The following is a 72,089-nucleotide window of genomic DNA, read 5'->3' on the forward strand; positions in this document are numbered from 1 at the left end:
GCATGGAAACGTAAGTGTTTCTGATTTCTGTCTAGGAAGGTCCGTGAGAATTTTTCTTTGATCTTATTTGAGATTATGATAAAATTCTGATTTATAGCTAAGATTGTGACTTAATACATACTTGACTTCAAGTAACATATATATGCATAAAGTAGACTTTAATTAGCTAATAAATTTCCACATTATGTAGAGAAATGTTAAAAGTTCTGTTTGATTTCACTACCCTGTTTTCCCCAAAATAAGATCTCCCTGGATAATAAGCCCAATTGGGCTTTTGAGCGCATGGGCTAAAAGCCCTCTCCTGAAAATATTGCAACACAGCAGTAGCCATGAGGTGACCATGCTCGCCGCCTCCTGCATCTCAAAAATAATAAGACCTCCCCAAAAATAAGGTCAAGTACTTATTTCGGGGATCAAAAGAAAATAAGACCCTGTCGTGATACTTTATTTATGTCTAAAGCGGGGAGACTGATTCATGTGAGTTACTCTGATTGTAGGTTAATGAAAAAAAATATTACTGGCCTCGCATCTCAATCCATGTTCAGAGATGGCACCATTGTATTTAAATTTTCTGCATTTGGGAATTAGCTCTAAAAAGTTTGATATTGCAGTCTTGTTCAGTTTGGGAAGTTTATTTCTACTCTACTCTAATTTGTAGAGAACTGCAGGAAAGCTAGTATATTCTTTTGTTGCAATTATTCCTGTTGTGTGCATAATCAGTGTTCCTATTCATGGGAACTCTTGCTGCACCCTACCACCAGTGGTGGGATTCACATTTTTTTACTACTGGTTCTGTGGACGTGGCTTAGTGGGCGTGGCAGGGGAAGGATACTGTAAAATCTCCATTCCTTCCCCACTCCAGGGGAAGGTTACTGCAAAATCCCCATTTCCTCCTGATCAACTGGGACTCGGAAGGCAGAGAATAGATGGGGGTAGAGCCAATCAGAGGTGGTATTTACCGGTTCTCCAAACTGCTCAAAATTTCCACTACCAGTTCTCCAGAAATGGTCAGAACCTGCTGAATACCACCTCTGCCTATCACCCAGTCTCTCGGCTCAAACTATCTTTCATCGCACTCTTTCCTTCACCTTCCCCTGGCAAAAATTAGGCACCTTGTTTTGAGTCTTTTTCATTCAATAAATATATTTATAACTTTCCTTTTCCTTCCCTAATATAGCTACTGGAGCAAATGTAACCATAACCAATGGCTGACTGTAAAATTCCCAGAATCATTTCACTTTTGCAAGTCCGAGAAGCATTTTTGAGGGAATTGGCAGTGCGGCAGCTGGAAACATTTGAAGAGTTTCAAAGTTTTTGTTTACGTTTTTTTCCCCCAGAACTGTGGAAATCTTTGAAAAGGATGCCGAGATCTGAGTGAAGCTGGTTCACAAAGCACCATGCCTCTTGCTTCTAGGAAGAAAGTAAAGTCACTCTATTATTTCATTTTGTTCTGTTTCAGCACAACACTTGACAAAAGCCTCCTCTGCTGGAGAGGTTTGAAGCAGCGGTGGCATTCAGCAGGTTCTGACCAGTTCTGGAGAATCGGTAGCAGAAATTTTGAGTAGTTCAGACAACCAGTAAATACCACCTCTGATTGGCCCCGCTCCCATCTATTCTCGGCCTCCCGAGGCCCAGCTGATCAGGAGGAAATGGGGATTTTGTAGTAACCTTCTCCTGGAATGGGGAGGGAATTGAGATTTTACAGTATCCTTCCCCCACCAAGCCCACCAAGCCACACCCACCAAGTCACACCGCACCCACCAAGCCACACCAACACAACCGGTAGTAAAAAAATTGGAATCCCACCACTGATTTGAAACTATGCTGTCTTCTTACATTTCTCCAGTAGTGCTTGCTGAATTCGTAGATGTTACTTAAGACAAGTTGCCTTACTTTGCTTTGATAAAGAAAGCAATACTATTGAGTCAAAACTCCGCAAGTAAATCTAAGGCACCAAGCCCAGACTTTGTTCTAACCACCCTTCCTTTCCTAGCTTCCCCTTATGGCAAAATTTTTAATTTTTCCGCAAGGTAGAGCATAGTCAATATTTATTAATTATTGTGTACCATTCTCCTGGTTTGTGTATTGTGTAGCCAAAGGTTTTTTTTTATACCCATGGGTGGATCTAATATATTTGCAACATACCCTGAAAGTTTGTTGTGAAACTGATCAGCTGTTGCTGAAGGAAATCTCATTCATTTTTATTACTCAACCCCAGGCATATATAAACAAAGCTATTGTGACAAATTCCTCTTAAATTTTATCAGCTGAAACAATGGCAAAACTATGCAGGGAATGAGATAAGAGATAAGATAAAACAATGTGAACAAAAACTACTACAAAAGACACACTCAACTGTAGTCCTCAATGGAACTGCATCTACATGGAGGGAAGTATGCAGTAGAGTACCCAAAGCTCTGTTTTAGGTCCAGTACTCTTCGACACCTTCATCAATGATTTGGATGAGGGGATAGAGGAGGAACTCATAAAATGTTCAGAAGACATCAGTTGGCAGGAGTAGCCCACACTCTAGAAGATAGGCTTAAGGTATGGAATGATCTTGACAAACTTGAACATTCAGTGTTTAAGAACATTGAGTAACAAAATGAAACATAAAGATAACAGTTGCAGGAAGTGAGTATGTCTAGTTTAATAAAAAGAAGGAGTAAAGGTGATATGATAGCAGTGTTTCAATATCTAAAGGACTGCCACAAAGAAGGCATGATGAGAAGCAATGAATGGAAAGTAATCAAGGAGAGAATCAACCTAGAACAGCGATGGCAAACATTTTTGGCTTGCGTGCCATAACTGGGGGGAGCACAGGGGGGTCGTGTGTGGGCGTGCCGCACCCATAATGCCATGCGCGGCCCCCCAGTTTGCATGCGCACACTACAGGCGCTCCCCCCATTTTTACATGCTTTTTTCGCCCTCCCCAGGCTCCAGAAGCCTCCGGAGGGCCTCCGGGAGGGGGTGCAGGGAGGCTCTTTTTGCCCTCCCCAGGCTTTAAAAAAGGGTGAACTCAGCTGGCCAGCGCGTGCATGCGCTCTGGCCAGCTAACAGGGCAGTGCCTCATGTGCCCTGACAAATGGCTCCCTGTGCCACCTGTGGCATGCATGCCATAGGTTCGCCATCACTGATCTAGAACTAAGGAGGAATTTCCTCACAGTTAGAACAATTAACTGACTTGCCCCAGAAGTTGTGAATTCTCCAACACTGGAGGTTTTCAAGAAGAGAGGCTACCATTTGTCTGAATGGTGTAGGGCAATGTTGGTGAACCTTTTCAGCAAGAGTGCCAAAATGGGAGCGTGTGTGTGTGTGTGTCAGAAACTGAAAGAGCAGCTGCCCAGTGTGCATGGGCATGCCGTGAAGATGATCTTCCTGTTTCCAGCGTGTGCAGGCGCACCGGCCACCTGGTCTTCTGGTTTCTGGCATGCATCGTGTGTGAAGATCAGCTGTCTGGTGCGCATGCGCACACCAGAAACCAAAAGATTAGCTCCCGCTCATACATGCGCCCCAGGCGGCTGCTCTTTTGTTTTCCGGTGCTCCTGCGCAAGTGAAGACCCGCTGGCTGGCATGCCGGAAACTGGAAGAGCAATGGGCAATGGCTCGCGTGCCCTGAGAGATGGCTCTGCATGCCACTTCCAGCATGCGTGCCATAGGTTCGCCATCATGGATGTAGGTTAGTCCCCAAATGTCCCTTCCAACTCTGTTATTCTGTTTCTGTTGTCTCCTACAGCCAACCTTCAAGCCAACTAGTAACTGGCTGGTTTTTGTAGGACCATCATAGATGAGTCATTCTTATTGGCTAATGCAAAGATGTGCTGATTTAGTATCTCATTAAAAAAAACTGTGGCCACCACACCTGCCCCACATTTCTGAAGAATGTATGCAATTGGACAAACATATAATTTACTAGTTGATAAGATGATGGTCTTTACAACTCAGATCAGAAATTACATGGGAGTGTTAAAAAAATAAACACTTGAAATTTGCATATATAATCACTGCACCCGATTACATCTTTATTAGGTAACTTTTTTGGTGTTACATTTGGAGTGGGTGCTAGGATAATACCTTCTTGTAATATTTTCCCAAAAGAGTATTTTTGTTGGACCAAGATATAGCCTAGGAAAGTGTTAAGGATCTCACATTTGTTCTGCTCTTCTTTTTAGAGATGTCAACTCATACATAGGCAAAGCAACAGAAGGATTTCACAATTAGTGTTGGGGAGACCACAATAAAATTACATTATTTCAGTCACTCCCAGTTATCAGATTACAATGATTTCTGACCATGGGTCCAATTATGTAGTCAGTGCAATGGCCAGACCCTGTATGAGGATGTCAAAACTGCACAAAAATTTACTTGACATTGCTGAGATCTTACAGATTTGGGCAATTTGATTTATGTAATTATTGATTATTTAAACATTTATTTTCCTTGACTAGGTGCTAGCATCTTTGAGGCTCTTCAGTTGGCACTCATACAGTATGTGCTTCATGTTTAAGTTGTGCTCTAAGGAAGGGTGTCAAATTCAGGGACAGAGTGTTGGATGCGGCCTATGAGGTGCATAGATCTGACCCGCAGGGCCACCCTGGAAACAGCAAAGGACTGGCCCACGGTGCCTCTGCCAGCGAAAATGGAACATGTGTGGCCCTCCCGAGCTTCGTTTTCATTGGCAGAGGGTTACAAGAGGCCGTCGCAGGAGAAAACAGAGCTTGGGAGCCCATTTTCACTGGCAGAGAACTCAGGCCGCCAAAGGCGCCCCTGACATGAGTGACATCAAGCTGGCCATGCCCACCCCGCCCATGCCTACCCCAACAAATCGATTGTTGCCACATCTGGAAATATGTGCTACAATTTCAAAACGATGTGATGTTGTAACATACATTGAATTACTTACTAATGCCTGTCCATTATCTTGGGTAATTAGTACCTCTTAAAAATTTCAGCAATGTCAGACATCATGTAATAAGGATATGAAGCTTTCTGTTAGCAATGTACTTTATGATGGATAGAGAGAATATAGCTTTATACTCCTATTTATTTAGATGACTGGGTCAGATCTAGATAAGAGATACGTTCCTATCATTTGTCCCTGGATGTAATATTTTATTGGGGACAATATCAAGAATATAATTTTTCCCCCTGTAGCAGGTTTGTAGACAGGAATGAATTGAGAAGTACCCCAAGACATCTTAAAGATGACATATACTTCTCTTCTTTGCTGATCTCATACTTATACATGTAGTCCTCAACTTACAACAGTTCATTTAGTGACTGTTCAAAATTACAATGGCATTGACAAAAGTGACTTATGACCGTTTTTCACACTTACCACCCTTGCAGCATTTCCATGGTCATGTGACCAAATTCAGATGCTTGGCAATTGGCTCGTATTTATGATGGTTATGGTATTCTAGGGTAACACCATCACCTTTTGTGACTTCTGACAAGCAAAATCCAGATTCACTTAACAACCACATTACTAACTTAACAACTGCAGTGTACAACTGCACCCGTACACAAGGTGATGTGGTTCTCCACCGAATAAATTCGTTGGTGTGACTTTTCTCAGACAGATAGCAAAGCTGTGCTAACTCCCAGCTACAGGGTTTCAATTTCTATAATGAAAAAGAAAAAGGAACTAAAATAATAATGGCAATTTCCCTTCCCATCTGTATTTGACTCCAGTATCTATAGATTCATACAGATAAAGTGTTGCTCTTGGATTGTATCCGAAAATCCCTTTTTAAAATGGCCAACTGAGATTCTTTCATTCCAGACTACATTCTGAGCTAGCAAAGAAAAGCAAATACTGTACCTTACCCACTAACTCTTACTTGGCTAGTTCAATTAACTAACCCTCAGGGCAGGGGTAAAATGCTACCGGTTTGGCCAGGTTCGCCTCAACTGGTAGTAAAAATGCTACAGGTTCGGGCGAACTGGTTTTTCCAATGATCAGCTGTGATGCCCAATTTCCTGCTTTCTTGTTAATCTAAATCGTGTGGCACAGCGGGTTCCTCCCACCCACTGTTCACTTACTTTTTCAGGCACGCTCAGTAGCAGGCTCCACCCACCCGCCCGGATGTCATCATGTCTGTTTTTGACGCTCTGCGTATGCATGGAAGGTCCTGCATATACGTGAAGGTGGCACATGTGAGCAAAGTGAGCTCACCTTGCTACCGAACCAGTAGCAAAGGTAAGTGAATTTCACCCCTGCCTCAGGGGAACAGTTAAGTGTCTTATTAAGTTGATAATCACTCTATAAGTATTGTCCTAGACATATTTTTGCAATACAAAACAAAGACAGGATTGCCAATCCAATGTTTTTCTTCCAACATAGGTTAGATCTCTTAAGCCAGCGGTATGCTGGCTGGGGAATTCTGGGAGTTGAAGTCCACAAGTCTTAAAGTTCCCAAGTTTGGACACCGCTGTCTTAAGCAAAACTAGGCCCATGATTGCTGTTTTATCTATTGTTCTATACATAAATTGGTTCCTTGGTGCTTTCTGAACTTGGTTGTTTTCTTACAGACATTTCATTACCCAAACTAATTACATTGTAAATCAGAGTAAACATTGGACTCCGTACAATTCAAAATAAACACACCTTTCTCACATCTGAAATAAAGTTCTTCTCATTCAAAACCATAGACATTTATCTTTATATTTTTATAAAGAGCTAATCTGCTACATTTTAGTAATAGTATTATTTTAATAAGAGCTCGTGCATCAAATAATAATACCAACAAATAGCCTTAGCTAGTCCTCAGTTTAAAGCATCCGTACTTAATTGCAAAGGTCAGTAGAACGATAACATAGCAGAAATGTACGTATAACTGTTCTCTTGTAAATAGACACATTTGTAAAATGTAAACTGAGCATTATAACCAAACTAGAAGGGGGTGGAAACCATCTTTTCTCCTTCGTTATCAAGAACCATCACATTCTGAACATGCTATGGCGTATCATATCTTACCATGCAATCTGCAGAAAAGTATTTTGAATGTTCAAGAATGAAGGGCCAGACAGCTTGACTGCTCCTACTAGAACTTACTCTCAGTAATGCATGAACTTACTCTCAGTAATGCGTGATCACGGTGTGTGTGTGTGTGTGAGAGAGAGAGAGAGAGAGAGAGTAAGAGAGAGAGAGTGAGAGAATGAGTGGTAAGATTAAATTTTTTTTACTACCAGTTCTGTGGGTGTGGCTTGGTGTGCGTGGCATGGCTTGGTGGGCGTGGCAGGGGAAGGATACCATAAAATCTCAATTCCCTCCCCACTCCAGGAGAAGGATACTACAAAATCCCCATTTCCTCCCAATCAGCTGGGACTCGGGAGGCCGAGAATAGATGGGGGCTGGGCCAGTCAGAGGTGGTATTTACCGGTTCTCCAGAACTGGTCAGAACCTACCGAATACCACCTCTGGTGTGTGAGTGTGTGTGTGTGTGTGTGTGTGTGTGTGAGAGAGAGAGAGAGACTTTCTTGGTGTCTGTGGTTAGATTCTGTCATAAGGCAGGCCTTGTCTTCATGTGTAAGTGTCAATCAGCAACCTATGCCCAATATATTGCAATAAACAAACAAACAAACAAACTGGCAAAGATAATATTTATTTCTGTCAAGTCATTCAGCAGTGTCTGTAAATAAATACAAGTATTTTTAGCATATTAACTTACTAGATTTTTCCAGGACATATCACCTTCTTGTAGTCCATACATTCTTTGGATTATGGATCCTTCCACTTATTAATATTGGTCCTTCTGGGATGATGCAGAATATTGCTTAATTATGTTTAGTATATTAAATTGAAATTTAGTTGCTCACTAGGATTCAATAAATTTATGAGACACAGGTATTGACAACTTTGTTCCATCCGAGCGTTTGTGCAATTACGGCATGTGCTAGAATTCAAATGTACATAGCCAGAGGGACTCTGTTTATAACTGTAGTAAGTAAAAGCACTTGTCTGTGTCCATGAAAAGCACTTCAACAAAGCAAAGATGTTAACATAAACATCAGCATTTCAAATTATTATGGGCATTATAATATATTTTGAAATGACTTCTAGAGTACTAATCCAGGCTGTCTGTGTATCGATAATCTTAAATGAAAGATATGCACTGGGACCGTGTCTTTACACACATGCATACATCCAACACGGAATGCCTGTGAATAATATTTAGGTCTGTGCAAAGCATTCATAAGAGTACTTTGTAAAATGAAGCTGTGAATGTGGAGATGCCCAAAGAAACAGCCTTAAAACAGCCACAAAAAGCCTTCTGTGGGGAGCAGGGACAGGGACAAATATTTATTCATTTATTTATTTATATTTGATGCTTCTAGACCGCCCCTTCTCCCAAAAGGGACTCGGGGCGGTGTACAGTCCATACAGAATATAACAAAATACAATAAAAAAGTTAAATATGTACAGTTGGCATGGAGGAGGTTAAAATGCAATTAAAAGAACTGTACAAAGCTAATATAAATATAAGTTTTAAACCCCTAAAATAGACACAATAAATTAAAAAACCCCTAAAATAACCAGTTAATAGTACATTTGCCAGGAGGGACAGTTGTAATTATGCCAGGCCTGCTAATCGGAACAGGTGAGTCTTCAATTTTTGCCGGAAGGAGCGGAGGTCAGAAGTGGTTCTAATGTCGGGGGGGAGGTCATTCCAGAGGGTTGGGCCCATCACAGAGAAGGCCCTACTCCTTGGTGTCGCCCGTTGGCATTGCCTAGTGGACGGCACCAGGAGAAGTCCCTCCCTGTGTGAGCGAATTGGCCGCAGGGATGTATGTGGGAGGATGCGATCCCGCAAGTAACTAGGTCCCGTGCCATGGAGCGCTTTGAAGATGGTAATCAGCACCTTGAAACGCACCCGGAAAACCACAGGTAGCCAGTGCAGCTTGCGCAGGAGAGGTGTTACGTGGGAGTACCTCGTACTCCCCATCACAGCCCGCGCGGCTGCGTTCTGAACTAACTGCAGTCTCCAGGCGCGTCCCAAGGGCAGCTCCATGTAGAGAGCGTTGCAGTAATCCAGGCGGGACGTCACCAGTGCATGAGTGACCGTGCGTAGGGCATCCCGGTCCAGTAGGGGGTGCAATTGGCGCACCAGGCGAACCTGGTGGAACGCCCCCCTCGCCACGGCTGCCACATGGTCATCCATTGACAGCCGGGCATCAAGGAGGATGCCCAAATTGCACGCCCGTTCCACAGGGGGCAATTGTTCGCCCCCTATGGCCAGCGATGGAATCAGCTGGCTGAACCGAGGTGCCGGTAGCCACAGCCACTCAGTCTTGGAGGGGTTGAGTTTAAGTCTTTTGTCCCCCATCCAGACCCCGACGGCCTCCAAACACCGGGACATCACTTCGACAGCCTCGTTGGGGTGGTTTGGGGTTGAAATATACAGCTGAGTATCATCAGCGTAGAGGTGATACTCAACCCCAAAACCACGGATGATCTCACCCAGCGGCTTCACATATGTGTTGAACAGGAGAGGCGAGAGGACCGACCCCTGTGGCACTCCACAAGTGAGTGGCCTCGGGGTCGACCTCTGTCCCCCTGTCAACACACATTGCCTCCGGTCGGAGAGGTAGGAGCCGAACCACCGCAAAACGGTACCTCCGACTCCTATCCCCTCCAACCGGCGCAATAGGATACCATGGTCGATGGTATCAAAAGCCGCCGAGAGGTCTAATAGGACCAGGATAGAGGAACAACCTCTATCTCTGGCCCTCCAGAGGTCATCAACCAACGCGACCAAGGCTGTCTCTGTGCTGTGCCCGGGTCGGAAGCCGGACTGGCGTGAGTCTAGATACTCGGATTCGTCAAGGTGTCATGGAAACTGCTGCGCCACCACATTCTCAACAACCTTTGCTAGAAACGGAAGGTTGGAGACTGGACGATAATTAGCTAGCTCCATTGGGTCGAGTGAAGGCCTCTTAAGTAAGGGCCTCACCACCGCCTCCTTCAAGGCGGTTGGTAAGGATCCCTTACCCAATGAGGCATTCACCAGGCCCAGAAGCCAGCCTCGGGTCACCTCCCAAGATGCCAGTACCAACCAGGAGGGACACGGGTCCATTAAACATGTGGTGGGTCGCAGCCGTCCACGCAACCTATCTAAATCCTCGGGGGCAACAGAATCAAACTCCTCCCAGGATGGTCTCACAAGACTCGCTGTTGGCGGCCCGTCCGGTCCACTGAGGGGGGCCCATCCGCTCCGGATCTGAGCGACTTTATCCTGCAGATATTCCCCAAACTCCTCTGCTCTGCCCTGCAAGGGTGCCCCCTGCGTCCTCTGTGACAAGAGGGAGCGGGTCACCCTAAACAGGGCGGCAGGGCGGTTATCAGCGGATGCAATAAGAGCGGCACAATATCTACGTTTGGCCGCCCTTAATGCCACAAGGTAGGTCCGTAAGTAGGCTCTTACCTGTGTTCGATCAGATTCGGAGCGTGAGGACCTCCACCTGCTCTCTAGACGTCTCCTATGGCGCTTCATCACCCTCAGCTCCTCGGTATACCAAGGAGCCCGGGTGGGTCGCTGCCGCAGGAGAGGTCGCAAAGGCACAACCCGGTCCAAGGCCCCAGCCGCCGCCCTATTCCAGGCGGCCGCTAGGTCCTCTGACCGAGCGCGGGTCAGGGCTACAGGTAATGGCCCAAGCTCCGTCTGGAACCTATCCGGCTCCTATCCGGTTGCACAGCTCTTCTTACAGTTCTGCTGAAATATAAGATGATGTGCAGAATTATACTGGAAGGATGTTATTGATGTCCTTAAGTCAGGGGTGTCCAAACTTGGCAACTTTAAGACTTGTGGACTTCAACTCCCAGAATTCCCCAGCCAGCAGCTGGCTGGGGAATTCTAGGAGTTGAAGTCCACAAGTCTTAAAGTTGCCAAGTTTGGACAACCCCTGACTTAAGTATTTTGTTTCATTATTATTATTTTTGGTTGCAGATGTTTCATTACCCTAATTAGGTAACATCATCCGTGCTAGTAGCACTGATGATGTTACCTAGTTAGGGTAATGAAACGTCTGCAAGAAAAAAAACAAGCTCAGAAAGCACCAAGGACCCCTCATATCAACCCTGAGCTAAACATATTCTCCTTTATTGGTATTTTGTCTCACTTAACAGCAGGGGCTGCTTGTTGTTATACTTTACTTTCTTGTCTCAAAGCACAGCTATCAATGCTTGATGAGACAAGGGTTGTTTTTTTTTTATTAGTTGCCTTACCACAAGACACAAAATCATGCAGACACCTTCCATACCTAATGCAGGACTACAACCTTGGTCCCTACTTTCTTAATCCAAGACCTTAAGTACTATACTATGCTGCTCTTTGCTGCTCCCAAAGCACACGTCTATCTTCTGGGTCAGGGATCCCAGAATTAGTTTATCTTTTAGTAAAAAAATATAAAGAAGACATATTAGCTGAAAACCAAATGACCATAAATGTACTTATTTTAGCTGGTGAAATTACAGACATAATATGTGCAGATACACCAAGGTTAGGTATAGCATTCTCAACTCCATTAATATGAAGTCAGGTTTTGTTGTTTGTAAACACTGTGTATTTTGGTGTATGATTCCTGTCACCTTATATTGTGTTACAGCGAAGCTTTAACCTCGCCCCATCCCCAAACGCCATCAATATAGTCCCTTGTCCCTTGCATATATTGTCCCTTGCAATATAGCCTTGATGACAAACCTACGGCACGTGTGCCAGAGATGGCATGCAGTGCCCTCACTGATGGCACGCAAACCGTTGCCCCAGTTTAAGCTCCGCTGCGCATTTATGCATGCCTCCCACCAGCCAGCTGGTCTTCGGGTCTGTGGAGCGCATGTGGGGGGGGGATACATGCGGGGGGTGCATACATGGGTGCTGGGATGCATGCACAGGGACACACACACGTGCATTGCATTTTGGGGGTTTCGTGCACATGCATGGGCTTTGGGCAAAGGTTAGCCATCATTGCAATTTAGTCACTTGTCCCACATAAATAATGAATTATTGCTCCCAACCAAAATTGCATTGTATCAAAACTGATTTGGGCTATCCGGTGCGTGCCCAACATATATCATCTAACTATTGAGATGGAATGTTGTTGATCTGTCAAAAGTGAAAGATTAAAAGATCTTCAGGACACAACTTGTGCATGTCAGTGTTGCATTTTCCTCCCCAGCTAGTGGCAAAGAGAATGTGAAAAGGTAAGGTCATTACAGGTTGAGAATTAATAATAATAATAAAGCTCTAGAAAAAGGAGCAAGTAGACAGGATATTATAGGTACTTTAGGAAATTACTTGACTATGTTCCCTCAAATCTGTTCTCAAAAGTTGTGGAGAAATGATGGGAGCCTAGAAATACAGAGGCTCCAGTACTGAACAATCAAAACATCGGGGTAGGTCATGTGGCATCTGGGGATATTTCTCCAGGTGTCCATCTAACTTAAGTTTTCATTAAAAAGAGCTTATTTTATGTATAATGTAGGTAGCTAGCAAACTACCATCTGTGGCATTGTTTTTATTTCCAATGAAACCCTGAGCCTCACATCCTTTCCACATAATTAAATAACAACACAAATAGGGGACTGTAGTCCCATGCTTGTTTTTAAAAAGTGCCCATCTACCCAGAAAAGACACAATGAGAAAGGGAATAACCTGATAGGGTAGAGCTGGTGCCAGGGTCATGGTTTGCCACCAAGCTGTTTTGTTCCAACAGGCAAACCTTTCCATGAGATACATTTATGGAGTTATCTATAAGATGTCCTTTGAAGGTCCCTATTGGCCCCAAATGGTCATTTACTCTCATTTATTGATATTTAATAGAACCGAATTTCCGTGAGAAAGAAAATAATAGGATCAAATCAACAAATGCAAATGTTGTCTTTTTAGGCAAATTCAAGGATGCATTCACAAGTAAATGGTCAATGGATGGTTTTCTAGCTGTTGTACATCAATACTGGTCTTCGACTCATGATCCATAGTAGAACTTGTCCACCACTACATTTGTAGGTTGTGGTTATAAAGCAGGGGTGCCAAACTCGGTCCATGGGGTGCTTAGATTTGGCCCATGGGTCAGCCTGGAAATAGCAAAGGACCGGCCTCTGCTAGTAAAAATGGGCCATGGGGAGACCCCACACTCCCCCCCCATTTTGGCCAGCGGGGTGCTGCAGGAGGCTGTCCAGGCCAAAAATGGAGCGCTTGGGTGCCCATAGCCCGTTTTGGCCAGCAAAGTGCTGCAGGAGGTGGCCATCCCGTCTCCATTCCCCCCAGCTGGCCCGCAGAAGACAATTACAATACTGATCCGGCCCACAAATAAATCCAGTTTGACACCCCTGTCATAAACCAAACAACACAGTTGCAAAGCAAACCCATTGTTTACTATGGGCTGGCTTTGCCAAAAACCAGAAGTTAATGCCATAAACACAGGTTAGTTGTGGAGTGGCAGTCATGTGATCATGGGTTATGTGTGTGACTATCAAAACTTCAGAACTGAGTCATAAGTATCTTTTGGGAAGTATCTATTGTAACTTTGAATGGTTGCTAAGCAATCTGTCACACGTTGAGGACTACCTCGTGGGCAATATGCAAATTATGTACAAAAATGCAATAATAATAATAATGGAATAATCCTAAATCTTAGCCACTGCAGAATAGTGTTTCACAAACTCAAGGATGACAAGAAAGAACTTACTGCAATGAATCAACATGGGCCTTATGTACAGGAACTAAATGATCCAGAATTTCAGTACCAAAACTCAATTAGAATTACAGCTCAGAGTTGTATTCTCATGTATATGAATCTAGAATACACATAATACATGGAGATTTAGATATGTAACAAATTATGTCAGATGAAATCTGGCTGAAAATATGTAAGACTTACTATAATCATGCTTAACTATACTTTTGAATACTCTGCCATTGGATAAAAATAATTATTTGGTCTGAGTTATGACAGAATGCTACCACCACACTGTAATGAAATTATAATATATTAAAAGGACAGAATACATCTAAACCAGAGATGGGTTGCTGCCGGTTTGGCCCGGTTCAGCCAAACCGGTAGTGGAATTCAGGCCTGGGTCGCAGAACTGGCAGCCACCCAGGCCTGCCATGCCTCCGAACTGGTTCCATCACTACTGCTGGGCCGCCGCCATTTTGGATTTTAGTGACTGCACATGCACAGTTCACTGTAAATCATTCTGCGCATGTGCGCAGAACAATTTACACTGAATGGCACTTGCGTGTGCAGTGCACACATTGTATGCCAGTCGCAAACTACCAGTCGCAAACTGGTAGTAAAACCGGCAGCAACCCACCCCTGAGCTAAACAAATTTTACTTTATTTCCTGACACCTAAGTCTCTCTCTAGCTAAAATTATGCACACCAATGTCCTACTGATTTCAGTGGAAGAACTAAGGAACTTTAGTGAAGGAACTAAAGAACCAAGAAAAAACTATAATGCCTCTTCACTCAAATCAACAAAAATTCAAGTTATTAGTATTTGGTTCCACATCAGTTCAGATCATAAAAGTAAAATTGAATTTATACAGATTTATTGCAGAGTATGTATGAGAGAATTGAAGCTCATCAGTATTTTATTGCTAAATTGGATTACTATGGGTACAAATCTAAAGATTAATCTGTTACTAACTTCAAAGCCAAGCTATTTACTTAAATTATATTTGCATTTGAAAATTTTCAAGTCAGAGACATTATGAATATCAAGAAATGTGATTTTGTTTTCCTGTTGTTTATTGTAGACAATACAAGACAGGTAAAATAAAACAGAATATTCTGTGAGCTTCTTTCTCAACTAAATAACTTTATTTTCATGATATAAAATATGCTGCTAGAAAGAACTATTTCTGAAAAATACATGAGGATTGGCTCTTGTATTTAGAACGGAGAAATCTAAAGACCTTCTGGGTGATGCAGCTCTTCCTCAAAGTCACTCCATGCTGGAGCAAATCATGACTTCTCTCCAAATTGCCCTGGATGTGCAAATGAAGAGTCATTGCTGTACTTTCTTCATTTTAGTGCAATATAATGTATATAGTTCATAGTAGAGAAAAGCTTGAGATACTCTCTCAAACTTTAGAGAGAAGCCACAATGGCGCAGCAGAAGGAATGAGAAGAGCATCCATGGAAATAAGACTTAGAGAAGCTGATATGGAAAGAATAGAATCTTACCAAACCATTACTGTTCTTGCAGGGATGCAATTGCAAGAACCATCATTACATGCACAGAGCCTGTTTTAAACACGAGAGTCTGGAGGTTTTACAGTACCAAAGAGCAAGATTATTGTGTGAATAAACAGTTCACAACAATATAGGTACAGTGCATCTGGTCATGGCCTTGAAGTGCTTGCTGCCACAATTAGATTCCAGTAAATTGAGGATTTCAAGCCTTCAAATACGAAGTTCTTTATAATTATGAATCTCTCTCCTCTTTATATTGAATTTGTCCCATGCTTAATAAGTAGACCATTAGCAAAGTAAAAATTGAATTCTATCCTTGATCCACCCACTATGTACAATCTGACCATTGAAAAATCATCAACACCATGCATTTCGTGCAATTGGATACAAGAATTGTTAAAGATGTTCAAATGTGGTTTTATGCTTGTTAATAAGAAAACAAATTTTGTTAACGGGAGACAATTTTTTTTCTAAATAATATATTACGGGTTCCTTATTTCAGAAATGAATATTTAATAGTAGTTGTTATTTTTTACCAAATAAAGAGGTAGGTGTATTTTCACACAATGAACAACAATGTAACAGGGGAAATTAGAACAACCTAATACAGCAATACTGCATAATTTAGATGAAGAAACTACAAATTATTAAAAAAGAGAGCAAACTTCCCTCTCCATATTTTCATTGAGGGCTTTTTTTTTTCCTTTGCTTAAAACATTGATTAGAAATGGTAGAATTTGTAAGCTCTCTTTTTCGAAAAGATGTCTGTTTCAATAAATCAATTGTATCCATGGTTAATTGCAATTTTAACCACTGGACTGACAGTAAAGAATATTTCAGCAATTCTTTCTTACATTACCAACACCCGCAGTCTAAAAGTTTACATAAAGTTAACGAATCTCAATAATTACATAATTACAATAGGATTTTTGTTGTTAAAACAATCTTCATAAATAATGTTTTCTATCTCTTCAACAACCTAAAGGTCAATTGGTAAAGACAGGACAGTATTTCCTTTTCAGATTGAAGAATCCTCACTGCTCGTAATGTTTAAGGCTTGAATCAAGTTACTCTCCTTTGGCTTTCTTCTGCACTTTTCCATTTTCCATAATTGCACCGTTTTCTGGTTTGCTTGTACCATTTGCTATTACGCCGTTGGTGATCTTGCCATTCTTTTCTTTTTGCTTAAGCTCCTTGGGCTGCTTGGGCATCTTGTATGTCCGATAGTAGAAGTTACCAAACAGAACAATAAAAGTGCTGGCATAGAAAATGACACCCCAGTGCATCCATTTAGGAAAGGGGCAATCAATATAAATAGACAGGGCGGTGTGGCCAATAGTCACGTGGAACTGAAGCTGAAAGGCAGAATAACAGAAGGTCCATTAATCCTGATTATTAAATTTCTGTTAGAGTTTATGTGAGCCCCTACCTCCACCGAAAATGTGTCTGAATACCATTTATACATTTCTTTACTTTACTTAAAACCATTATGGACACTCTAATTCAGAGATGGGATTCAGCCAGTTCTGACTGGTTCTGGAGAACCGGTAGCGGAAATTTTGAATAGTTCAGAGAACCAGCAAATACCACCTGTGGCTGTGTCCGCCCTCATCTATTCACTACCTCCCAAATCCCAGCTGATTGGCTGGGTCTTATTCTATTGCCCTGCACAGGAGAACAGAGCTGGAAAGCAGGTTAGTGGGGTGGGGAGGGAATGCGGATTTTGCAGTATCCTTGCCCCAGGAGTGGGGAAGGAATGGGGATTTTGCAGTATACTTCCCCTGCAACATCCACCATGACACACCCACAGAACTGGTAGTAAAAATTTTGAATCCCACCACTGCTCTAATTATCTGTGAACTAAGGGAAATAGGATCATTTTACATTATGCTGCTGAGAATGCAATAATAAAGGAAGGTGCTGTTGAAACAGGGAAATGATTGCCACCATTGCTTCAAAGGGGATGAGCATGCGATTCCTGCCATTCCTCTTGAAGTTCCCCAGGAGGAGGAAGCATCTGCAAGGTCTCCTCTGTCTACAGAGGCTCTCCATCAGAGTAACTCTGAAAAATCAGACTTATAGAGGTCACCACTCTAGATAGAGCAGGTCTTCATTGCAGACATGAATCCCCTGAATATGAATTAGAAATGAGAGAAGGAAGAGGCTAGCAAGCTGACTGAACATGAGTTGGAACCCTAAGCTTGTTTTCGTATTGTTGCCAAGGGTGTGGAGTGGGGCTATTGTTTTTTTATTATTGTTTTTGTATTGGACTTTTATCCTTGTAAGCTGCCCAGAGTCACTGAGAGCAAGCTGGGCGGTCTATACATTTTCTTAAGTAAATAAATAAATAAATAGTTTCTTTTCAAGGTCTTGCCCACTTTTAGGGTCCTGTCCAGGGCAAATATGTATATAGATACACAGATTTGCACACGCATTCATATTTATTGGAGAAAAAAGTCACTAGGATTATTTTTTTCCTGAGAATTGAAAGCATATCAGAGTTGTGTGTGTTATACAAATTGTAGTTATGTTTAGCAGATTTAAATAATTATTATGTATAAGCTTCCTCCCATTATTCTTAAAAAATATACTCTGTATACAGCCACTCCTTGTTTAATGACTATCTGAGTTAGCAATCATTCACAAATACAATGATTAAAAAAATGTTTTTCTAACCAATGTGCACATTTATGACAACAAAAGCCTTTGGTGTGAAACTGATAAAGGTCTGATCAGTTTCAGGCAGTAGCACATTTGGCTGGAGGGTTCTATTCAACTAATTCAAGTCACAGACCGGAGCTTGTATACTTGTGATTAGCACTTTTTAGGGAGGTTCTATCCTGTGGAGAAAAGCAGCTCAGGAAGAGATAGCTTGTTTAAGCAATATCATCACCCTGAAAGGTGGGCGGGAGGGATGGGGGATGGGCAATGGGTCAGTCACAGGACTTATAGGGCAGAATTTTATTTGAATGAAACAGCATCAACTAGTGATCTTCGCAGCATCTTTTTCTATCAATCCGTGACCATTTTGCTTAATGACATGATTACTGGAATGGAGGGCAGTCACTAAACGAGGAGTGATTGTATGGGAAAAGGGAGAACAGCTATAAGAGCGCTAGGTGAGTATCTTGTTGCTATTCTTGTAGTTCTCTATGTGCTGATAGCCGAAACCTTTATCTATGTGAGTTTCCTCATGTTGGAAAAGATATTCTCTAAAGGTGGTGTCTATGTTATTACTTTCAAAGTTCTCACACTGAAAAGATCCAAATTTTAAAATAACTGATTTTTTTTTTTAAAAAACAAATATTACTTACTAATTGCATTATGGTCAAGTATCGTTTCCACCAAAGGTACTTGTGGAATTTTGGGCCACAGGCAGCAAGTCCATAGTACATGTACATGACAACGTGAATGAAAGCATTCATATGAGCTCCAAAAAATGCTGTTGGATAGAAGAAACAAAAGAAGCACATTAAGGAAATCATTAAGGCATTCAATATTCAATGATATTTAATTTTTCTCACCAAAGAGAGGAAAGCACAATGCCTCAACAACAGTTTCCCTCATCATTTCTTCTTATAATTTTAAAAAGTTATAATTTCTCAGGAGTAGATCAAAGGACAAGAAGAAAAAAAGTAAGAGACTCCTCTGTTGATACATGTAAAGGCCCACCAAAAGGGACTCTAGGTAGGCACTCTATAGCAGTGTTTTTCAACCTTTTTTGGGCAAAGGCACACTTGTTTCATGAAAAAAATCACGAGGCACACCACCATTAGAAAATGTTAAAAAATTTAACTCTGTGCCTATATTGACTATATATAAAGTAATTATCTTGAATAGGAATCAAATAAACACAAAGAAAGTATTTTATAATTACTTTATTATGAAATAGTAAGTAAACAGAAATATGAAAAATTATAAAATACTTTATTCAGTGCGCAACCTGACAGCATGAAGACTTGTGGACTTCAACTCCCAGAATTCTGAGAATTGAAGTCCACCAAGGGCATCAATCATATTAGCTCAGGCAGGGATCTGCAAAATTGGCTCTTAAGACTGGTGGACTTCAACTCCCAGAATTCTGAGAGTTGAAGTCCACCAAGGGCATCAATCATATTAGCCCAGGCAGGGATCTGCAAAATTGGCTCTTAAGACTGGTGGACTTCAACTCCCAGAATTCTGAGAGTTGAAGTCCACCAAGGGCATCAATCATATTAGCCCAGGCAGGGATCTGCAAAATTGGCTCTTAAGACTGGTGCACTTCAACTCCCAGAATTCTGAGAATTGAAGTCCACCAGTCTTAAAACAGCCACCTTTGCAGACCTCTGTGTTAGCCCAAAGCCTGGCGCTGGGCGGGCCTTGCTCCCCCATTGGTGGAGCCCCAAGAAGCGAGGAGGGAGAAAAAGAGACGGAGGCAAGGAGCTTCTCCCCCCCCTCCGCAAAAATCTTATCAGGGAGCCGGCGGGCAGTAGCAAATTAGCTGATCACGCGGCGTGATCGGCTAATTTGCTACTGCCCGCCCGGCTCCCCGGTTAGATTTTTGCTGGGAGGAGGCGGGGGGAAGCTCCTTAGCCTCCGTTTCTTTTTCTGCCTCCTCGCTTCTCGTCCCCGCCAGGTGGATCTGATCGGAACGCCCGTGTGCAAGAGGCGAGCCCTTACTTTTATTATTACTTTTATATTTACTCCGTCTCCTCCTGCTCCGGTCCTCCTGGTGACTCGAGCCCACCCCCCCATACCCAGGACACAGTCTGGCGCCCGCCTAGTGGGCGAAAATTTGACTTTTTTTTTTAATCTTTCGAATTTTTCAATTTTTCCCACGGCACACCAGGCAACATCTCGCGGCACACTAGTGTGCCGCGGAACAGTGGTTGAAAAACACTGCTCTTATTTATTTATTTATTTTTCAGAATTTATAGACCGCCCCCTCTCCCCGAAGGGACTCGGGGCGGTGTACAGGTGTCTCATTAAAACGAATACAAAAGACGAATATCCTATACCCTTAATAGCTTGAATGAGTTGCTACAATTTCATTGCAACCATAAATTGTTACAAATATGGGAGAATGGAATCATATTCCCACATCACTTGTTCTACATGATATGTGTGCCTGAAAAACTTATTTGTAATTTTACTACACAACAGCACAACTAAGAGTAGAAATGTTTGGTGAATACATGTCCATTTTCAGTCCAACAGAGCATAAGTAATGAATAACTCTTCCATATTCCTAGTTGTACAGGTAGTCTTTGACTTTGACCACAATTGAGCCCAACATTTATGTTGCTAAGCAAAACAGTTTTCTTGTGCTGGACTGAACACACGAATATAAAACTTAATCAAGTCAGAAAACTGATATTTGAGATGGCTCATTTTTCTAGACTTGTACTGGAAGGATTATTGATTTTGGGTAAATGTGTATCCTTTCAAACTGTTATCGTTTACAACTATAAAGTATATAGGGACTGCAGAATCATATGAACTGTTATACTATATAATAGACATTATGAATTTATTATTTAATAAGAGCATAAAATATCTATCAGGCAATCTATGGAAATGTATACACAGGGAAACATGCATTATTAAAGACAGAAAAATGAAAACTGTGGCCAAGATTCTGATTTAAAGTAAGAGAGCTGTATGACTTAAGAAACCATAAAGAAAAAAAATGAAAAGAAAGTGTGATAAGTATTACAGCCTGATATAATCTTTATGTACAATTTTTATTCACAGAGTAAAATGAAGCAGTTAAAACTAGTTTTTACCGTACATAAAAATAAAATAAATACAGGAGTTCCAAGCATAAATGGAAGTTATTGAATTTATTATGACTTGGTCGACTAGATTCTTTCATCACCATGTTAATTAAGCAAGGCACAATCAAAAAATGTATCTGCCTGTGGTTGCAGAATTTTAGTTAGGCAAGTTAGATCTATCTGTTGCTTCATGCAGTTCATAGACTTAAACACAAGGGGAAGAATATGGATTTAAAATCTGAATCATGCACTTATGCCAGTGTGAAAAGCGTTTCACAAGATGATACTAATATATTTTTCCTCCCCCTCATTTCCCAGACAAGGAAGAATATACCTTTAAACTGTTAGCACCACAGAATTAATTCAACTTATTTTTATAACTGTAGTATAGAAAATATGTGCATGCTAATACTCTATATGAATATTCATTATCTTTTCAATATTCACTTTCCACTTAGTAGACAAGTTTACTCACCTTGTCCTCCTGCAACCCATTTGATGCCAACCCACCATAAAGTAAACATAGTGAAATGGTGGTAGACATGAAGAAAACTGATTTGGTTAAATTTCTTTCTTAGGATGAAGAATATTGTGTCCAGATACTCAATCCCTTTTGATATGTAGTACCACCATAAAGCTCCTGCTATCTGTGAAACGAAAGAAGAACATAAAGACAAGATCAGACCAATGCACCACGAAAGGCAAGATCAGATCACAATGCACCATGTAGGATAGGATGTGCATCCCTATGGAAGCTTTAGTTACTCAATTTGTTCTTCTGGATTAAGAGGTTCCTGCACAATTTGCACAGTATTTATCTCTTTTCCTTGACTGTTTGTCTCAGTTAGTAGGTATTTAAATAAAGAGTTAAACATTATTTTGTCATGTTAAGACAAGAGATATTAAACCATTTGGTACATTATTCTCCCAAAAAGTATTTTTAAAAAATCTCCCACATTTTCCTGAATTTAGCCATTTGAAGTCTTATTTGGAACAAGCAGCTTTCATGACTTGGAAATTAAGATAAAATCAGATATGCACACAACTTCATCAGGCCTAGCCATCTTATACTGCAAGTGCAGAAATATGATTAATATTCTTATTTTCATTTATTTATTTATTTCATATTCACAAATATTCTCTCTCTCTCTCAAAAGACAATCCTGTGTGTGTGTGTGTGAGAGAGAGCGGGTTGGGGGGTGGGGTTAATGTGTGTATATAATTTGTTTTTATATTGCTATTTTTATTATTTGTAAGTCACGTAGCATCATTCTGGACAACAAGATGGGCAGCATATAAATTACATAGCAAAGTTTCCAAAACAAGAGAAAAATACAAACAAAAAAAGAGTAAAAATGAAAAAGGAAGAAATAAAAAAGCCAAAGTTCAAAAAACAAAGAAAAAAGGTAGAAGAAAAATTGAAAAGAAAAAAAGAAATAAAGAAGTGGTTTTGGATCTACTTTATAGCAGTTATAATTGTAGATTCTCTAAAGTTACACGATGAATCTATTCTTTCTAGTATATCCTATTTAAACATTAAAACCATACATTTTTACGTACATTAATACAAGGTTACAGGCAGCAGCAAACAGATACGTCTTTTCTCTAATGAAATTAAAGATACCTCAGTGTTCTAATCATTGTGGTTATAACTTCTTAACTGTTATGAACCAAGATTAACTACTTAAACATTTACTACTTTTCAGTTTCTGCTCAGAGTATAATAAGTCAGTGCTCTCAATTTATAAATAAAGTGAGTAGGAATGATGTTTATATGTAACACAGTATCACTATGTAAAACAATATTTTTTTAAAAAAATATGAATTCTAACACACTATGCACGTATTTAAAACTTTCAGGATCTATAAATATTTCTGAAAAATATGAAGTAAGAGTAGAGAATATAAGATGTTATTTAAGCAGTATCTCTAAAATGTGAGTGGACAAGCTCTCTTTTTCTTAAAAACATAAAAGTTACAGTTTCAGATCGTCCCGATGAAGAGCACTTGATGATGTCCTTTCAACTTGTGATTTGCAACACATGACTAGAAGAAGCAACCATGCTTGGGAACCCGCAGGGGACACAAGAAGGGACGAAATGGCAAAATGTATGCAATAGCATCATTCAAATGTCAGAACTTGTAACTTGCATCAGATGCTGGCATGCAAGCAAGTAATGGGAAAAATCTGTACAATGCTACTGCACCCATGTTGTCATTTTGCTATCATCAAGATTTACTATGGACACTGTTGCAATTACTCTCCCACCTTAGGTTGTGTTTGTAATACTATTCAAATACCATTTAATAGCACAATGAAGACACAGTTAATCCTAATCATGGGATTATGAAAAAGAATACTGATAAATGGATGAATCTTTCCTAAATATTCCATGTCTCAGAAGACAATTCTATTTAATTCTGATTATTTTATTTCAGGAAAGCATTATAAACAATTGGCTTCTGCTGCTCCCCACTCCTTGGAAGCACACTGCATGATATTTTCCAGTTATTACACAGCAATTTAGAAAGTTGATGTTCTGCTACTATTTGAAAAAAGCAGAAGTAATCTCTCCCTGCTTTCTAAAACAGTATTTCCTAACTAACAATATTAATACACAAATGAAGGCAAATATATGTGTCCCCGGATAATGTTGCAGGATCCAATCTGTGATGGTCACAGGGACCAGTCTTTCAAGCTTTCAGACTCATGCTGGAGCCCATCTTTAGGGAAGTTCTTTCCAACAGAGTGTATGCTTTGGGCTATTCTGTGTGTGGTATTTATATGGCGCCTGTTGTTATACAGCTTTTTAGATGTTGATTGGGCTGTTGATGCTGGCTATGATTGACCATCAGCTAAGAAGGTGAGGGCTTGGCAGCACAAGCAAACAACAGCCAATGGCTTAATAGTCAGCCATCAACACCCCAATCAACATCTAAAAAGGCACATACAACAAACTTATGGAAATTGGATCCTGCAATATTAATACATCCCATTTTTTTTCAAATGTAAAGACAGCCACCATTAAATGTTACTGTAAAACATGCTTGTTGGTTTAGATCAAAATCTTCCAGTCCAGAATTTTTTTAGCAGGGTAGTTTGATGCAATATTTGGGGGGACATTAACTTTGGGCCCGTTAAAACAATCACAAAATACAATAGTGGTATTCTCAGATGAGGGGTATCCCTATAGTCACATTGTGGTTTGTTGTTTTAAAGTTTCTGTTTGTATGCTATGCAGAATTGGTAGGCATGGTACGGCATGGTGGAAGGAAGGAAGGAAGGAAGGAAGGAAGGGAGGGAGGGAGGGAGGGAGGGAGGGAACGAAGGAAGGGAGGGAGGGAGGGAGGAAGGAAGGAAGGGAGGGAGGGATGGAAGGAAGAAAGGAAGGGAGTAAGGAAACTGCCATTTACCTTCCCCAGATGAATACATCAGGGAAATTTTTCTCTTTCTCTGCAGATTGTAGTTTGATCAGTCTCTCTTTCAAACATGACTATTAGTTTGCTAACTTTCCCCCTCTATCAAATTGGGCCCTGTATTTTTCTGTTTTTTCAAATTTTATATTTATACTTCGGATAGTTCCTGATATTGCTGTAAGGAATGCAATAATTGCATGGAAAATAGTTTATGATTTTGCTTAAATTATTCTTTCCAACCCCCCAAAATGTTGGAACTAAATTATATAAGGAAGTTCAGGACTTTATCTGTGTCTGTTCATCAGCAAGGTAACTCTCCAAGAAACACAATGAGAGAGAGAAGTACAATAAACATTGAGTTAAAGAACAACAGAGCCAAGAAATTCATTGTGGAGAAAACCACAATTGCTCCCTTCTAAGCTCCTCCCTCCTGGTCATGTGATCCAAAGAAAGCATGCATAGTCTATTTATGCTAAAGCACGTACATCCACAAGACACAAAGATACAACATACAGGAAAAGCAGAAACACACAGGTTATGTCATTATAGAGTAGAAAAGCCAAGTACTTCCTATGACTTCTGCTGACCTCCACAGTTTCCCTAACCTATGTTATATCAGATATTAAATGGTTGCTACTTGTCTTAAACATTTATGATACCGATTTTCAAAACTATTGATAATACTATATTTGTTCACATTATTCACTATTAGAAAATTCTCCATATAAGGAGAATTGCTCCCTTCTATATAGAGAGTTTTACTAGGGCTAGGGGAACCTAAGTTTAGATCCCACTTAGTTATACTGGTCACTCATTATCTTTGGTCCTCTTCCTTCACTTTAACTTCCTCATACATTACTATGAGGATAAGAGGATTGTGAGAAACTATGTGTGAATATTCAGGAATAATGTAATATTGGATGATTCAAACAATGTTTCTCAACCTCAGTAATTTTAAGATGTGTTTCCCACGCTGACCAGGAAATTCTGGAAGTTGAAGTCTATACTTTAAAGTTGCTCACTGACACAGAAGCTGTCAAATACCTTCAGACTCATCTGAAACTTATCTGATTTAATTTAAAAAATATTTGAGTCCTCATATATACAAGATATCTTATATTTTAAATAATTATACTATGCATGTTTTTAAAAAAACTGATAATAGAAAAGGCAAAATAAAAAATATGACACAATAAAACTAAAACTAAATAAAGACAATAAAATAAAAAATCAACAAATTTAGAAAACAATGCCTCTAAAGAGAGACCCAATTTAATCTTTAAGGAACCTGGAAACTCTCAACTGAAAAATATACTTTATGTGCATTGACTAGCCACACTGCTAAAGGGAATAGAATACAGAGCATGAATTTATATTCAATTCAACTGTTGCATAACCTCCACTCTCAGTATGGAACATATTTTTAATTTTCAATATGGAGTATATTCAGTATTCATAAATTCAATGAGAGCCATGGTGTCACGGTGATTAGAATGCAGTACTGCAGGCTAAACTCTGCCCACTGCCAGGAGTCCGATCCTGACTGGCTCAAGGTTGACTCAGCCTTCCATCCAATTGAGGTTGGTAAAATGAGGATCCACATTATTGGGGACAATATGCTGACTCTGTAAACTGTTTAGAGAGTGCTATTGCTATTCAATATGGAATATATTTTTAGATTTGTGCCTTCATTTTGAAGCTATGAAAAGTATGCTGTTGAAAATAAATTTGGATTACAAATGTAAAAATAACATTTACATTATTATCAATTTATTGTGGAAAGTACTAGCATCTTCTAAAAAACATAATCTGTGTCAAGAATGATTAAGACAGGACTACCAAGTTTTGGCCTGCAAATGTCTGGATAATGATTAGGTGGCAGCAAATAAGAACAAAAAATTTCAGCTTTTTGCTGCCATCTAGCAATGGTAATGATGCAGATCAGACTTCCTTAATAAAGTGAGCTTTAGGACAGAGAAATTCAAAAAAAAATCTGAGATATGTGTTATCACTACTATTTATACAAAGAAATTGTCTTATAATGTATATAATGGTGTATCTTGCTCTTTTCTTCAGAGTAAACCTGTCTAAACAAATTCTAACAGAAAAGTAAGTCATACAAAACGGCTGAGGTAAATCTTTGACATAAAGAATTTGAATAGGTTATAACTCATAAATCAAAGTTCCAAAGGAAATATGGCGATCTGAAGCAGTTCTGTGAAAGCAGAGTTAACAATCGTGGTAAAAATCCAAAAATTAGTGATAGAGAAAGTTCTTGAAAGTTCTCCAAATAAAGAGAGGACAGGAGATCATCCACAGGTATTCGGGATGGCTGCTCCACATGAGGAGACTGTACGACAGCAGTTTTCTGTGAGTTTGAGTGGGGGAAGATGATAGAACTAGCCATCTTGTTGAAACCATGATTGAGACTTTTAAAGGGCGCTAAGGTCACAAATCTCACTTTCCAATCACTTTGTTGATTAACTATTGCTAAGCTGTTGTAAAGCCCTTTAGAAAGACAAATTTGAAAGCACTGGGTGAGGCTGTCTTTAATCCTGAACAAAATAAAAATAATAATCATATAGGAATAGGAATTTAAAGAATCTGAACTAAACAGCAAAAACCTAAATACGATTTCGATCCTAGAAAGTTATAAATGGACTAAGGGTTCAGATAAAATTGGAAACTTTTACAATAAATTTTGGAATTAATTATCAAATACAAACAGCATCTCATGGGAATATAGAATATCAGAGTTAGAAGGAACCTTGGAGGTCTTCTAGTTCAACTTTTCCTTAAGCAGGAAACTCTATACCATTCCAGACAAATGGCTATCCAATGTCTTAAAAACATCAAGTGATGGAACACCTATAATTTCAGGAGGCAAACTGTTCCACTGATTAATTGTTTTAACTGTCAGGAAATTTCTCCTTAATTCTAGCTTGTTTCCATTTGTTAATTCTTGTCCTGCCTTCAGGTGCTTTAGAAAATAGGTCAATCCCCTCTTGTCTGTGACTGTCCCTCAACTATTGGAAGACTGCTATCATGTCGTCTCTAGTACTTCTCTTTGTTAAGACTAGGCATACTGTCCCTGCAATTGTTCATCATATGCTTTAGTCTCCAGTCCCATAATTATCTTTGTTGCTGTTCTTTGCACTCTTTCTAGAATCTCAACATCTTTTTTGTATTGTGGTGACCAAAATGGATGCAGTATTCCAAGTGTGGTTTTACCAATGCAGTATTAAGCAGGACCAGCACTTCATGTAATCTTGATACTATCTCTCTGTTGATGCAGCCTAAAACTGCCTGGCTTTTTTGGCAGCTGCAGTACACTGCGGGCTCATACTTAAGTGGTTGTCCACTAGAACTCCTAAATCCCCTTCACAGGTACTGTGGTAGAGCCAGATAGGTTGAGCCTATTCTATACCTGTGCATTTGGTTTTTCCTGAATAAGTGTAAAACCTTGCTTTTCTCACCGCTGAATTGCGTTTTGTTTGATAGAGCCCAGTCTGTCAAGATTTTGATGGATCCTGACACTGTCTTCTAAAGTGTTGGTTATTCCAGCTTGGTGTTATCTCACATTTGATGAGTTCCCTTTCTATCTCCTCATTTAAATTGTTCATGAAGATGTTGAAAGAGTACCGTGCCTAAGACACAACCTTAGGGTACTCCACTGCATGCTTCCTTCCATGTCAATGTAGTTCCATTGAGAACTACAGTTGTGCGCAGTTGGTCAGCTAGTTATAAATCCATCTGGTGGTTACGCTGTTTATCCCACAGTATCTTACCAAGAAGTAGGCTGTAGTCTACTTTGTCAAATGACTTGCCACAGTCCACATATACTATGTCCACAGCATTTTGCTGATCCAATAATTTAGGCACTTTGTTAAAGAATGCAATAAGGTTTGTCTAGCATGATTTGTTTTTGACCAATCCATGTTGGCTTCTACTAATAGCTTAGTTTGTTTCATTCATTAATTCACTCACTCACTCACTCATTCATTCCATTCTGGGCCTTAGCTTTCCTGACTTCATCTTTGGGCTATATGCTGCTTTAGTTATGTCTCCTCTTTCCAGTTTTTATACTGTCCTTTTTGTTTTTCAGTTTATCAGAGTTCTTTATGCAACCATACTGGTTTTGTCTGGATTCTCTTTTTTCTTTTTCTTTTTCAGTGCTTTTGTGCTAGGCTGAGTTTTTATAATCTTAAGTTTCCCAAGATTTTTGAATTGTTTTCTCCTTTAAGATTTCCATCCGGTTATCCTACCCAAGCTCTCTCTAAGCTTGTTGAAATCAGCTGTCTTAAAGTGTAAGACATTAGTTTGACTTTGTTTTAGTATTTATGCCGGCATTATGTTGAATTCCAATATGATATCATCACTCTCTCCCAAAGTTCCCACAACTTCAACTCCTCTATTATTTAATCTTTGTTAGTAATGATTAAATCCAGTATAGTTAACTCTCTACTTCTCTTCTCCATCTTTTGGGTGACAAAGTTGTCTGCTAGCTTTGTCGGAAATTTGTTAGATCTCCCATTTAGTGCAGACTTTGTCTCCCAATTGATGTCAGGGTACTATTGTAGTGTGTTTCCTGCACATCTTAGCTAACTAATTAGCAAAAAAGTTCCATCTATTTCATCTGTTTGGTCATCTGTAGTATACACCTTTGGCAATATCATTTCTTTTTTTCCTTTTACATTAACTCAAATGAGTTCAAGAAAGTTTTCATTCTGTTTTGCATTTCTATAGAGATGTAGTTATTTCTTATCTATAATGGAACTCCACATTCTCTTTATAGATCCTGTTTTGTTTTTTACAGATATAAGACAGATAAACAAATTTCATGATTTCAAAAAGTAGGCACTACAGGGGACTAAAGCTTTTAGGTACAGGAATCCTATAAAGGTCTGCAAGATTTGTTTATAGATAAGACATAGCATAGGGTATGAAAAAAGAAATGTTTATAAACTTAGAGTGAAAAATTACAACATTTTTTTATATTTATTCTGATGAAAATTGGAAGTCACTAATTTATATATTTCTTTTTTATTTTTCTATTACACTATTTTCTTACTTTTCATTCTTTTTCCCTTCCACTTTTAACCCTTTCTATTCTGTTTTTTTTCTTTTAGTTTGCATTAGATTTACACGCACGCACGCGCACGTGCGCGCGCACACACACACACACACACTTATCCATCTAGGAAATGAGTAAATATTGAAGGATATCAGGTTATTACAAATATATTAAAGAAATAAAGCTGTGACTTATACAAACAATGATTACATATAAAAAACTGAAATGTGTAAAACATGATGTTTTCTTCACATGTGAAACAGGAAGACCCTGGGTAGTCGGAACGAATGAAGCTGATGTCTTACGTGTTAATTAAAAACAAGTTCTGAAAAGTCTTTTTAAAAATCATTATGATGTTACCGGTACTGCTAACATATTATTAAATGTAAAATGACATTATCTTAACATCTTTCTGTCTTAGAACATTAAAAATATGCAAAGCCTGCCTTTAATACTCAATTACATATATATTTTTAATCTACTAGTTGCTTAGTTTTAAAGAGAAATGCAAACAATTCAATTAGAAATATTCTAAGTAGAAGCTATAAACAACTATTATTATCCTACTTTTCATCTGAGGAGAAAATAAATAAAATGATAAATCTCAAAGCACTTCCTAAGCAGTTGCTCAAGCTAGAAAAATAATCAGTGTCACAGATGAGAAGAAAGCAATTGCCAGGTGTGAATAGATAGTTTGCAATCACCAGTGGACTCCCTGGGGAAAGTTCACTAAACTGAGTACAAGTGGCATGTGGGGAGCACAGCAGCCAAATGACTCAAAGAGGATAAAGAGATTGGTTAAAGAGGTGGCAGGGGGGAAACCACCATTCTTGGCGGCCAATTAACCCCTATATGGGCAAGACCACTGGGAGCAGATGAAGATTCTATCTACTATGGTGTGCTCCTAGTTCTTTTATGTGGAGTCTCCAAGCAAGCCTGCTTGGTTCAATGGCACATTTATTCTCCCTTTGTTTGTTGTTAAATGCATGAACAACTGGTTTTCTTTCTTTCTTCAGTTTGAAGTAAGGGGGAAGACGACACACACTTGTTTAATATAGTACCGTATATACCCGAGATGGCGAACCTGTAGCATGTGTGCCACGCATGTGAGCACGCCTCCCACCAGTCAGCTGGTTTTCGGGTCTTTGCCGTGCAGGCATGAGGGGGGGGGGCAGGGTGCATGCAGGAGATGCATGTGCTTGCACGGGAGGGGCATGCACAGGGGATGGGTTGCATGGGGTGGGGGTCGCGTGTGCATTGTGTTATGGGTTCGCACGCACGATTTCGGCACATGATGACAAAAAAATTAGCCATCACCAGTATATACTGTATGTAGGGGAAGGAATAGCAGAACCTGGGGATGCCTGAGTGAATAGGGGGAATCATCCTAGAATTGTAAGATAGCCACAAGTTTGCTGTTGGCCCTTATCTAAATCTAGATGTTGATTGTTATTTATTTATTGCTAAAGCTTATGTGCATAGGCTTTAGCAATAAATCAGTTTAATTGTTACTTTCACACATGGACCTAGTCTTTCATGCCTGACATTACAGTAAGTATACTCTGGAATACACAATTTCTGACTGGGATAATTCCATGATTGGGGAACCAGACATTATACAACCAATAACCCAGAATATCAATTTTGTCATAATGGACCTAAGAGATACAACCTCAGGTGTTTCCCCTAATTTAGGCCTACTAATTGCCCTATCTTGCACCAATTCATTGTAACTGTGATGAGTAAAATTTGTGGCTTCCTCAGACCACAGATTATTGAACAAACAGCCACACTAGAAAAAACTGTAAGTGCTTATTATTATATTCTGTTGTTGTCTTCAATTACATATTGTATAAACTACTCGCAAAAACTGTAAGCATGTCAACATTGTATATTCATAAAACGTAAATAACCTAACCAAATAAGAGCAAAAATATAAGACTATTGTAAGCAAGCATGGCTGTTGGATGATGTTATACATGCCTAATGTGTCTGCTATTACTGCTATTACTGTAGTTGATATAACTAGAGGCTAGAATGACACTGGAATTTTCAGATTTTGCTTCACAGTTCCCTTTATCTAGTTTCTGAAAAGACAGATGGCTATAAAAACACAACATTTAAAAATAACATTGAGGAGAGAGAATTCTTGACCACCTAATATTTCTTTTCATCAAGCTTTAGTATTGTCTGCCTCAGAAATATTTAAGAAATCAAATAAAAACAAATGCCACTAAATTAATAGTCTCACATTTATGTGTTCTTTCCTGAAGGCCTCTGTAGCCAGTAATAAAGCTCTGTTATTGTCTATAGAGGCCTTCAGGAAAGCCTTGCTGGCTGCAGAAGAAATGGGCCGAGGTGTGCGAAGCTTGGTTGCAGCTATCCAAAGCTGAAGAAGTTCCTGAAGGCCTCTGCCAGCGTAAAGGAGGCTGGGGGCGACCTGTGCAAGTGTGATGAATCAGTGGACGACATTCCTACCTGAAAATAAGACCTGGAACCTTTTTTTGGTGGCAAAAAAATATTATAAGAGGGTCTTATTTTGGGGGGAATACTGTATTATGTTATCAATTAGTAAAAAAGTGATAATAGTTGTGATTGTTATTACTTTCTAGAAGGAAATAAATTATTTTTTTAAAAAATCCTTTAAAGAAGGCAATGTTGAAATATTTTAGCCAAATAAACTTTTGGGATTCTTACAACTTTTTAGCTCACATAATGAGCTGGAAGCAATCGTTTTTCATGCATCCAGTAACAGGGCATTCCCTTCCTTTGAAAATATAAAGTTGCCTGCTGTTGATATCCATTGCTCTGATTATTTTGCAAAAATCAGTGCTTAGAAGGCCTGATTCACACTGGCAGCCTGTAGCTTAGCATGTTAACTAAATTTGGTTCCTGCATTTTCATCATAAGCCTAAAGAGAAATTGCAAAGGTATCATGAAAACTGGATGAAGCTATCGCTATCTTACTTAAGATGTGAAACGTGTTTAGCATTTAAATCTGAATCGGCATCTTTGGGCTAGCTCTCTGAGTTGTCTCTTATTGTTCTCAGAAAAATCTCAGATGTCTTCAGATCAGAGTCAGTCCATGACATTCTAAAAAAAATCAGTGTGAATGATTGTGTGTCTCCATTTGGGTGGAATAAAGGGCTCTGGAAAGGTGTAAGAATACAGTATAGATAGTTCTTGATTTTCAGCCAGAATTTCCATTGCTAAGCAAGGCAGCCATTAAGTGAGTCAGGGTTCAATACAGGCAAGTCCTCGACTTACAAGAGTTCATTCAATGACTGTTCAAAGTTACAACAGCACTGAAAAAAGTGACTTCACAGTTATGACTATTGCAGCATCCCCATGGTCATATGATCAAAATTCAGACACTTGGCCACTGATTCATATTTATGACGGTTGCAGTGTCCCGGGGTCATGTGATGCTCTTTTGCGAACTTCTGACAAGCAGTCAGTGGGGAATCCAGGTTCACTTAACCACTAGGTTACTAACTTATCAGCTGCAGTGATTCACTTAATAACTGTGGCAAGAAAGTCGTAAAATGGGGCAAAACTCACTTAACAAACATCTGACTTAGCAACATAAATTTTGGGCTCAGGACTACCTTTATTGTGACCTTTTTTTGCCATAGGTGTTAAGCCAATCCCTGCAGTTGTTAAGCAAATAACACAATTGTTAAGCAAATCCCCCCATTGACTTCGCTTGTTCAAAACCAACTGGCACAAATGGTGAATACATCACTCTGGAACACTGCAACTATTGCAAATACATGCTGCTTATCAAACACCCAAATTTTGGTCACGTGACCATGGGGATGCTGCAACAAATGTAAATCTGAGGACTAGTTGTAAATCATTTTTTTTAGTGCTGTTATGATTTTGAATGTAAGTTAAGGACAACCTGAATTGGCTAAGGCAAAATGTGACTTAGTTGTAAAATAAATTATATAGAGACATTTCCCATTTTCCCAGTTGATGATATTTAGATGATATACCTTTTAAACTGCACACATTAACTTGCAATTCTGAAGTATAGGGGAAATTATTTGTTCCTAAGCAATAAAAACACATACTTCCAGAAGCAGGACATTTTACCTGTTTCATGGTATTTCTCATATAGTATTGAAACCAATTTGATGTACATAGAAAAAGTTAGGGAGTATAATTTTAAATTTTAAATTGAGGGGGTGGAGAGAGATGGGAGGAGATATGGCTGGAAACAAGGGAAGAATCCCAATTCTTATAAGGTCCTGCATGTTTCTTTAAAATAAAGTGATCAGTTTAAACACACTTTTAAAAACTTCTTGAAAGTAACATGCAGTGTAGCTCTTACATTATCTGTGTGCTGAAATAGTTTTTCACTAGAGGACAGGAAGAGACAGAGTAATTTCAACCTATAAAAATAGTTTAAGTGATATAGGAATAATTGTTATTGCTACTCACCCTAACTTCATATTCATTATCTGAGTAATCCACAGACTGGCAGATATAGCTGTATCCTCGAGCTCTTGATGACAAAAACAGCTGAAAGTAGGAATTCACAAATTAATATTGCAAACATTTCTCACTTAAAACCACCTTTCTAAACTAACTAGCACCATTTAATAAAGCTTGAGTTTAAATTTCTACTCTCCTTTTCCTCTCAAAGGATCACTTAAGCTCAATGTGCCACATAAGTCCTAGGCTGCCTCCTTTGATCTGGGATACCCAATCCCCATGGAAGTACTATGAAGCACCATCCCAAAGCTTTTGGTGTGAGAGAACATGAAACTTATGTTATTTATTCATTTAACTTAGTTCTTGTGTTTTTTTTTCTATTCCACTGATGACTTAAGGCATCTCACAACTATTACCACAAAAGAAAGCAAGAACACAAAAGAAAGCAAGGATACTGTAAAATCTCCATTCCCTCCCCACTCCAGGGGAAGGTTACTGCAAAATCCCCATTTCCTCCTGATCAGCTGGGACTCAGGAGGCAGAGAATAGATGGGGGCGGGGCCAGTCAGAGGTGGCATTTACTGGTTCTCTGAACTACTCAAAATTTCCAGTACTGGTTCTCCAGAATCTGTCAGAACCTGCTGAATTTCACCCCTGCTCTGCAAGAAAACAAGCAAGCTCAGAGAGCCCCAAGAGCCTCTCATTTCAACCCTGAGTTACAAATATTCTCTTTTATTGGGTTGGAAAAAGACAGCTATTAGAGGCAAAAGAGACTACTGGCCAAATGTAATCCTTATTCTGTTGCAGTTCAGTTTCTAAGCCATTTAAGACTTTCAACACTAACACTTGATGCCTTAACCCAACAATCATATTTCTCGAATTTATATATATGAAATTAGATCTGTCTGTCGGTGTATATTCAAACCAAATCAAACTTAAGTTTTTGTCCTAAGCATATTCCTTCTCCTGGTCCTTCACAGTTTTTGGAAGTGGCTTTCAGCACACCATAAAAAAAATCCATGTCCTTTAGCCTGAAAAATACTGCTAATCCATGTCTTAACTTCTAGGAAGTTTATGAATGCTGCTAGAAGGTATCAGGTTGGGAAAGAGTGCTTCAAGCAACTTGTTCCTTTGGCAAAGCCCTTCCCCTCATGTCCAGATTACTCATCAGAAAGAGGATTACTGCTGTAACAGGATCTGAGCAAAAGCAAGCTTCTTAATACTGATGAAGTGCAGCCTCGCCTTCACATCAATAATTTAGAAGGACTGTAGTAATTACTGCAATAAACCTGGACATTGAATGTATTAGTGAGGGATCATACCTGTTTCATTATACAGGCACAATACCAGATAGTTGCCTTTATGTATGGGTGAGTTCATGCTAAGTTTGGTATAAACCAGGGGTGTCAAACTCACATCGTCACGGTGGTGTCATGTGAGATATTATGACTTTCCCCCCCTTCGCTAAACTGGGCCGGGGCAGAGCGAGCACGTGATGCATCCGGCCGACGGGCCGTGAGTTTGACACTCTTGGTATAAACCATCAGTGATACAACTGCCTGGATAGCTTATCAAATGACATTATAGACCATGAACAGCTACACTTTGATAGCCATTACTCCTCATATTGGTATTCCAGCCATCTTTGTGATAGCTACTTAGTGAACTATGTTTGTTTTTGTTGGTTTTGGATTAAACAACATAATATGATAATGACACCATAACTAGGATATGAGACATTGTGTGCAATGTTACAGAATATTGAGGCTCTGCCTACTGCCTACACAGTAATTGGCTCTAGACATTGTTATGGCCGAAACCGCTGTCCCTAAAACAACCAAGTCACTTTGAACTGATTAAGGAGGGATCAGTACAGTGTACACCCAGCTCCCAGCAAAGCAGAACCACAGTTTTTATACCTCTGGCCTACTACACTTCAAAGACAAGACAAAGGCAAACACAGTGTAAATAATAACATGGCAATGGAATGTTTTTGATAAACCCATCTGAGTGACCTTCTCATTATTTACCCCTTCCTATTAGGTTAATATGTTATAGTACCTCTGAAATATGGTCAGAGAATAGAAATGATATAGTTTACTGAACTACAGGTTTGTGACTGATTCTTCTCCCTGTTGCTACTCAGAGTCAATTCAGCATGATGTAAATGTTGTCATAAGGCCTCTTTAAGCAATTCACATGCCGGGGCAGGTGTGTGTGTGTGTCATCTCATGGCTCTGGTCCTAAATACAACCCATACGGTCCCTTTTATCACCACTACATAAAATGTTTACATCAAATAAAAACATATTCAGGAATCCTTGGGGGGGGGGGGGGGAAGAGAAGAAGACAAAAAAAAAACTTTGCCAAAAATTGAAGCTAACATTCCAAAATGATTGTTTATCACATCATTTTTTAATAAAACATACCAAGATGGACATCTAATTATCTAAACATTTAATTATCCTAATGTTTCTTCCAAGACAAGAGTCAGGCAAGATTTTTTAAAATGCTGGAGACTAAGAGCAGCCCTAGATTTGCCTGCTCAGCTGGTAGAAGATGGAGTGCTGAGACAGCCGTAGCCACTTGCTCTTCTGGCAGATGGCTCAGGATGTCTGGTTCCTAGAGAAGGCAAATTTGTTATGCTTTTGCATACTCTGCAAGAAGCAATTGCAAGCACTGTCTGCTTATACTGTGCTTTGTTATAAGAATGTACCGAATAAAAATACTGCTGGAATATTGTTGCAGACCTGATATTAACCTCTGTATTTGTGTTATCTTCAACCAGGGTTTGTTGAAATTAACCTTAAGAAATGAATTCTCACATAATTCTAGACCATAAGCCATGGTTTAGATAGATTTCATGCAACTATGCTAAGCTAAAACCAAATAAATCACATCATGATTTAACATAATTGGTGGTGCTGAATAATTCATGCATGTTCCTGAGTTTCGAATGGGCGTTAGTGAAGGGAATTAATATTGTTTCTTGTCCTCCACAGTAGGAAGCCAATTCACAAACTTCAAGTCTGCACACTCCACTCAACAATTTCAATGAAATTGATAACTGAATGCAAATCAGGCTGGCCAAATATCTGTATTTTCACCTGTAATAATGAGTCACAAGAACAGGTTGTCCTCGAGTTATGACTGCTCATCACAACCATAATTCATGACAGGTTGTAAAGTGGGCCAGTCATGTGACTGACATGATTTTGTTATCTTTTTTGCAGCAATCATTACGTGAGAACCAAAGGTTTGCTACGGGCATGGGTTTTGCCAAAAATGGAAGTAAATGCTGGTTTTCAGCAAAACCACTGTTAATATGCAGCTATGTGACTGAGGGATTCTGTAAGTGATTGTAAATGCGGCTTAGTAGCCAATTTCTGACGTGAGGTAACATGATCGTGTGGGGTAGGCACATCGGAACTTGAAATCCACTTAAGTATCCCCAAGGTCTGTCCACTGGAAATTTGAATGATGACTAAGCAATAGGCCATAAGTTGAGGACTACTTATAGCAACTGTGGCTACAGTCCTAAATAGAACTCCCTTGCAATTAGACATATTGTACTCAGTAGGACTGACTTCTGAGAAGATAAGTATAAGACCGGAATATAGTATATGTAGCTATCTTTATATATATCTGTCTGTGCATTACAGGCCTATCTAATATGTGTCTTTATCCATGTACAGCATGAAAGTAGAAATACCTCTTTGAAAATATAGAAGTTAAGTAGGACCATTCCAAAGTTGTAAAAAATCAGCAAAAAGCGAAACTGGAAAGGCTCCCTTGTCTTCATCCATTTAGGCCCAAGCCAAACAGCGAGGAGGTAAAGTGTGCTTATTATCAAGGTTGGAAAAGGAGATTGCATCATAAGCCAGTTGTCAACACGTTTATCTGGAAGGAAACAGAAAGAATATGTCTGAGAATAGGCTTTTGCATCATGTTTTAAAATAAATTCACATACATGGAGAGCCTGGAGTGTTAACGTTTTAGTCGGTCGTTATTTTCCTTCTTTCTCCTAGTTTTCGGTTTCCTCCCCTTTTTTGATGGGACAATAATTGTGTACACTATGTGTCAATTTTTGCTTTCTCCCTGAAGATTTATTTTTTCCAAAGACGTTTGCTACTCCTGCAAATTCAGGCTGCCTTTTTATTTTAACAACAAAACAATGTTGCTTTGGAAAACTGATATTGCCGTTCCATGTTAAATCATATGGACAAAATTGCAGACTTAGAGTTTTATGCTTTGGATTATATTATAAATGTTATGTAAATTTACAAATGAGTACCACAAATATTTAAGTAGCTTTATGACTTTTTTTAAATGTTTGAACAAAGGCTTGGTGTATAACATTTAATCCAAGAACCAATCATGTGAGGTGGGCTTATATGCATTAATATTTATACATACAGATCATTTTATAGTATTATCTCTGCTTTTGACATTAGAACTGTTATATTCTGTTGAACTGATGTGAGAGGAAAGAACTTTTCTTTTTCTAACGCATATATAAACCACATTAAGAACACATATCATTTGAGCTAAACTACATTTTTTCATGTGAAACCAAGTCACATGGTATTTGTAGCCTGAGCATGCGTTACCATTTGCATCCGTAAATTTTTTTTAAAAGTCCCACTGTTCAGCACAGAGCATAAGAAGTTCAAAGGACAGAGATCAGTTCATAAAATGTACATGCACATAATACCGAAGAATTTTATTTGAGAATTAATGCATGCTGATTGGCGGAGCCTCATCAAAGCTGACACTAGCTTGAGCATAAAAGAACTCAAAGAAGTAGTGCAAGATCAAAAGATGTAGAGAGACCTGGCCCACAAAATCGTCAACAGTCAGACATGAATGAATGGATAACTTCATCATCATCAATTGGCGGAGGGGGAAAATGCTTGGAAGAATAGTTATTCTTTAACATTCCATTGGACTTGCTTAAAGAGGGCTTCCTTTGACACATGTTTGAAACTAACTATAGCAGGAGGGGATGTAAATTCTGGGAGTATCCAGGAAGAAAACCTCAAGGCATTAATATATATAATCCTAATAGAAAGGGAAAGACATCAATAGCACACCGTTAACATAAACGGTGAAGAAAAGAGAGATTGGGACACAATAGTGCTGTACCTGGGTACCTGTAGTAGTAGGGTTAACTTGCTAATAATGTTCACATGCTTTGATTATGCTATATGAGTTCTGGAGGAGGATGGAGATTTGCAAAACCTGATAACAGTTCACACAATCTAATTGGGATACGAGAAATCAAAATTACTATATTTGAGAAAGAAGAAAGGATAGATTTCACTCAACAAATATTACTGGAAGAAAATGCTGTAGTCACCTCTCAAACGGAAATTGCTGTCAAATTCCATGCAAGATCAAGGAACCATGAAAACAAGGATTGTTAATCTGGAGTCAATTTATAATGCAGGAAACTGTAATAAGAATTCCCAGCCTAATTTATAATGAATTAATTAAGGTGGAGTCTCTTTGAATTCTTTAAAACATTTCTTCCCTTGGGCTGAATTGTCATTCCATAGATAGTGCCTGCTCTGTTTTATGATATTATTTCTGTCTCTTCTTTTCCTTTCCCACCCTCAATTTCTCACATTATGTCACCCATTGATAGATTAAAGAGGAATGGGAGAAAGTTGCAACCTTCTTTAATTCCCCTGTGCAGCTGGGATTTTTTTTAAATAGAAAAAACTTGTTACTTGAATATTGACTTTTCGAGTGAAATTTACAAAACAATTCAGGATTATACAGGATTAGGTTTGACTAAAAGTATTTCTATAAACTGAGCTGAAGTTTGCATACAAATGTACAACTGTTACATACAGTTTTGATTGACTCTTTGGAAAATGTAAGTTGTATCCTTTCTTTCAGCTGCAAAAGGGACCTTTTTAAAGCTAATTTTGTTCAGCTGACTACATATCTATCCTGATACACCTGATGATATCTAAAAGGAGCTGCTGAGGAAGAGGTATGTAAATATACATGAAGAAATATAAATATGTATGAATGAAAGACAAAAATTTCTTTATAATTGATATACACATTCAATGGGATAGATTCACAGGGAAAATTGCTGGGGGAGGCCAATCTGTGGTCCCTTTAAGTTTACACTAAGGCTCATTTGATGTGATGTAGTCGGATCCAGAATTAGCTGAAGTCTGGAGCCTTCTTTGTTACAGCAACAGTTGTCTGTGCCATAACTATTCCCAGGCTCCAAAGATAATAAGGAGAAATTAGGCATGTTTAAAAAATGTCAGCTATATGTTTGGTATTGTACAGTTAATTTTTGACCCATTAGAATGAGTCCCATTAGAATTGTTTCCCATTAGAATGGAAAACAAAGACAGTAGTAACAACAACAGTTGACACTGAAACATAAAAAGAAAAATTATTTGCCTCCTTTGATTTCATCTGAAAAAGTTTGGCAGTTTTCTCATCACAAATTTCTCCCCATTCTGAGCTCCATAGGATCGATCTGTCTAAATATAAGCCTGTCACTTGATATTTTCAGAAACCACAGAAGAAGAACTGCTTCTTTTCTTCCTTTCTTCCCTAACACAATATTAATTATTCTTTCCTTTGGGGAGGCAGCAGAGGTGGAAAAAATGACAGCTTGGATGAAGTAAAATAGGAAATTGATGGGTATAATTTGCATAGGCTGTTTTTCTTCCCTTGAACAGAAGAGCTCAAGTCCAAGGAATTACGCTAAGCAATTATCAACTGCTGCAGGCCCAGCATTATATAAGGAAGGAATATCCTGTCCACAGGGATTTGACAGGTTTTCAGCACCTAAAAGCTACACAGATCCACACAAAGCTATATAAGGTAGGGACACAAAATGCTAAGGGCGAAATGGGAACATGATTTAAGTTATCTAGGTCTCAACTACAAAGGGAAAGAAAATGTACATTGTAATTTATTATTCTGTGTCCCACAGCAATTGATTAAAAAAAATCAGGTTCTGGTATTTAATCACATTCATTTTGTGACTTCCTTTGCTGCCACAGATGATGATAAATGCTTCTGATCGTCACTCAGAGATGTAGTTAAAATATGATTTTGATCTACAGAACTCTGATAATACAGGGGATATATTTGCACTCTACTTTTCTGCTGGGCAAACAAAGCAGCTTGTAAAGTTGAATTGAACTTGTAAGAGAAAAAAAGGAGAGTTCAGATATCCTATTCGTTTTGGAAAATAAAGCTTAATTATATAAATATTGACTAAGGAATAAATGCCAAGCTCAGTACTTATTCCAAGTACATGAATATGGGAATAAAGTTTTTTGAGATGGGTGGTTATATAGATATGATAACCTGAATGAATAATGAGCCTTATTTGCTGGAAGTAAAGAACTCCTCTAAATACATTGATTTATCTTAGTTTTTCCAAGCAGGTCTCTTCTTCATTGCTGCCTGGGAGCGCTAAATCAGTCAAGAGTTTTCTTCAGCATTAGCTGACAGATACAGAGTTACTCAACCCAACATGTCAACACTGCACTTCTCTGTGCTTGTTGCTATTTCTTTCAAAGTATAGATTTCAACCGTTTCAAAGAAGCAGCTACATTACTGTCTATTTTAGTATCTTTATCACTTAGTTTCAAGGATTTTTTTTAAATATTTAGCATGCCCATTTTATTGTGACATAGCAGAGTTGCTCTGTTCATATTTTAAAAATAAATCTTAACTATACTTTTAAATATAAGAGATATTAAAATAGAATTAGCATGAACTCTTGTTACATCTTCTTGCTCTCGTCTGATAGAACTTTTTCCCAGGTATATATCAAACTTTTGCCATTGTTCTGGTTTCCCGCAGTAATACTTTTCCCATAATTGTCCTTACTATATTCCATGCTAATTTTTTCTATTTTAGACAAAAATCAGCAGGGTATCACATATCCTGTCACACATGTAGACCTTGACATATGACTGTAATAGAGCCTGACCATTACTGTCTCATATGTCATTATGGTAAAAAAAAATGGTTGGTCATGTGACTGACCTGATTTTACGTCTTTTGTGAACATTGTTAAGCAAATGCAGTGGTCATTAAGGAAAACAATGGAAGTAAATGCCAGTTTTTGGCAAAACTACCATAACACACAATCACAAAGCACTGCAACTATCCATAAGTCAAGGACTCAGGATGGAGTAGTACCTTGAATCCCTTCAATGCAATAGGTAAATAGGCCTATAAGATATAAAGGTCACAAAGCAAAAATACAGGAAGGAATCTCCATCCATTAGGTTTTACTTCAAGGGATAAAACTGTGACATATCTGATAGGAGTTTGCACTATTTTTTAACAGATGGAAAATAGATGGCATCCACTTTTTATAATTCAAATGCAGGTATTGAATGTATAGATTTCTATTCTATGTTGCCATCAGAATTTGGCTTCCTGTAGAAGCCAGTGCACACGCAGGCACAAATCCAGTAGCTTCTGCAGTCACACAGTACATACTATATTGAGGAAAGAAGCCTCTCTCTCCTGCTTGTATGATGAGTTATGAAGTATGACTAAAGAGTGTTTCTATTGTATCCCATGTGAATGAGTATCAAATAGTTGCAGCTGGGTTGGAAAGCCATTTTATTTTTCAAAAGTACTTTATCTTTTGTTCTGATATATCAAAACTGTGAAAAGGCTATCTTCTTTTAAAAGATGTGATACTGAATTCGGGGGGAAATACAAAACCAAACAAAAATTTATAAATTTACAAAACCAAACAAATATGAAGACAGGGAAGGGATGAGTGTTTAAGCATTAGCACATCATTAACTCAGAAGGTGAGTTAACAATTGACAAGCAAACTCTGATGGACTGTGCCTGCTCTAGAATTGGTTGGAGTTTCTGGCAAATTGTAAAAATTTACAAATTATAAACACACCTTTTGTCATAGCACTCCTCAGTTTGAGTAGATAAAACTGCTTTGGGATACTTTAAATTGGATTTGGAAGGACTATGGGATGGAAAGACTGGCTTTCTCGAAATGCATGTTTACTATGCCTCACTTCTAATGTAGTGGTGAAGTCTAAAAGGCTTCATCATATTCCACAGTACCACAGCTTCCACATACTAGCCAAATCCTAATCACTTCCAAGCTTTTACCTGGCCTGATTGTAGTTCAAATATCTAAGTAGGGCCGGAGGTTTGGACATGAATCATGTAACATTCTTTACCTGATTTATCTTAATTCACTTCCCAATCGTTTATCAAAACTATTTCTCAACCCTAAATTCCAGGTGAAGCATTCCACTGAGCATACTGTACCTAATAGTTACTGTCATTGTTTATCTTTTGAATTTTTGTTATCTTTTTATAAAGTAAAATGAAAAATGCAGAAAATGTATTCCCTGATTACTTTTAATTTTCTAACTATTACTTTCTTTATGATAAATATCTTCCTCAGGTATACTGAAATTATTCTTTTGTTTGAAGCAATCTACTGTGTTCAGATTGCTTATCATGAGAAGCAATTTTTCAGACCACACAAACAGGATGAGATTAAATACTATACCATGGAAAACTCCTATTCAATATGCCAGCCAGCAGATTCCACTCTTTCCTAAACAACTTCAACCTATTACATTGGTCAGAACAGCTTTTTGTATTTACAGTATATAACACCAGAAATATGAGTGCTCCCTAAACCAATAAGATTGTATATTGTAGTAATAATACATTTAGTTGCCTCTAACATTCAGTCTATATTCTGTTATTCAGTCTTTGCTTATAATCAATTTGTTAAGGAATTCCAAAATCTAGCTGACCTCTTTGAGATAAATGAAAAAATAAAACTAATGGAGCCTTCTCAGTTGTAATCCTCCTTTATTTTTCCACCCTTTCCCCTTTCATCCATTTTAAAAAGGGCAGAATAGTTAAACAATTTGTTTGGCTGGTAGTGTTACCAGTTGTTTAGAAGCAGTGTAATGAGCTAAACAAAAGAAATAAAAACCTTAAGCTAAGCATTTAAATGTTTAATAGTTTGGGGAGATTTAAGCATGGATATAGTTTTTCTAACCAACAACTGAAAATTATTTTAACGATTGAGGTAGTGTATAAGTTAAATAAATAAGTTAATCAAATAAATACTGAATTTAAATGTTGCCTGTATTAGAGCTGGAAATTGCACCAGGCATTTTTTTTAAAAAAAAAACCTCTTACTTCCATATCACTCAAAAGTTAATATTTTTAAAAATGCATTTGGCAAATGTTAAATCAGTGTTTGTTGGTTCAATTTTAATTGAAGTAAATAAATTCCTAACCATAAACTTCTACTTGCTAATTCACATGTGGAGCTTTACCAAGTATTAATAGCTATGGCTGCTATTTTTAGCATAAAGGCATTTACAGGGCCAATCTAGCGCACCTTTTTATTCAATCAGCATGACCAAGAGGTTATGTCTGCAGCTGAATAACTAAGAGGGAAACATTTACTGTAAATGAATCTCTATAGATAAAGTTTGTTTTTTTTCTCAGGAACTGCTTTTTTAAATAGTTGAATTCCTCCCAGCAGATATTACAGGTCAATGAAGAAGTTCCAATGAGTTGGAATACCTTAAACCATTTTGTAATACTAATATACAAATTCTGCTTACATATTTTCTGATTCTTTGCATTAATTTTGTAATTCTACTGGAAATCTGTAATAAAAATATTATATCCAGATGATTCATGATAGTATTGTATTCATTTCACAGGGAGAAATGAATATTGGCAGTTAACTTTAATACAAAGTTTTACAAGTTTCAACTATCACTCCCTAAATAATTTTATATATTGTAAGAACATATTTTCTTACACTTCTGAACAATTGGGCCTAATATGCAGTAACAGTCATAAATCTTCACAATAAATTCCACATGATTATTTTAACCTAAATAGCTGATTAGAGAAAGAAAAATCTTAATGATAAAATATTTCTGTGGTTGCCCCTCCATTTTGTTTCTAAAGGAACCAGTAAACTTGGCACTCATGCCAATAAATACATGTGATATAATTTTATCTTGACACAGCTGTTCTCTGATCAATATTTTATTACTTATTTTCTTTTATTGTCTTATTTTGTAAATGACTACTGCAGAGAAAGTTTGCTACTGTATCTACACCCTATGGTACCTCAGAAAATAAAAGCTACGATGTCTATACCCTATGTATCTCAGAAAATAGGAGCTCCCTCAGCAGGTTAGACTGATGATACTGAAGCAGAATCTTTATGGCAAGATATTGCCCAAATAATCTGATATTTCACTGTTTGTGGCATTAAGATGAATAACTAGGTTTTTTTTTAATTAGGCCTGGAATTCTACCAGTACCCCAAGCAATGATTTTAAAACAGGATGTCTGCAGTTCTGGTGGGACTGACCAGGTAGTCTTCTAGCCTTGTATTTTATACCAGCTACAGCTTCTAAACTATCTCCAATGGAAGCCCCACACGGAGCATGTTGCAATAATCCAGATGAAAGGTGATTAAGCTTGAATAAGCTTTCGTGTACTCTTTAAATAGGAAACCCAAGATATGACCAGGGGGACCTTTGGCCAACTTTGATTGTTGTTCCTTTTAAGAGCCTACTTGGATTAGAATGTTCCAGAGGCAATGTCTCATACCATACTTACTATTTCAGCAAATATGCATAGGAACAGATACGCACCTGCAAGAGAAAGTTCATATTTTCTATATCGATCCAGAGTAACTAGTGTTGTTAGGGTAACCAGAGTTGTTAGAGTGCCACATTATTTATTGATGAATAGTAGGTTCCTCTATTGTTCTGTTGTTCATCTGTTGATGGACAGCCAGTTCATCATTGAAAGAGTTAATCTAAACTGTTTTGCTTTATCCAGTTCCTCACAGGCTCCAGGAACCAGTTCAGGACTTCCCTAGCATTTCTAGCTCAGCCCAGAGGGAAATCTACTGGTGATTGTCATTAGTATATTGATGACACTTTATCCTGACAGATCACCTCCACTATTGGTTTCATGTAGATGTTAAATGGCATAGAAGACAGCTCTGAGTAACCAAGGACATGAGCACTTCTCCCAGCATCACAGGACAGAATTGCCTGCTCATATAGCAGTGGGATCACTTTACTGTGAGACTTGTCTACTTACCTGTCCCTGGGACATTCTAATCCAAGTATGACTATACCTGGAGCAGCCGTCAAAGTTGGGCAAAGGTCCCTCCTGGCTGTGGCTTGGGCTTCCTATTTAAATAGCAAGTCAAAACAAATGTCCCTCTCCCAGTCCTTGAGAGAGGCCAGAGGATTCCATGGCTGATGGTATCAAACACCATGAAGAGGTCTAGAAGAATCAAAAGGAACCCATCTAGGTCCTGATGTTAATGATACATACCTGACTGATCAGTACTGCTTCTGCCTCAATGACTTGCTTGGAATTCTGAGTGAAATCCATATAGGTTGTTTTATGTAGAACCCTCTGTAGATGTATCCCATTTTTACTACTGAGAAGTTCCAGCATCAAACATGCCGAATTATTAAAATAAGCGTGTATAGCTTTCAATAGGAAATACAAACTTTCTGTTGTAGCTATGCATGTACGTTCCAATGCATATTTGCTGAAAATAAATCCTGAATTATTATTAATAATAATTTAATAATTATTAATGCCATTTTATTGGATGAATACAGAATAATCCTGACTGATTATGCATATACGTATTCTCCCCAGAGCAGTTTAGTTTACATAACATGCTAAACTAAAAGTAAGAAAGTAGTGGCGTGTGAATTCAACCTTCTTGCTAGAAATTTCATTCCAATGGAACACAACACAACGGTAAATAAATCTAGCCCCATGTGTATAGGAACACATCCTCAGTTCCAACTTGGCCTCAAATATAAACGCGGAAGCTTTGGTTCCATTTTTCGATAACCCACAATTTGTGAATTATCTCATTCAATATGAGAATGTGACCATTCAATATGGTAATAATAGTAAAAATAAACCAATTGTTACGATGAAATTAGCTTGCTTCTAGTCATCAAACAAAAATAGAATACATTCACATTCTTTTTTGTGGATGTGCTAGATAATGAAGTATGTTCAGGAGCTGAGGTTTGCTGCAACTTGTTCTTAAACATTTAATGTTGAAATCATACCCATCACCCACAAATATATATGGTATAGTGAAGAAAAACTTATGCATAACAAGCTTGCATGCCAGAAGAGTCTGGTTTAAAAAAGAAATTCTACAAAAATTTGGATCAGCTTTATATACAATAAACTTTTAGATGAATAAATTCAAGAGATGTGGTTTGCTTCTAATTAACATATTTTGATATAACTTAATATTTCTTAGCAAACAACAACTAAGACCCATGTCTATGACTGATTTTAATAATAGTTGTAAGATACCTCAGGAACCTTATACTATAATTAAAGTGTAGCACATACAAGTATTATATATTGCTTAGTCAGTATAAATGAGTATATCAATACGTTCCTTTATCTAGTCCAGCAATTAGTTTTATACTGCTGAATATAGATGTTATATTCATCAAAATTATGAACAGAATGTTAGGTGTGATTTGTTCACTTATGAGATGGTATTCCACATTATCTCTCTAATAAATTGAAAGTTGGAAACCAAGTTGTTGGAGGAACAAGAAAACAGAGTTGAGTTATCTAAATACTAATTTTTGCCTCACCATCCTGTCCCAATTTTCATTAATATTAAATAAATTCTGGCTTTATGTTTTATGCATGTATGCTACAAGCTAATTATAATAAAATGACAGAGGGAATATGGAGACTTTATGAGGGTAGAACAAGAAGCAATGGGTGGAAACTAATCAAGGAGAGAAGCAACTTAGAACTGAGGAGAAATTTCCTGACAGTTAGAACAATCAATCAGTGGAACAGCTTGCCTCCAGAAGTTGTGAATGCCCCAACACTGGAAGTCTTTAAGAAGATGTTGGATAGCCATTTGTCTGAAACGGTATAGGGTTTCCTGCCTAGGCAGGGGGTTGGACTAGAAGACCTCCAAGGTCCCTTCCAACTCTGCTATTGTATTGTATGTACCTCTGCATCCATAATTTTTAAATGGGTGGCAACCCACAGTCATGGACCATATGAATCTCTTCAACATTCTGAGATGAGGATTGGATTCTGCAAGAGCCCTGGTGCTGCAGTGGTTAGAATGCAGAATTATAGGCTAACTCTGCCCATAGCATGGAGTTCGATCCTGACTACCTCAAGCCTTCCAGCCTTTCAAGGTTAATAAAATGAGGACCCAGATTGTTCGGGGCAATATGCTGACATTGTAAACTGCTCAGCAAGTGCTATAAAGTACTATGGAGGGATATAAAAGTCTAAGTGCTATTGTTATTGCTACTGGATTCTGTTATGTCTGCATGGGTCTTACACAACCAAACCAGCTCATTGGGTTAAAATAAAGCTGATGTTATACAGCACAAATAATATGAACACAACAACACAAGCTTTAAATTATTTATCTTTTATTATTTATGTATTTACACAATACATAAATTAGCTATATTTTCCCATCTTTTTTTATTTTCCATCTTTGGCCTTTGCTTAGGAATTTGAAGATTGACTTTGTAAACCCTTGAACTTACTCTTCTCCTTTCCAACTTTTTAAGAAAGAAGACACTCTTCTTATCATAGGAATCAAGCAATATTTTAAAATCATAGCATTTCATTTGAATTTTCTGCAGCATTCTCTATACTTCAACAGGCTAATGTAGTACACTAATAAAAAGACATCTGGAGAAACTGAAAAATATTTCAGTACCCAGATAACAATTAGCAAATTATATTCCACATTAGTTCAGAAGAAGGCCCAGTAAATATAATGGGAAGTACTCCTGACAAAACACGCATAGGACAATTTAATAGCAGTGATGTAAAAGTTGCCTACCAAGGTCTGCATCGGCCTTCAAAGAGCTCTTTCAGGTTCACTGTTGAAAAGTAATTTTTATTGGGACAAAGCAAAAATCATTAAATACGGTGGACCAATTATATTAACTGCATTTAATAATTGCAATTCAATTCAATTTAATTATATCCAATTAATTGAATGCCAATCAAATTAGTATCTGCACTAGCCCCACTTAGTGCCTTGTTTAGCATATTCACAAAAGCTAAGAAATCAGCTATGTACCATTTTTCTAAGAAATAATTCATAGTGGCAAGATACTAACTCTCAGTTTCCCAAGGCATGCATTTGTTCAATATTTACAATAGTGGAAACTATTCCCAAGATTTTCAAGTTCTCTCAGCTGCTCTCAGTAGCAATAAAGAGACCCTGAATGTGCTTTCTTTCTCTCCTTGGAAATAGTTTCTCCAGACCAGGCTAGGCTCCTTTATGTCAAATGTTGCTATTGCATGTTACAGCTGAATGGTTTGAGTTGTTGAGCAGAAACCCAAATTAAACGAAGATCCAAATCTCTACCCAATTCACAGAGAACAATAAGAACAAATGATTTCAACACAGAACAGATAAGAACAGAGCAATCTTAATAATTCTCAGAAGCGTCATTATCATATGACTCATGGCCAAATACATGTGGTATAGGTATAATGTGCATATATAAAACCATTTTACAATGGTCAGAAATTGGGAGTATGAGATGTCAATTAAATTGTGGCATATTTTGCATGCTTGCTAATGGTGTGCACAAAAGTATCAATGTCTATGGAGATTCTCAGTCATCCAGGTTATGGTTGTCTCAAAGGTGCTTTTTCAAAAGGCAGCTGAACAAAAAAAAATCTTCAAGGAAAAACAAATGAAGTCCACTTGCCCTTTGAAAAAGCACCTTTGAGACACACAAGTATCAAGTTTTTTAGGAAACCCTTTTTCAAGAGGCAACTGGACTTTCTTGACCAGAAAGTGCAGTTGTCTCTTTGAAAAGGACTTTTGGGACAACCATAACCTGGATGACTGAGAATCTCCATAGACATTTTGAGAGAAACATTACTGTATTTTACTCTGTTTTTCCTGACATTGGAAACTTAGAAGTGAATTTAAATGAACGTAAGAGTATATTGTCCTTTGCAGTAAACTATTTTAAATTAAATATTTAAAATGAGATAATTCTGCAAAATTAGCAGAAATAAATAATCAACATATGCATATTTACAAATATTTTCATGGAGTAACGTTCTAAATACATTAAACAAATGAATAAAATATGATATTTTACAAAGTGCCACAATAATGTTTTGCACAAATTAGCCTCAGCCATGCATTTCCCTGAAGAAAAAGTTTCATTCATAATGACTTCTTCAAAACAAAAAACAAGAACAAAGGCATATTGTCATCACAAAGTATTGTGCAACCTCTTGGATAAGAAAATATAGACAATCCACTATTAACTCTGAAAAGTACTGGAAAAAAAGGAGATGGAGGGTAAATTTGCAGATCAGTGCTAGTTAATCTAGCACTTGGACAGTGCCATTAATACTATTCCTGTTTTTGTCTGGGGAAAAAAACTGCATCTATTCCTAGAGCAACTATAAGATTCTTTGCAAAATGCAACTGATTGGGCAAAAGGGATAAAGCAACTGCACACAAAGTTATGTGTACTGAAATGCTTCAAGAATTGTTTTTGGTCCCAAGCTTTGATCCCCCCCACACATTGTTTCTCCATGGCAGTAAAAACTGTCTAGAAGTCTCATTGTCATCATGTCAAGTGTAACATATACATCTTTTTCATACATGCCATTTCTTTCATTTTGATGCAGAGAAAGGGAAAGTGATGTGTACAAACAAATGCTTGTGTGTTTTGATTGAAATGAATGGGAAAGATTCTCCTGCTGGAGTATTACATTAACTCCTATGTTAGAACTCTGTAACTTTGACCCTAGAACTCTGTAACTTTGACCCATGCCTCGAGTTTAATAAGAGAAGGGTTCAGAAATACTTTGGGGCATAATATCCTTAGTGTGGCATTATCTGATGGAGAATAGTTTGAATATTTATGTCCTGCATAACATCAGCCTAATGATCCTCACTGTTAGAAGTTAGGCATTTTATTTGCTCTTTATTTATTTTATTTACATCCTGCGTTTATTATTTTTTATAAACAACACATGGTGGTGAACACATCTATATTCCATTCTCCTATTTTGCCCACAATAACAACTATGTGAGGTGACTTGTGCTGAGAGAATTGGGGGAGGAGGGAGGGAGAGGGAGAGACTGTCTCAAGGTCACCCAGACAGCTTTCATGCCTAAGGCAGGATTAGAACTCAACATTGTCCTGGTTTCTAATCTGATGGCCTAACCATATTCTCTCTAATTGTGATGGGTACCTACATTTTGGATGTTACTATCTTTATGATTTTTAAAATAGATAACAGGTTACTTTGATATTAATAATGAGGCAATTAATTGGATGACATTCACCACAAATGTCACTTTTCTTGCAGAACAGACTTTCATTTTTTATTATTAATTTTTTGGAAAATCCTTGTGATTTGTATTGTTGCCTATATCTAACTTATTCATTCCTGAAGCTAATTTCAAAATGACTTCTGATACTGCTTAGAATTTTGGTTATCTGCCTTAACACTACTGAAAGGGATCTTATAAAAAACTCTTAAATGTTTTATATATTATGTTATACCAGTTTTAAACATAGACGACCTATGTTTTTCAAAAGACTGTTTTTGGGGCTGTTTTGAACACATGGAACAAAATCAATCTTGTATCACTTCAATGTTACAAACCCACAGGATTACATTACTGACATAATCTGTAAACCATTGAATATTTTCCCCAATACTTTTTGATTATCTGGAGTTTTTAATTTACAGAAACAATGGGAAATAAATAAATAAATTTGAAAATTAAAAAAATGAGCTATCTATAGAATTGGACAAGAAGTAAAATTCAGAACTTGAATACTAGACTCAAAAGAAGAAAGTTCTCGTATTGGATTCACTTTCATCCTTTCTATTTCATCATAAAAAGGTTAGGAAGTACAATAATTAGTTGAGATGCCATTTTAAACCTAGACCAAAATCTAAGCATGGAAGATAGGCTGAAATTGCAGGGAAGCGGAACCATGACACATTCCTTGTAACTAACTTCCAATTATTACACCATCACCTCACCCCCACAACTTAGTGAGAGCACAATTGCATGAATTGGCCCTGCTGCATCTGATTAGAGTTGGGAAGAAATAATTTGAGAATCTGATTTTAGAACTATAAGAATGTTGAAAACAATGCAGAGAAACTGTGTAGGTGTCTTAGTAAGAATAAAATTTCTTCATTTGTTGTGCAATGTGTTGAAATATTTCATAAGTTAAGCAATAACCAAACATGGCCAGGCCTTTATGATATGATGCTGGGAAAAGCCAGAACAGCGTTGTATAATTTCAAGATGTTATTGATTGAAAATGCTGTGGTACACCACTAGATGTACTGATTCATCCATTTGGCTATTGCTACCATTGCTATTATTAGAGAAACTTATAATCAGGTTACTGTGGTCAGATATTTTGGGTATTTTGTTTTCAGAAGATTATATGGACTGTGTTTCTTTTTTTCAATTGGTTAAAAGTAGAAGGTGGAATCCAAAAAGCTGTCTGAAGGACTAAAACTACCATCTGTCCAACAAAAGCTTCATTGAGATGAGTCTACTTTTCTAAACTCTCACAATAAATAAAAAGAACTATAGGACCAAATCCATAGTTAGATTACAGGATAAAAGAAATAGAAGCATTTCATCCACTTTTTCCCCGAAAGAAGATTTAGATGAAATAAAATTGATAACAAAGGATAGTAGTTAAGAATATGAAATCCTAAATTTTAAAAAAATATTTTTAGCTATCAACTCAATGGGAAGAGTTAATAAAACTATTTGTCCTATCCCCTCTGCTAAGCCCCTTGTTAAAAATATATAACAATGGTAATTAATGGAATTATTGTAAACAATTATGTAAATATGCATTTGATGATAATGTCTAAAAGAGTATTAAGAGACTAGGTTAATAAAGGCCAACATTGTTATTTAAAATAATGGGAAACAATCACTTTATTAATGTTATTCACACAAACTTGTTTGGTTTTTTTTCAAATTAATGTCATTAATTTCAAGAGTCAATGATATAAACAGAAGTCATATAGCCTTATGGGATCATTATATTTTTCTAACTCTACTGAATAGTACAAATATAGTTTTGAATATTATAAACACACATCCCTTAATGACTATAGAAACACACATGTGTATGGCCTGAATCTAATCATATTGCTAATATAATGCCTTCATAATGAATCTAGAGTTTTTTTCTAGCAGTATTCAGCTTTAGACCTGCTCTGCTTGCTTCCATCTTCAGAATGGAAGGAAATTTTGGGGGGTAAATACCCTACCCTCTGCAACCATACCATCATTTCCTTTATTTTCTGGAAGCTCTCCAAATCTCTGGAGCAGGCTTTCAGAGGATTGCAAAAGAAAGGAGTAGCTGAATAAGTATGATTTCTTGCCCACTTCAAGTAGTGAAAATGTTTTATTGGATCAAAAGTCTTCCATTGACCCCCCCCCCCCCAAAAAAAAAGGTTTTTTCTGCAATAAAATTTTGCTAGATCCAGCCCATTCCTCTGCCTAGGAATACAATGGAAGTTCTATGCTTTAATAGTCCATCTAAATTATATCCACCACATTTCAAGACCTCCAAGATAACCAATACACTGAAAAATGTGTTATTATTGTAACTAAACATAAAGCTCTTTCGGAACATCAGATTATGCCAGATATACATATACCAGTCTCAGATGTTGCCGTACCACTTAATGTAGTACAAATTAGTCTGCTCAGCACGAGATGTTAGGCAACTTTTTCTAAATTACCCAGATGACAGCTAGGCTTTCTAGAGAAGAAAGTAATAAAGTGTTTTTTTTGCTTAAGCAGAAGTCTATATCATACCATTCTTGGCATTTTAGAATTGTTATAATTCAGTGAGATTCTGGCTATGTAGTATGGAGTACAAAGTAACAATCACAAGGTAAAGCAGTTATTTAAAAAGTTGATAATCTATACTATTAACAATTTGTTTTCAGAAATAACTAATGTAACAAGAAAGAAAGTGGTTCTGTGTAGACAGATTCAATATTTAAAGTTTTGGATTAGTGGTGATGTTGGATGAATATATCTGGAGTATGATTAAACACAAAAGATAATAGAGAATAATTAGGCAGATGGTACACAAAGCAAAGTTGGCATTGTCCAGTAAGTGCTAGCATTTACTTACGGATTCTCAAAATTTATAACCCACACTGTATGAATTTTATTATTCCCTGTAGTGAAATCCATACAGTATGTTGCAGAATCATCCTAGCATTTAAAATTAGGTATTGGCCACTCAAATATAAAATGCAATCCTGGCTCCTGAGGAATATGTATGCATACCATCTGCAGTCATAAGCATGAAAATGTCAAACATCCGGTTATCCATGTATTGTTTCATTTATCATGCATGCAGAACAAAGCTATTTGCTGATGCATAAGACAAGAAGCAATCTAAGGCTGCAACCTTAGGTAATTTATCTGGGGATAAAGCCCTCTGAATAAAAAGTTATTCTTCAGACTACACAAGCCATGTGATCATCTTGTTCTACTGTCTTCTTGCACCTGCCATGCCAATCCTAAGTGATACCCTTCTGTATCAATTAGACACATTTGATATAAATCTACTAGCTAATTTTTATATTTTTCATTCCCTTTTTGAAATAAACTGTTAGTTTGGGATTTAGACTTAAGGAACCACACCATGAAACTTGGAATGTATTATCAGGAAAGATCTGACTTCCATAAAAAAGGCAAATAGATAGAAAGATTAAAAAAGAAGGTGAAGAGGAGGGAGAAAGAAGGAAGAAAATTCCTAAAGATTTATTAACAATGCATTCCTTTTACAGTGCAAAGGATGCACCTGGGTCATACTTTTAGTCTCATTCTCATTTGCATTGGCTACCTGTTTTCAGATGTATTGACTATCCATTTTCAGTCACTCCCAATCAGCATAGCCAGTCAACTTGGCACCTCCATAGACATGAGATTAATGGCTGGTGCAGTTATGGTAAGCATACTTCAGATGTTACACTTAGAGTAAGCACTTTCCAAACTTTTAAATGTAGAGCAGCTTGTGGGCAGCAGCTCATTCTCCTTGGTTATGTTCACAGTTAAAAGGGCCAATGCTTTAGAACAGCCCTGCAGCAACCACCTCCGGTTCGGTGCTAACCTGTCTTTGATTTAGCACCAGCTTTCAGGGGAAGAATTTAGGGCTCGTTCTAAATACTTGGTAAGCTTCCACTATCTATTCTCATTAGAAGGCTGTCTAATATAAAAATTTTTAAAAAGGAGACGGAACAGCATCTCTGGCGACAAACTGAAATGGTGCGGCTGTTTCTTCTCTACTTATGACTTAGAGCTCCCCCCCCCCAAATGTGGGGATGAGGAAAAAGCCCCCCTCCAATGTCTAGCAAAAGGATTCCGTTTGAGTTTGCCGCCTCCTGTCACGCAGCCATTGGCTTTAGACAAGATAAGAGAGAGAGAGAGAGACGGAGCCATTTTGACCGTTGTGTGACAGTGACAAACCAAGGAGGAATTTTGGGGAATGGGGCGGGGAGGAGCCCCCTCTTGAGAACCTGGATGGGAAGGTGATGAGGAAGGCAGAGACGCCGGCGGTCGCAACAGCAGCGGCCACCGGGCCGCCGGAGGTGGAGAAGAGACAGGCAGGTGCTGCATAGCCAGGAGCGCTAACGGGAAAGCAGGCCAAATGCCGGCGCATCGGGAGGAGGCTGATAAAAGAGACTTGACAAAAAGAAAGAAACGAATAAATAAAGGGCTTGGCGCTTGCTTTACCTCGGATGCTCCAAGTCCAGCGGTAAAACTCCAAGGTGTCGTTCACTACGTTGGCTATGAGGCCCGGCTCTCCGGAATGACCCATGGCTGGGCAGCTGGCAGGCAGGCAGGCAGGCGGGCGACTTTGCAGCAGTCGTAGCGGCGGCGGCGGCGGCGGCAGCAGCAGCAGCAGCAAAAGGAGGAGAAACCGGCAGGCTTAGCTTAGGTCAGCTCGGAACAAGCGAGTCTTTGGCTCCTGGCCGGGGCTGCTGCTGCTGCTGCTCCCCTCCTTCCAGGTGGAAATGAAATTTAAATCTCTGTCTCTGGGTGTCTATCTTCAGGCTCCGCCTCTCCGGGGACGACACCCGTGCCCGGGGCAGGGAGATGGCAAAGGCAGAAGAACCGGCGCCGAAGCCAGGCTGCAACACCTTTGGGGATGGACCGTAAGCGCTTAGGCACGTGACGCCGCTCTTCTTCTTCTTTTTTTTCCCGCCCCCTCTTTCCGGGTGGCATCTCCCGGCGCAGGCGCCCGCCCTGCGCAACTTGGAGAGTCGATTCACGCAAGGGATGCCCGGGCGGAGGGTACGGGTCAATCCCGGCCGCCTTCACTTAGGGTTGGAGGTGGAGCCCCGGAGTCTCAAGGTACCTTGCGGTATCTTGCGAAGGCTCGCGGGGGGGGGGGGGCGAGGCCCAGGCGGCCCTGCCAACCGAGAAGCGGAGGCCAGTTAGCCCTCCCCCCGTGTGGTGGAAGGAGGGGAGGAATCTTTTTTTGGGGGGGGGGATGCCGGATCCCCTCTGTATTAATGTTTCACCTCTTCCTCCGTCTCTGATCGTAGGAAAGGCATCAGATCATACAAGATACAATAAAGCAATACATCACATCTATGGACAAATATTGTCTTGGCAAAAGCCCCAGAACATCTTCTTAGAAAGGATGTTTCATCCTTCCGCCCACTGCTTTGGTTCCACCTAAACTTAAACCTTTTAAAGCCTTTAAATGGCACGGCTCACAAATATGATATGCAGAGTAATGATATACCAGAATTCAATGCCACTTCCTGGTCACCCAGAAAAGGCCAGCTGAACTGTCGGTCCAGTTCCCATTCTGGGGCATGGAATAGCCTCCCCCCAACACCACTTTATAGAATGCCCTTCCCCCCACAAAGTATACACAGCTTTCGCTTTTCCCCAGTTCTCTATAAATGGATTAAATCTATTTTATTTCAAGATGCTTTTGGTTCCAAGTGATGGAGGGGGCCAATCTTGCGGTTGATCCTTGTTTTTCTTCGTTTTTTTTTTTGAATTTTTTAAATTGTTTTTTACAAATATTTTGGGGAAAAGGATACATAAGTAAGGAGAAAAATTTTGACAGCTACATCATACGGAAGGTGGTGCTCCCCCGGGATCTCGTATCTCTCTCTTATTTTTGTATTTTTGTTTTTCTTCGTTGTTGATGCTCATTTGGATTTTTTTTTATTGTGGGGTACAGGCCAAAGGCTTTTGGGATTTCAGTCATGTAAAACAAATAGAAAAACATAGGCAGCCATCAAAATAATAATCCTAACCCTAACCCTAACCCTTGCCTCAGTCTCTTAAAGGGGCTCATTTAGGTGTTTAGGACTTACAATAACAATATCTTTATTATATTCGAAGGGTGGCAATGACTGAGGCAAGGTAGGACTAGGATAACAAGACTTTATTAGAACAGCTAACGCAACAGCAACTCCAGAACCAGTGACCTTTAACAGTTCCCACTTGACAGCAATTTATACGCAGGCAGTCCCACAGTTAGCCAGTCAGAGCACGGTGACTTTCCCGCTCTTGCCACGCGCGCGCCTCGACCAATGGTGAGCCTCGGAGACGGAGCCATGTCTCCGAGGCTAAGACATAACACCCCTCTCCACCAGTCAGGCGCATGCGCAATCCTGCAAATATGCAGGCTGCCTGCGTGTGCGGTCCAATCTTCTTGGCTCGGCTGGAACTGACACAGGAGAAGGAGAAGGAGGAACTGCCTGCAACTGCGCTAACTCTCTGGCCAGCAACTTTGGATGCAACTCTGATTGCCCAGGTAAGTCTGGCACCAGAACGGTAGACTGCCGGGTCGGGCAACACTGACAATCAACTTGTCTAGTTCAGCGTCCACTTTTGGACGCAGGGCCAGGGGGACTCTCCTGGGCTTGAGATGGATGGGAGCGATCTGAGGGTCCAAATTGAAACTAATGGGAGTTCCTTTATAATTACCTAACAACCCATCAAAAACTGCAGCAAACTCCTTCATCAGGTCTTCAAACTCATCAAGGCCTGTTGTTGCATGAACCCCAGCGACACTGAGGCCCAGGGCATCGAACCAGTCCAGGCCCAATAGACTGGGGAGGTTGCCCTGGATGAAGATGAGGGGAAGCCTGCCCTTAAAACTCAGAGTGACCACTTGGAATTGGCCACTGCCTACTACTGGAATATAGTTCCCCTGATAGTCCCTCAACTTAATAAAAAAAGGTGACAGGCTCTTCTTGGCTAGGGAAGGCACCAAACGCTTGATAGTAGACCAGGATACAATAGACTTTGAAGAGCTGGTGTCCACCTCCATGCGACAGGGCTTGCCCCTGAGTTGGACGCTGAGATAAATCTTATTGCCTAATGTCGCATTGGTCTGGCTGGTTGGCAGAACAGCCTGCCACTGTTTGCGAAAAATTGCAAAACAGTCCTCCGAGGTGTGGTAAGACCGTGACTTTGGCTTGCGATAAGATGAACGGTCAGCTGGTTGACCTTGAGGAGGAGATGGTGCGCGGCACACCTTAGCCAAATATCCTTTTTTTCCACAATTGTGGCAAATAGCTGATTTGAAACAACACCAGGCACGGGCATGGTTCCCGCCACAACAAGCACAGTGGTTCTGAGGTAATTTCTTTTGTGAATGCCCTGCTCTGCCGCCTGCTGTTTTGAGGCGGTCAACACCAGCCTCATCAGTGTCGGACGAAGAATGTTCATCCATCTCCTCGTGATGAATAGGCACAGTTTTAATAGATGGTAACGCAGGGGGAGCCGCGGCTTGACCCCTTTCAATCTCGGCAGAGGACTCGTTGGACATCCCAGAGGCACGAGCCTCATCTAACGCCACTTGCAGGCTGAGCTCAGAACGGGCCAACAAACGGCAACACAGCCTCAAATTGATCACCCCGCACACGAATTGCTGAAGTATGGAGTCATCTAGATTTGGAAAATCACAGTGTAATGCCACAGCCCTGAGGGCAGCCAAGTACTGGTTCATTACTCTCCCTCCTTCTGAAGCCTTTGTTGGAACGCATAGTGCCTAGCTATGTGAGACGGAGCTGGGGCATAATGGTTCTGCAGTCTTGCCAACAAAGTCTCCTATGAAAGGGACTGGACTGGTTTCGGGTCGGCCAAAGCCCTGGCTGTTCCGAACATCTCGCGCCCACAAGCATTCAGGAATTAGAGGGCTCTCTTTCCATCACTAGGCAAATTACCCAGATGGTTTGCCTCGAGGAAGCATTCAAAACGGTCAATGTACGCCTCCCAGGACTCTAACCCTGGCGCAAATGGTGCAAAATTGTTCAAAGTGGCCATTCTGAGGAGATTGCCTCAGCGATTAGCCGGAAGCCTTGTGCTAATAAAAAAAACTTTTCTTACATGATACAGCTCTTCCTATGCCTCAGAATATCCCACCCTCGTCGCCAGTATTATATTCGAAGGGGTGGCAATGACTGAGGCAAGGCAGGACTTAGATAACAAGGCTTTATTAGAACAGCTAACGCAACAGCAATTCCAGAACCAGTGAGCTTTAACAGTTCCCACTTGACAGCAATTTATATGCAGGCAGTCCCACGGTTAACCAATCAGAGCACGGTGACTTTCCCGCTCTTGCCACGCGCACACCACGACCAACGGCGAGCCTCGGAGATGGAGCCATGTTTCCGAGGCTAAGACATAACAATCTTAATTTGAGATAGGAAGACAATAGACAGCCCACATTTATTCATCAAAATTGATGTAATATAGGACTAGTGAAACATGCTTGAATTTGTGCCCTGTTTTGAAACTTGTTGGCCTATCAAAGAAGCAATGGAGCAGTTTGCCAGGAATGGTTAATCTCTGCATTTTTGCCTCTTGCCAGTGTTTATTGGTGGAAAAAAGTACACCTGGATGCCATCAGAACGGTTGAGCAAGAGGAAGTTGGTAATAGCTGTTTATGATTCTTTTGCAAAGCATTTGCTTCACCCTTAAATCAATTTTATTCTGCTTTACTTTGAGCAGCTTTCTTCTTGACTTGGGCCTCTCAGAATCTAGTTCCTTTACAAAAATCTAATAGGGAGACCACTATATAGAGTTAATTCTTGATTCTTAAGAAATCAATATCATGTAGCTAGGACTACATTCTAAGACATTAATTCTTTTCACATCTTAAAGCAATAAATTCCATTAAATATACAATGTAATTGGGATGATTTGGATGATGCTTATCAATTATATTGTGTGTCCATGTAAGCCTTTAAGATGTAAAACCATTCAATCATGACAGTATAGTAATACTTCAATCAACATAACAATCAAAATCAGGGTCATGATAAGATCCTGTGTGTGTTTGTATATGCATTTTCTACACCCACATACAGCAACATTGTGCAAATAAATGGGGTTTTAATTACCAGAATAGTACTATATCTATCTTGATATGGGGGGGGGGGGGCTTGCCTTTTTCTAAACTGGACAAATACACAATACAATGTTGAATTCCAATTGCACAGCAGCAGAAGCATATTAAATGGTGTAATCAGAAATTGGTTTAGTTTGCCCAACGTTCCTTTAAATTAAAAATTTTAATAGTAACCACATTACATTTCTATATTCTTATGGAAATAATTCTGGTTTCTCGTATATCTTCTCATGGATACGTATGATCTTCCCATATTTATTCTAGTCTAGTGATATTTATGTAATATCAATGCTATCACTGAAGATTTCGAATGATTCAGATTTTAGCAACTTAAACCAAAATACACTATTCAAAGTACATTTTTTGCTCTGATAACATCAATTAAACTAAATACATATGGATTAGTTACTAGTATAAAGGGCGTTCTCAAATATAAACCTGCCTAACTTTAAAATCTGCTTCAAGGTTCATATTCTTGGTCTTTTTTCCTTTAAAATATCATGCAGAGGATTATTAGAAACTGCCCATCCATTTTTTGAAATACCTTCTTAAGATATATTTGTATAACCTCAAGAATTGCAGTCTTTTACATTACAAGTCAAAATTGTTTTTATTTGTTTTGTTCAACTACATATTTCTGGTTAAGCTGTGTGCAGTGTGATTAGTTGTATGTGTGTGTGTGTATAAAAGTGAAATACCACTCAAGCATTATCACGAAATCTCCAGAACTGTAAAGCCTACAAACTTGAAATTTGGCACGTATGTTCCTCTTGGCTTCTAGATGCTCGCTAAGAATGGATTTTTTGAAATGACCATCAGATCATTAATATTTCTTATATTATTATTAACACACTCTGATGCTAAGGAGTTAGATGTTCTACTCCCCCTCCCCACCTGAAAAAAACTCTGTTCCAACTGCCACTTGGACATGGGCGTGGCCAGCGCGTGACTCATATGACCAGTGGGCTGGGAGTTTAGACGTTTTACTCCCACTCCGCACCTGAGAAACACACTCTGATGCTAAGGAGTTAGACTGAGGGAGGAAAGGGGAGAGGAGTGGCCAATCATAACTACTCATTAATTTTCAAGCTGTAAGTGTCGATTTATCAAGCCCAATCACATAGTTTCGTAATGGAGAATGGGTATCCAGCTAGTAAGATAATAAATGAGGACTGGAAAATTTCAGATTCACACAGGCCTAAATATTACCTATCAGCTCAACCTATCTTATAAGTGATGTGACAACAAATAAATTGGAGGAAGAAATGTTATATACAGCTTTGAGCTCCTGGAAGTAAGGTGGGATATAAAAATAACAAATGCATAAATAAAATCAGTTAAGAAGATTGCAACAAAGAGGCCTAGGCAGAAATATATGGAAATTATTTTGTCCATGAAGAGAGCAGCAGTGTTGCATTAATGCTCCCCATAAATACATAGTATTTGGAAGTATACTGCCTCTGGCCATAGTTATAATTTATAATCATATAATCAGTAATAGGCCTCTTGACATGAGAGGTTAACAATCTCCTGGTTTCACTTATCCTGTTGCTATAGAAGCCAAGGCTTGAGTAGTGCTGTGTACCATTGCCTAGAACAGAAGGACACAAAAGACTTAAAGTACGTAGTGAGTGAAGCCCAGGACTGTAGTGGAGCTGGCTACTGATAACACCAAAGTATCATTTGATACCTGAGCTGTTACTTTAGTTGAACGACCAGCCCAATATCCTGGTTGATATGGTTTGGAAATTATTTTGTCCATGAAGAGAGCAGCAGTGTTGCATTAATGCTCCCCATAAATACATAGTATTTGGAAGTATACTGCCTCTGGCCATAGTTATAATTTATAATCATATAATCAGTAATAGGCCTCTTGACATGAGAGGTTAACAATCTCCTGGTTTCACTTAACCTGTTGCTATAGAAGCCAAGGCTTGAGTAGTGCTGTGTACCATTGCCTAGAACAGAAGGACACAAAAGACTTAAAGTACGCAGTGAGTGAAGCCCAGGACTGTAGTGGAGCTGGCTACTGATAACACCAAAGTATCATTTGATACCTGAGCTGTTACTTTAGTTGAACGACCAGCCCAATATCCTGGTTGATATGGTTTGGAAAAGCTATAGAATTTAAATCGGAAACCAATTGTGAGAGGGCAATTCTGTCAAAGATTTTAAATAAATAAATAAAAAAGAAACAAACACAGGCCAATAATAGGAATAAAAGAAGAGATCTAGTGAACTTTTCCTTGACAAATTTGCCAGTACTTAATGTAGTACATAGGACAGGAAAAGAGTAAGAAAGAAAATAAAAGAAGGAAAGGGATTAGTGAGGGATGCTGTGTAGTGAGGCTCCTCCATAACACAAAGATGAATTCAAATGCAAAGGAAGTGGTAGAAGATAAGACAAATAAGGAAGGAGAGGTAGTGGAAAGGAATGGAATTCTTTATTGGCTAAATGTGATTAGATACACAAGGAATTTGTCTCCTGTGCATATGCAAAACAACAAAGTAATAATAACAACAAAGGATAATAATGATATTATTATTACATACTTTATTCATTAAACATGAAACTCCATCAACTGAACTTTTAAAAATATATCACAAATATTATTAACTGGCACTGATGGTTGATTTAGGTTGCGGCCAGGATCCTAGGTATCAACCAAGTGTTTTCTTAAAATATACGATGTTCTGAGTAGCACATTTTTTTTGCAATTCTGCTGGTGTTATTGCAGGAAGCTGCAATTTCTTGATGTACTGTGTAAAATTCTTGGACATGGTGTCAAGTGCCCCGAAGACAATGGGTATCACTGACACATGTTTCATCCATAATTGGGTAGTTTTGATGGCCAGGTTGCAATATTTTGTGATTTTTTTTCTAGTTTTTTTTCTTCGACTCTGGCATCTCCTGGTACAGTGATATCAATAAATTGTATGCTTTGGTTCTTGAGGACTGTGATATCTGGCATGTTGTGTTCTAAATGATGATCTGTGTGTATTCGAAAGTTCCACAAGATCGTCACCTTCTCATTTTCGACTACTTTTTCCACTTTGTGTTCCCATGACTTTTCAGATACAGGTAAGTCGTATTTTTTGCATAATGCCCAGTGGATTAGTTTAACAATTTGGTCATGTCAACTTTGTAATCAGTTTGCATGATTTTGCTGCACTCACATATTAAATGTGAAACAGTTTCAACTTTGTCATTGCAAAGGCAACAGTTTAGATTGTGGGTGGTTTTTTTGTATCTTCGCTTTCATGGCATTAGTTTGTAGTGCTTGTTCTTGAGCAGCAAGTATTAAACCTTCTATTTCTTTCTTGATGGTTTCATGCCCATGTCAAGTTGTTATCACATTTCCTTCAATGTTTTTTAAATGTTGTCCATTCAAACCTTTGGTTTTCCATCTATTTAATCTGTAATCTAGCTGTTTTTCCTTATATTCTGTTGTTTTTATGCTGTTCTCCGTTTTCACAGCCTGCAGCAATTTTTCTGTACTTTGGTTCAGATAGTCATTTAAACTTCGCATTTCTTCTTTTACAGTTTAATGGACTTGCAATAGCCCTCTGCCACCTATTCTTCTTGGCAGGAACAGCCTGTCAACATCACTTCGTGGATATAAAGCAGTAATGGGTTTCAACATTTTTTACAACTTCATCTGTAGTTGTGGCCTGCTTTGTGGGAGTGGCTTGCTGGCCATGTGACCGGGTGGGTGGTGAAACTTACTTAATAACGCTCTTGCTTAGCAACCAAAATGTTGGCTCAGAAACTCTGGCATTTGGAGCATGCAAATCGTAAAGCTGTCAAGTTACAAGACCCTTGCACCCCTAACCCTTTAGAAAAAATAATCCTGAGGGTGTTCAAACTTGACAGCTTTAAGACTTGTGGACTTCAACTCCCAGAATTCCTCCTCTCGCTCTTCATCTTGATGATGTGCGGACAGGTGGGGGGGGGAGCTGGAACCAGTTCTAAACGGCATTGTAGATTTGTGGAACCTCTTCTATAGAAGAGGTTAGAACTGGCAGGAACCCACCCCTGATATAAAGCGTGGCACATATTCAAAAGTTTACATGTTTTCCGGTCCAAGTTATCCATTTCAGCCAAAGTTCAGTTGATGATTCCAGCTGGGTAGCGTATCACTGGAACTGCCCATGTAATAATGGCTTTAATTATGTTTCCAGCATTCAGTTTTGATTTTAGTATTTTACGGATCCTCCTGATGTATTCCTTTTGTGTTGACTCTTGTATTTTCCATTCAAGATGTTATCTACTTCCAATATGCCTCATCCTTTGCTAATGCTTTCACTATGTTCATTTTTCATTTCATTCATTCGGTATTTTATATTTTAAATTTTAAATTTTAAATTCTGGGGCATTTTAATCGGTTTTAATTACTAGCTAATTTCATGTTCATTGTACAGACTTTGTTTAATTTGTTTCTCTGTGATTTTGTACTTCCGTTGTTTATAGTGCACTTTATTCCTGTCTGTACACCGCCCCGAGTCCCCTTGGGGAGAGGGGGCGGTTTATAAATCGAATAAATGAAATGATGAAATGAATGACTATGTTTCCATTTCCCAGTTCTATTCCTTCTATTTTTTTCCATTTTTCCTCACTGCATGGATAATATAGCACATTTTTCAAGTCCAAAGTTCACTCTGATGTCACTGCTGAATAGTTGGTCTGTGTTTAGTATTAATTCAGGTTCTGTGGGACTTTTCGCATACAGTTTTAAGTCATCTATGTATAGTAGATGGTTTATTTTGCCATATTGGCTTGAGATTTGGTATCCCATTTTGTGTTTCATAGGATTATTGTCAGTGGAATTAATGGGATGTTGAACAGTAGTGGCGAAAGTGAGTCCCTTTGGAAGATTCCTCATCTGATGTTGACTTCACCAATGTTCTCCCCATTTGCTGCTAGAATTGTTTTCCATTTTTGCATGTTTGCTTTCAAAAATATGTAAATATGTTTCCTGATTCCAAAGTTTTCCAGACAGGCATTAATCCAACTGTAGTGTAGTGAGTCAAATGCCATAGTCAAATTCATGTTTCTTCATCTTGCATTTTTTAGTACCATTTTATCAATGAGCAGCTGATCTTTTGTTCATCTCAATTTTTTATAATTTCCTTTTTGTTCTACTATATATAAGCTGTTTTGTAAAAAGTTTGAACGTTGTTGGCAGACAACTAATTGGGCGATAGTTGCTTGGTTCTGTGTCCTTTTCTGGATCTTTCATTATCAAGTATGTTCAGAGAGCTGTTAACCATTCTTCACTTGTTGCATTTTGAAGTATTACATCAAATTGAATGGTCAAGCAATGGTGGAGGCTAGTCAGGTATTATTATTATTATTATTATTATTATTATTATTATTATTATTATTATTATTATTATTATTATTATTATTATTATTATTGCATCAACCGAATTGTATCACAGCGGCCAGTTGTTTCGCTGGATTTGGCATTAATTACTAGTCGGGCCCCACCCAGGGGCCTAGGACGTCGTAATGTATTTTTGTAATATGTGTGCGGATCCAAGCAGTGCGGCCTTTTGCATTTGACTGATGGTGATTTTGTCAATTTTTAACTGTTTTAAATGTAATTCCAGTGCTTTTGGAATAGCACCCAGTGTGCCGATTACCACTGGAATTACCACTGCTGGTTTGTGCCATAATCGTTGGATTTCGATTTTTAAGTCCTGGTATTTCGCCATTTTTTCATATTCCTTCTCGGCGACCCTGCTATCACCTGGTATTGCAATGTCTATGATTGTAACCTTATTTTTCCCAACCAGTGTGATGTCTGGTGTATTATGCGCCAGTATTTTATCCGTTTGTATGTGAAAATCCCACAAGATCTTGACCATCTGACTCTCGATGACTTTTTCAGGCTTATGTTCCCACCAGTTTGTTGCTGTTTTAATATTATAATTTTTGCACAAATTCCAGTGGATCATTTGTGCCACTGAATTGTGCCGCATTTTATAGTCAGTCTGCACGATTTTTTTACAGCAGCTGAGTATGTGGTCAACAGTTTCATCAACTTCTTTGCAGAGTCTGCATTTGGCATCATCAGAGGATTTTTCGATTTTGACGTTAATGGCATTTGTGCGGATAGCTTGTTCTTGCGCAGCCAGGATTAGTGACTCTCTTTCTTTAATGTACCTGCTGTTAACCATAACCAAGTTTTCTTACTGTCCACTTTATCTTTTATGTTTTCCAGAAATTGGCCATACAATGCTTTGTTCTGCCAACTCTCCATTCTTAATTTTATCACATCTTTTCTGTATTCTTGTTTTGTCTGTTGGGCCTTCAATAGATTGTTGTTCTTTACTTCGATTAATAGATGTTCTTGACTTTCTTTTAAATAATCTGCCAGTGCATGTTTTTCTTCTTCAACTATTTGCTTCACTTGTAATAATCCTCTGCCACCTGATTTTCGGGGCAGGTATAGTCTATCAGTGTCACCACGTGGATGTAAACTGTAGTGCATTGTCATTAGTTTCCTGGTTTTTCGGTCCAAAATGTCCAAATCAGCTTGTGTCCAGTTAACTATACCAGCTGTGTATCTTATAACTGGTATTGCCCAGGTATTTATGGCCTTGATTGTATTTCCACCATTTAATTTAGATTTCAAAATTTTCCTAACTCTGTTGGTGTACTCTCTCCTGACGATAGTTTTTACTTCTCCATGTTTGATGTTATCCAACTGCAAAATGCCTAAGTATTTGTAGGCTTCATTTTCATTGCATTTAATTAGTTGGCCATTGGGCATTTCAATTCCCTCACATGTAGTGATTTTGCCCCTTTTTATGGATACAGTGGCGCATTTTTCCATGCCAAACTGCATTGAAATATCGGTGCTGAATACTCGGACTGTGTTTGTCAGTGATTGGATTTCTATTTCTGACTTTCCATAGAGTTTCAAATCATCCATATATAATAAATGTGAACTTTTTTCAGCTTTTTTGGCTGTTTGGTAGCCTAATTTCATTTTTTTAAAGATTACTGATAGTGGGATCATCGCGATGATGAAGAGAAGAGGTGAAAGTGAATCACCCTGGAAAATTCCTCGCTTGATATTAACCATTCCGTAGTTCTCATTCCCTACTGCCAACTCAGTTCTCCATTGTTTCATCACCTTTTCAGTGAAGGATGTAATATTTTTACTAATGCCAGTTGTTTCTAAGCATTTTATGATCCAACTATGTGGCAATGAGTCGAATGCTTTTTTATAATCAATCCAGACCATATTCAAGTTCGTTTTTCTTTTCTTACAATTTTCTAATATCATTTTATCAATTAGGAGCTGATCTTTTGTGCCCCTACTCCTTCTTTTGTTGCCTTTTTGCTCTACTGGCAAGATGTTGTTTGTTTCCAAATAATCCATAATGTTATCTGCAATAATGCCTGTGAGTAATTTAAAGGTTGTTGGCAAGCATGTTATTGGTCTGTAGTTTTCAGGTATTGTCCCTTTAGTTGCATCTTTCTGAATCAAATATGTTTTTCCAGTTGTCAACCATTTATCAATTTGACCATTTTGTAAAATTTCATTCAGTTGCCTGGCCAACATTGCATGTAAACTGGTCAGATATTTGAGCCAGAAACCATGTAATTGGTCATTTCCAGGTGATGTCCAATTCTTTACTTTTTTTACTCGATTTTTGACCATCTCAGTTGTTATTTCTAATACTTGCATTTGTTTGTTACCAATGCTTTCCTCAAAGTCCTGTATCCACTTTGCTTCCTTATTGTAATCCTTTGCATTTTCCCACAATTCTTTCCAGAATTCAGCTGTGGCTTGCTTTTCTGGTTTTTCACTTTTGGTGTCACCATTCACATTAAGACTTTGATAAAAACGCTGTTGGTCTGATCGAAATTGCTGATTTTGTTTATACTGGATGATTCGTGCCTCATATCTTTCAATTTTCCTAGCTGTTGCTGTTATCTGCTGTTTTACAATCTCTACAGCTTCATTGATGTTTCTTGTATCCAATCTATACCTTCTGATTAGCTGATCTATAATTTTGTTGTTTTTAAGCCGTTGCTCACGCATGTTCTTCAAGTTGCTAGCATCTGCCCTTAATTATTATTATTATTATTATTATTATTATTATTATTATTATTATTAGTAGTAGTAGTAGTAGTAGTAGTATCGGCGGACACGGGCGGAGGCACCAGCAGGAGCTTTGGTAGCTTCACCTCAGCCGCAGCGCCGGGCAGCAAATGTGGTGGTGATGTTGGAGGAGGAGGAGGAGGAGGAGGAGGAGGAGGAGGCAGCAGCAGTTATTCTGGTGGCGGCGGGGACTCGTCAGCATCTTCAGTGACAGCCCTGCCCCCGGTGAAAAAAACCCGAAGATGGAGCAGATCCACGCAGATGATGTCACCGTAACAAGACTGGAGAAGGAATTCTGGGAGTTGAAGTCCACAAGTCTTAAAGCTGTCAGGTTTGAAGACCCCTGGGGGTTTTTCCCCTAAAGGGTTAGGGGTGCAAGGATATAGACCAAATTTTTAATCAAGAGCCCTTCCCGTCAATGGTGTCCTGCTTTACCAATGTTAAAATCTGATCACCTTATACTAGAACCTTAAATACGCTGTGTTTGTTCCTCATACTTTAATAGCTGATAGTTATATTAAGAACTCTGCAATCTTAATGCTCCAAATCTATCTGCTCTTATTCCTGCTCATAGTCACATTCATTCTGTGTATCTTATGAAAAGGGATTTCTTCCTATTTTCCCCTCCAAGGCAGTGAATGATAGATTCTGGACTTTCAGACACTTGGCCCTGTTACTTGGGAATCAACTTTCTCTTTCTCTTCATCATGGTAAATATTTGATGGCTCTTAAAAGTGTCTAAATCAGAGTTCCCCAACACAGAGAGGATGGTTCCGTGCAAGCAGCTGGCAAGCATGCACGCACAGCTCCATTTACACAAGTGCCATGCCACACATCTGCCGCTCACTTAAATAGAGCTGTGCATGTGGGCGCTCATCCGCTGCTTGCACAAATGAGGATGCATGTGTGTGTGCACACGTTTGCCAGCCATTTCTGTGGCCCAGTTGCAAACCCCACATGGCCCATAAGTGGACAGCAGCCCACAGGTTGGAGACCCCTGGCCTAAATGACTTTTTACTTGAATACTGGGTCAGTGGATGGTTTGTTTATGCTATCCTATTTTCTGTAAGATTTGCAGTCCCTTGATTATCTATTTTATATAAATTATGGCTTATAATGAATCTAGCTATATTGTATTGGGTATTGTTAATTTGTATGGCTGTACTGATTGTGATGGATGTAAATAATTATTCAGTTGAATTGCTTGTTAATCTCTGAACTATTTTATTGGAAGAGATTTTTGTAATCACAAGGCGGTTTTGCTCTGCACGGCATCTTGGTAAAGACTGGTCATAATTTGTTAATAGACATCATTATTATTATTATCTCCATTCAAAATTGTGCAATGAAGGAGTCTGAAACATCTCCCCATACCTTCTTGTCACATCACCATATCACTGAATAACCCCTTCAATCCCATCAGGTCACAAGGCTAATTTATAACTTAGATTAAAAAGAAGTTGTGTACATTGGTGTACTGAACCTCCATTTCCACTTTCCAAAGATGGAGAAAGAGAATCTATTGTACCAGGAAAGTGGAGATGAGGTAACTAATCCATAGTGCTTAATTTATACCCTTTGAAGATGCCTAGACGCTGTGCTCAAAATACCTAGAACCTATCTGATGTAATTGAAGGACACATCTTCCATTTCATAACTTGATTACACTATGAGTATTGTGAGAACATTTGTCCTGTCCTAGTCCACACACGCACATACCCAAGAGGTTTAATGCAAGCCCCTAAAATTATTCCCCAGGTCCCACTCACAAGAAATGAAAAGTCCCAATGAGTTAAAGTTTGCACAGCCCAAGCACAAAGCTAATAATAAATACAAAATCTGAGGGTGAGGCACAAGTCTCTAAATCCACACAGAAAGTCCTGAGGTTCAGGCACAAGCCCAAGCACAGTCACCAAAGCTATGGTTCAAATTCAGAATCCAAACACAAAAGGTCCAATTCCTCTTGTCTCCAGTGTGTTGACAACAAGGGTTCGGATAATTCCATAGCTTTCCATTGCAAAACATTTATTTGGAGACTTTTTCTTCCTTTAAGGTAGAAGCAGATCTCTTCTTGAGGCCTTAGATACCCTTTGAATAAGTGGACCTAGAGGTCATGGCAATATCTCCAGAGGGGCTAGGTTTTTCAGTCCTTGTATATCAAACACACCCACTCAACTCACACCCATTCAATAAATTTTCAGAATTTATTTTGTTAAAAATAAAATAGACATGACAAATCTTTTGTAGGCTTATTCTAATGATAATGATTTCACTGGGAGATTGGCAAGGAGGAACTGGATAGTGGTGTGTACATGATAGATAAAACATTTTATTTCCATGTAATGGCTGAGTATGTAATACAGGATTGAGCAAGCATTTCTTTGTAGTCATTAGAAGATTACAATCTGTTTTGTCCTGTCCTTGGTATGGAACACTTGTGTACAAATAGGATGATCTTTCCCATCCTCAGTCTAAAACCTTAGAATAGTCTGATTCCACATACACACACCCCACCCAATATAAACAAATACTTTTTAATGTTGGGATGTTCACTAATCCTTGTTAAGGCATCGTCAAGCCATTCTAGGAATCAGAAAATAGAATAACCGAGCCAGAAGGGATCTTAGAAGTCTTCTAATCCAACTCCCTGCTCAGGCAGGAAACCCTATAACCGTGATGGCTAATCTTTTTGCCTTTGCGTGCCAAAAGCATGGGAGCATGGGGTGGGGGTCATGCGCATGTGTGCATGCATATGCGTGCGACTACCCCCTTCTCCCCCCGCTTTTGACGCACGATGGCACGGTGGACCCGTTTTTTGCCCTCCAGGCTCCAGAGGCTTTCTAGGAGCCTGGGGAGGGCAAAAACGGCTTCCTCCCCCCCCCCCCGGCAGGCCCTCTGGGGGCCGGAAATGGCCCATTTTCCTGACTTCCAGTTTGCGTGTTGGGCCATTTTTCTCCCTCCAGGGAAGCCTCCTGAAGCCTTCAAAGGGAGAAAAATGGCCGAAAATGAAGGCCGAAATCAGCTGGCCAGCGCACGCATGCGTGCTGGAGCTGACAGGGCAATGCCTTGCATGCCCTAAATCGTTCCACTGATTAATTGTTGTCATTGTCAGGAAATTTCGCCTTAGTTTTAGATTGCTTTTTGCTTGATTAGTTTCCATCCATTGCTTTTTGTCCTGCCTTTGGGTGCTTTGGAGAGTAGATTGAACCTCTCTTCTTTATGTCAGCCCTTTAAATATTGGAACATGTCACCCCTAGTCCTTCTTTTCATTAAGTAGACCTATCCAATTTCTTCAACTGTCTTCTTTGTTGCTCTTCTCTGCACTCTTTCTAGAGTCTTATCATCTTTTTTTTTTTAATATCATGGCAATCACAACTGGATGCAACGTTCCAGTTTATATTATGGCAGGGAATAAACATGAGTTAAATAAAAAGTATTACAGGATGCAAAGAAAAGAAGACTGACAGAATTGGAGGCAAACACATGTGTCCCAGGATAATATTGCAGGAGCCAATCTGGATCAGTCACTGCAACCAGAGCTTTGGTCTTC

At 38.8% G+C, this 72,089-nt stretch overlaps 1 protein-coding gene across 2 annotated transcripts; it reads right to left on the minus strand.

The window, feature by feature from the left end:
* Positions 1 to 14,804: 14,804 nt before the first annotated feature.
* Positions 14,805 to 56,155, minus strand: ELOVL4 (ELOVL fatty acid elongase 4). Of its 2 annotated transcripts, none has more exons than XM_081945004.1 (6): positions 55,769 to 56,155; positions 37,601 to 37,788; positions 33,895 to 33,975; positions 21,433 to 21,604; positions 18,516 to 18,643; positions 14,805 to 16,556 (listed from the first exon to the last, which is right to left on the minus strand). In XM_081945004.1, the coding sequence occupies exons 1-6, from the start codon at positions 55,851 to 55,853 to the stop codon at positions 16,269 to 16,271; spliced, it is 942 nt and encodes a 313-aa protein (XP_081801130.1). In that variant the 5' UTR covers positions 55,854 to 56,155; the 3' UTR covers positions 14,805 to 16,268. The 2 variants fall into 2 exon arrangements, with proteins under 2 accessions (XP_081801130.1, XP_081801131.1); XM_081945005.1 differs by lacking the exon at positions 55,769 to 56,155 and adding an exon at positions 39,248 to 39,358.
* Positions 56,156 to 72,089: the final 15,934 nt, after the last annotated feature.

This window comes from Natrix helvetica (assembly GCF_964273705.1).
Source record: "Natrix helvetica genome assembly, chromosome: 2".
Taxonomy (NCBI): Eukaryota; Metazoa; Chordata; class Lepidosauria; order Squamata; family Natricidae; genus Natrix; species Natrix helvetica.

Excerpts from the sequence above, each read along its gene's own strand:
- ELOVL4 (XM_081945004.1), bottom strand. The coding sequence starts at position 55,853 with ATGGGTCATTCCGGAGAGCCGGGCCTCATAGCCAACGTAGTGAACGAC. Across the intron at positions 21,605-33,894 it reads ATAATGAATATGAAGTTAGG|ATAGCAGGAGCTTTATGGTG; the intron begins GTGAGTAGCAAT and ends TTCGTTTCACAG. Across the intron at positions 16,557-18,515 it reads ACTTGACCATAATGCAATTA|CTTCAGTTCCACGTGACTAT; the intron begins GTAAGTAATATT and ends TCTGCCTTTCAG.